This window comes from Hakea prostrata, chromosome 1 (genome assembly GCF_041222555.1).
Source record: "Hakea prostrata isolate BN-2017 chromosome 1, UWA_Hpros_2, whole genome shotgun sequence".
NCBI classification, from domain to species: domain Eukaryota; kingdom Viridiplantae; phylum Streptophyta; class Magnoliopsida; order Proteales; family Proteaceae; genus Hakea; species Hakea prostrata.
In genome coordinates, this window is record NC_142600.1 from 20,538,500 (window position 1) to 20,610,588 (window position 72,089).

At 38.1% G+C, this 72,089-nt stretch overlaps 3 protein-coding genes across 3 annotated transcripts; 1 reads left to right on the forward strand and 2 right to left on the reverse strand.

Moving 5' to 3' along the window:
- The first annotated feature begins 3,818 nt into the window (after positions 1 to 3,818).
- LOC149028189 (calcium-dependent protein kinase 13-like) lies at positions 3,819 to 19,494 on the forward strand. The gene is made up of 7 exons (XM_089169074.1): positions 3,819 to 5,155; positions 14,328 to 14,471; positions 14,658 to 14,810; positions 15,640 to 15,755; positions 15,841 to 16,008; positions 17,729 to 17,959; positions 18,041 to 19,494. The coding sequence occupies exons 1-7, from the start codon at positions 4,522 to 4,524 to the stop codon at positions 18,188 to 18,190; spliced, it is 1,596 nt and encodes a 531-aa protein (XP_089025200.1). The 5' UTR covers positions 3,819 to 4,521; the 3' UTR covers positions 18,191 to 19,494.
- A 7,134-nt stretch (positions 19,495 to 26,628) lies between these two features.
- Positions 26,629 to 30,228, reverse strand: LOC149028190 (jasmonate-induced oxygenase 2-like). The gene is made up of 3 exons (XM_089169081.1): positions 29,433 to 30,228; positions 28,855 to 29,185; positions 26,629 to 27,102 (listed from the first exon to the last, which is right to left on the reverse strand). The coding sequence occupies exons 1-3, from the start codon at positions 29,996 to 29,998 to the stop codon at positions 26,854 to 26,856; spliced, it is 1,146 nt and encodes a 381-aa protein (XP_089025207.1). The 5' UTR covers positions 29,999 to 30,228; the 3' UTR covers positions 26,629 to 26,853.
- Positions 30,229 to 48,100: 17,872 nt separating this feature from the next.
- Positions 48,101 to 69,262, reverse strand: LOC149028191 (PHD finger protein ALFIN-LIKE 2-like). The gene is made up of 5 exons (XM_089169093.1): positions 68,930 to 69,262; positions 68,799 to 68,831; positions 68,358 to 68,580; positions 48,726 to 48,846; positions 48,101 to 48,645 (listed from the first exon to the last, which is right to left on the reverse strand). The coding sequence occupies exons 1-5, from the start codon at positions 69,027 to 69,029 to the stop codon at positions 48,394 to 48,396; spliced, it is 729 nt and encodes a 242-aa protein (XP_089025219.1). The 5' UTR covers positions 69,030 to 69,262; the 3' UTR covers positions 48,101 to 48,393.
- Positions 69,263 to 72,089: the final 2,827 nt, after the last annotated feature.

Sequence of the window (72,089 nt, forward strand, 5' to 3'; positions counted from 1 at the left end):
TTACTTTGTGGTTTTTTTCAACATATTTGCACAAGATTATTGGTTTATTTTATTCATTTGGATGATTCATTTCTATTACCCGAATCTTTGAATTGAGTCTTGTCTTTTACAATTTGTATCAGAACATAGGTTTTGTGCATCTATTTTGGAGACAATGAATGTTTATACATTTAGGATATAACCATTTGATGAACCATTTGATGGGAAGACAAATTTTGAATTATAGAAAATGAAGATAAAAGATTTATTAATTTAAAATGGTTGTTACAAAGCATTGTAAGGAAAAAAATAAAAAATCAGTGGAAATGAAAAATGATGATTAGGTAGAGATGGATCTTAAGGCCATGTCTACTATTCGATTAAACTTATCAATCCAAGCTCAAGCTTCAATGGAGCAACAATAGAGAAGAAAACAAGAGAAGAAAAAAAATCCCTTTCTTGCAAAACCACAAGAAGATATAGACAAAAAAAGAATCTCATTTTTGCTCAAAAGTCAAAACCCCTATTGGGACTCAATTTTAATTCTCTTTTTTTCACCCATTTGCCTCTCCCAAGGCCTTCTTAATGATACCAAACATCTAACCCATGTTTAACACTAAGTGAGACACACTAAGTTCAAATTTGAACTCAAAAGATAAAGTGATTTTCATCATAAACCCAACATCTTCTTTGCATGAAATGCAACAATCTTACTTCATGTGGGCTATAATGACCCCATGACTAATCCTTTGTAGTATAGGAATAATATAATTCTTACTTGATTTGATTTTATGATTTTTTTAGTCAAACAAAAAAATTAAAAACCCCATACTATTTGGTTATTCATCAAAAATAAAATATTCAATGAGTATTTTGTGTAATTTTGGCAAAAATTTCTAAAATCAAGTAAAAAACATTTGATGGAAGAATGCAGACAAATAAAAGGAAAAACATAAAGAACAAATATGTACCTGAATTTTGATCGAGAGAAAGAAAATTGATTGGGGTGACTCCCTTCTGCATATCCCAGCATTAAATCAAGGTGCTACATTGAATATGAAAATGATAAGTAATTGGCTCAAAACCTTAAATTTCAAGTTGAATGAAACAATGATAAATCCATTTTTTAGAAGATTTGAGATAGTTCAAAGAAACAAAATTGAAAAGGATCATCTAGAAGGTTGATGCCTTTACTTTTTCTTCTCTTTTTTTTTTTTTTTTATGGGAGTGGGGTGGGAGGCGGGGGGCAGTAAAACCATGTTGATACCTTTACTTGATCAAGTTGACACCTTCACTTGCATGGGATCGAAAGACTTCAATATATTGAAGAAATAATAATAGATTGACCTCCCTAGATATTAAAGGGTTTGGATTTTATCCTTGGAGGATATCTCGATGAGTGTCTAATGATGATGAAAGATTGTAATGTATAAGTATTCTAATCCATGGCATTCATTGAATCTGCTATAATTTTTGAATTAAAATATTTCATATGGTTAAATTTGATAACTCATTGATGAATCCGGATCTTCTCCCTCTAATCCAATGGCCTTCATTGAATCTACTATAATTTTTGAATTAAAATATTCCATATGGTTAAATTTGATCCGGACTCCTCATTGATACCCAGTGAAAAAGCCCCTCAAACAAAAGGAGCTATAAAGCTTGATTGATAAGAACCTATGTCGATGACTCTCCTTGTGAGTCGTAGAGTCGTGACATGTAGCTAGAGGTAGGTTTCATGTGAAACTGGTGTTTTTACTATGAGCTAGAACCGTGAAATCTGACTGGGTGGAGCTGAGCATTTCACACCATCCAAAAAAGAAAAAGGTAGATTGGAAATCAGAATAAAAGAGAACCCTCTTATTTGATGGTTGGATTGACTCCTCAACCACATAAGTCTCTCCTAGTGGCTTAAGAGTATGATCCACTTAGAAAGCAAAATTTTTATCAGCTCCATTCTAATGCTTAGTGCAATGCACTCATATGATCCATTATAACATACACATGATAGTAAAATTTGCCTCCTTCTATGTATGGTTACACACTCCGATGCCTCACATAGTTACATTAGACTTGAGGCCTAAAGTATCAGCACACATTGGATCCAATCATGAACCATGGTTGGCCCAAGTTATCTTTGAAGACTTTACTAAATGTATTTGGGCTAGATCCAATATTGACCATGATTATGCCCAGTTGTATTTGTCAGGCAAGGATATGCTAACCAATGATCGAAATGTCGCCTATACTTCGGGTGTCGGTGGCTGTCGACACCATCGACACCTCAAAATGTCGGCGACATTTCGATGACATCTATGGGGTCTGCCGGATATAGAAGGGAGCCGTGAGAGGATTATCGGAGGTTGCAGGGATAGTATTATGGTTCTGCAAACAAAGTCTACATAACCCACTCACTCATAGTGCTACGGTTCTGCAAGAGTGAAGAAAAGATAAGAGAAAAATGCAAAAGATGAGCAATGGCCAGCATCTCCCACTCCTTTGCTATCTCCCACAGTACCACTAAGAAGACGACGGCGGCCTGGAGGAAAAGATTCTAGGCTGCCGGAGCATCAGTTCGAGAGGTCAAACAAAGACATCTGCAAGAAAAAGAAAATGAAAAATGCAGAAAGCAAATCCATATCTGACTTCTGAGAGAGCGGAGAGCTTGGGGCAAGATTGCGAGAGAGGATTTGATTGCAGAGGCGATTCCGGAGCAGCTAACGCAAGCAGTAGGTGTCATCGCTGGTTGAAGCATAGCATCTACCGTTCTCTCCTTCCATCGCCTTCATAGATGATGAAGTCTGGAATCGACAAAGCTTGTATATCTCGATTTTTTGCGACATTTAGAAGTAATCGGCGATGTATCATGAAATTTCACCGATTTATCGTTGACTTTTGGCAAATTTTGTATCAACTCCTCATTTCGTATTGCTCTATTCCGACATACCGATTTTTCCCCGAAATGTCGCGACATTTCGACGACTTAATGTACCATGATGCTAACCAGTCATGTGACGACGTAATCCTTGGGCCATGACAAAGAACTCTTCCAGTAGAGTCAATGGATACAAAAGGGGGTGGGTGCTAGCCATCACCTGAATTTGTTTGAACCTTTTGTAAGAAAGTCAACTAGTCTATTCCTGCCCATGACACTATTCAACAAAGCAATTTATTTGTAGACGAATTTTTGGCAAAATGATAGTAGTCTTCTATTTAAAGAGAATAAGACCAAAGAAGTATTGAATTCAAACTTCTGATCCTCTACCTTCCTACCCCACCCCCCTTTTCTCATATTTTGGGCTATAAACCCAGGACTGATTTGATGATAAGAAAAAGTGATTCATTTAAATAAGATTACCAATTTTAGCTAGCTGCTCAAGCTTACCAGTGTAGGCCAGAGGTACCCTAGCACTTTGATATTTCACATATAAGCTTTGCTACTGTGGAAGTCAATGTAAATACTTAATGCATTTTGCAGTGGAAATTTAATACTGTTGCAGATCCATTACTAATCCAACCATCCAGCGAAAGTAATCCTCAATTTTTTTCTTCTTCAGGGTTGAATTCCCTCATCATTTCTTTTGATAATGAAACATCAAAGAATAAACACAAATACAAACTAATGAGCTCGTTTGTTGGACTTGGACCTACCAAATTGAGAAGTTTAAAATACTTTTCATGAATACTGGTCTGGTTTTGGACGAAAAAAAAAACCAAAAAGAATACTGGTCTGGTAGAATGGTCTCCGGTTGATTTCACTGCAGAAAAAGTCAGACACTACTTAGTTTTTTTTTTCTTTCTTTTGGGAGAAGTGAGAACACCCTTTAGCTTAGGCTTAGGATCTTAAGTTCTTAAATATCGTTTTTTGGGAAAGAATAAAACATTATTCTCTGTGTCTGGTGATCACCTACCTTTCTTCTGCTCACTGTTCTCTCTCTGTTCTTACCTTTCAATTCGAAAAAATAAAATAAAATCCGTTCTTACTTCTTACCAACGAAACAGATTCAGAACAAAAGAAAAAGTGAACTTCAAATCCAGATTTCAAAGACAACCAGCAGGAGTTGTTTCCCAACGACACCACAAGTCAAAGTCCAAAAGCATTCCTACCGTTGGCACTAGATAAAGCTTTACCACGATCGGCGCCCAGACTCCAGAAATTGAGAGAGAGAGAGAGAGCGTTGATGAAAAGCTGTGAAGGCAAATGAACTGAACCACATTACAAATATCACAAATAATTGCAGATTTTTGTAGAATCTCTCTTTACCAATTAGAATTCATTATCTCTCTCTCTCATCGCTTTCATTCTGCATTCCACACATCACACTCACTTACTCTGTTTCTGAGAGTTTGTACTCTCTGAACTTCCTGTACTTATCCAGCTTTTTTACTCTTCTTCTCTTTGACTTCTTCTTCTTTATGAAGTTCAGACTTCAGAGTCATGATGGTGTAGAACCCTAACCCTATCCAGCTTTCTTTATTTGTTCGTTGCGGTCCTGCTTTGGCTGGATCGTCTCCTATTCTCAAATCTGGAGGAGTTAAATGGGAAACTGTTGCAGATCTCCCGCTGCGGTAGCCAGGGAGGATGTGAAGTCGAATTTCTCAGGTCACGATCATGGTCGGAAGGAAAAACATGGAGCTGCCGGTGCCGGAGGTAAAGAGACCATTAGTGTCTTACCTGATACTGCCAAGGAAGCCATCGAAGACAAGTACGTTGTGGACAGAGAATTGGGTCGAGGTGAGTTCGGCGTGACTTACCTCTGCGTCGACCGCGACACGAGAGAGCTCTTGGCTTGTAAATCTATTTCGAAGAGGAAGCTTCGGACAGCGGTGGATGTCGAGGATGTGAGACGAGAGGTGGCGATTATGAAGCATTTGCCCCAGAATTCGAGTATCGTGAGCTTGAAGGAGGCACGTGAGGACGACAACGCTGTCCATTTGGTGATGGAGCTGTGTGAAGGTGGGGAATTATTTGATCGGATCGTGACTCGTGGTCACTATACGGAGCGAGCTGCTGCTACTGTCACTCGGACTATAGTAGAGGTTGTTCAGCTCTGTCACAAATATGGGGTGATCCACCGGGACTTGAAGCCTGAAAACTTCCTCTTCGCTACCGAGAAGGAGAATTCGCCATTGAAGGCCATCGATTTCGGCTTGTCCATCTTCTTCAAGCCAGGTAAGAGTTCCGACTAGCATGTATCCGCATTTTGTTAGAACTGTTTGATGTTTAATTGGCATACCAACGCAAACTTGGGGCATCGGATTCCCAACCTCTGGTCAATGAGTAGTCATTGGGATCTCCTAATGTAGTGACGATCAGAAAGGCTTCCTAGGAACTACAAGTGCTCTTATCTTTACTATATATATTTTCAGGCATTGCTTAGGAGACAAATGGTGATATCCAATCCAATTCCTAAAATGGACCAAAACAAATACAGTCAAACAAATTTGGAAGTATATAAAACGAGGGGAAATTCATATGAAAGAGCTAGGAAAGTGCAACGTCTGGAAGTTTATGATTCTTGCGTTCATCATCCCCATACTCTGTCAAGGCGTATGAGCATTAGGATTTTTATTTATTGAAAAACCGGTCAGAAGTTTTCTCCATATGCAGATAACATTATGCTGGAATGAAAGTTTTAAAATTGACATGAAATTGTGTCCTTATTTAGTTCATTATGTTGTTGTTTGAATATGGATATAAATTTTTATAATTTTTTCAGTAGGAAAGCCAAGTCATGAATGCAAAAGTCAACCTTGAAACAGAAAGACTTGCAGGAGATCTATTGCACCCAGGATCAACACAAGAAGGATGAAAAAAGTTGACGAATTGAACTTTTCTTTTCCCTCCTCTCCTTTTATTAATATGTGAAAGTAAAAGACGAAGGGGGTGGGGGTGGAATGTGGAAGAAAAGGGGAGAGGGATATTATCTCAACTTTGGGCCTCTCACCTAAAGCTATCTCTGCTGTTGAAATCTTCCTCAGACCAAAACACTTGCAAGCAAGCAATTGAAATTCCATTAATCAAGTCCTCCTACCCCCAACCCCCCCCCCCCCCTTTTCTCTTCTTTAGTAGAACTGATTGGCCTAAGCTTTACAAATAAAATAGTCTTAGAAATAGAAACCTAAGGAAACATAAACTACTAAATAAGAGGTAAGCCTGCTCTTAAATCTAAAATTAGAAACAAGTAACTTGCTAAAACTGAAAACAGAAACTAAACTAATACTAGTTTATAATATAATATTCCACCAACATCCAGTAGCTAATCCTCACCCTAGCTCTGTCCATATCAGTCATATCAGCCTCCGAGTGTTCACATGACTGTAAGCTTCTTTTTTATTTTAATTTCTGCTTTAGTCCCATCTCTTTTTCATGCTGGGGCCTTTACTAGATGCTCCATTGAACCAACACAAGGTTGCCACATCATCAGACCAGCTGCCTCTCATAGCAGTTGCTCCCACAACCTTTCTGGCTGATTTAGGGGCTTGTTCTTATGGACACATATGGGGTTGTGATCTACATCATTTGGTCTCTTGCATGTGGGGACTGTGCCTGCAAGCAGAGAGGCGTCCCACTGTCCTTATTTATGTATTTGTTTATTCAAAGTAAACTGTTCCGCCGGGGGGGGGGGAGCAACCTGTTTAGATTCATAGAATTTTTCCCAACAGAACCCTGCAACACAGACATGTATTGCATTTCTCAACCTGTTGTGACAGATGTTGCATTAGTTGAGGAATATATTTGGCACATGGTATGAATGAAATGATACATGGATATCCGCAATGTGAATTGTGCTATTGTATAGAGGGAGTATCGTTAAGTCAGGGCCTAACATAACACACTTGAATTGGACAAACAAGGTTTCGGGTTTTGTAAAACGAGGAAATTGAGGATTTAGAATTTCTAATGAGAACTAAAACTGAAGTATTGAATTGAGATCAAGGGGGCTGGGGGCTAGGTTCTGAGCCAAGTTTGAACAGAAATTGGTTGCTGGAATTGAAGGTTCTCAAATTAGGTTTTTGGGGAATTTTACGGGTTGCTAGAATTTAGGATTTCAAAGGGAGATCAGGGCTGTAATAGGATAAAGTCGATGGCCTGTAGAGGGAAGCTGGACCTAACATATGAATGATATCTGATGGTTACAGTGGCTGGAATTTAGAGTAGCAGGTTTTAGGGTTTTGGGTGGAATCTAGGGTTGACTGGATGCGTGGGCTCCTATGGCTGGTTTGGGAAGTAACAGGATTGAGTGTAGCATAATGGCTCCCCCCCCCCCCACACACACACACAAAAAAAAGACCCCCTCTGTCATGAACCCAGTTTGTAAGACTTCGTGGGGCCCATGCTACGAACAGCCAACCGGGGGCATGTGATAGTTCCTCTCAGTTCAACCTGTTAAAGAGCACTAAAAACAATGCTAAACCAAGCATATTCAAGGACAAAGGTAGATAACCTGTTTGACAGTTTGACTCATATACATATATGTATACGGTCCAAAGTCCTATTTTAGTTACGTTCGAGTTTTCACCCAGTACCTAGTTAAATACATACAACCTCAAAATAAATATATACATTCCTCAATTTAGTTTAGCAAAACATCAGTTGCAAAAAGAAATTCCCATCCTCTGCTCTAACTGTGTTCTTAGGTAGCAACACGCTTGCCCTTGTCATGTATCTGGGGACCTGTCAACATTTACAATAATGAACTTTGCGGGCCCAGTAAGTGATATAGTTAACCATGTTAGCAAACTAAATAAATCATCATGCATTCGTTTACCACACCAAAGTATCATGACATTATGCATTTTAGTTTTCATTTCATTTTCCTTTATTAACCCATACCTAAGCTCTACCTGTACAGGTGACACCCTTAGTCTAAACCACACAAGTGGCATCATTCTTAGTCTTGGTCTTAGAGGTTCTCATTAAGAGATTCTTTTTTTAGTCACTTGGCACAAGACTAGGTGTTCTCCACATGCGGCTATCATTGGTCTAGTCTCTCTTTTCACTTTTCAGTCTCGCTTCATGCCTTCCCCTTTGGGTACACTAGGTACCAAGACTTACGGATGCCGTTAACGTTTTATTTATTTCTTTATTCTTATTATTTCTTCCCTTTTCTTTTCTCCTTTTATGTTCAGTTTAAACCTTGCATTACAATACCTCTTCCATTTCAGTGTACCTCTTTCTTTTTAATTATCACTTAACCTTATGTGAACAAGGCTGGACACAATTCATACAATAATCAATACAATCCCATCCTTTAAATAAAGAAACATGCAAATTTTGAATTTAACAAGCATAACCATTGTTTCTTATTCCTAGTTTAATAGTTCAAGAATGTTACTAGCATTTTGATTCAAATATTTCAGTTAGGTACTTCAGCTATCATTCAATTCCATGCACTTCTATTCTATTTGGAAGGCAACATATTGCACATTTCCATAAATCACACAAGTGAAAGAAATAAGATATGTTTCATATTAACAAGTGGATATTACCCGTTTAATAAGTGAAACCATCCACTTACAACATACATGGGTTAGTCAATACCACTTACTTGTTCTTGTTCTGGGCACATCTCTTGATCCTGTGTCAATTAGAGCACGTTCTTTTCCTATTAGGTCAAAACATATATTTTATTTACAAAACTTATATTATTGCAGCTTGGGCTCTGGAAAGGCAAACAAAGCTTAACAATGTCTCTTAGACATTTTTACAAAAACCTAAGATGCAACCTTTTACATGCACTCCAAATGAAGGAGTAACATACACACAATATCAAGATTGTAATTATAAACCTTCCATCACATTAATACCCACATCAGACACCACAATCATGCAACATAAGTTGGGTTATAATACTCACTTGTATTCTGAATGATTCTCGACTATTTCAAAATATGCGGGAACAAAACAAGGCTTCCCCTCTCTTTGCTTTCTCTCTCCTCCTCTCTCTTTTGTTTTTTCGTACTCTCTGTCTCTTCTTCTCTATTACTTGTTTCCTCTTTCTCTTTTCTTTTTCTTGTCCTCTCCGCAATTTCTCTCTTCTCTCTCTGTTCTTTCTCCGTTCTCTCTTCTTTTCTCTTTTTTTCTCTCTCTTTTTAATTTCTCTCTTCTCTCTCTATTCTCTTTCTTCTGTTTCCATGCAAAAACTTCATCGTATTCTCTCTCTCTCCTCTCTTTTATTTCTCTTCTTTCTCTTCTCTTTCTTATCTTATCAATGATATATATATATATATATATATATATATATATATATATATTATATATTGAAAGGAATATCTTGGAACTCATATGGGATTTACTTGTCTATGTATCGTTCCGTTCGATCTTTTAGGTCCCTAATTCGCCTTGACAGTTATGTCATGATGCTTTTAAAGCCTATATGCAACAATAGACTTCGGTAACCATGCCCTATTTGTTTAGTTGAAGAATGAAAACTTCATTCTCAATTCTATGAGAATTTTTATGAAAGCGTTTCATTTGCTTCTCTTCCATGAAAGTTTCATTTTCCCAAAATGTATCCTAATTTTTGGTCTAATTCTTCTTTTGATGATCGATTCAACCTTTGATAAAATAAGATATACCTTGATTATATTTCTTCTCTTCAACAAGTTTAGTAATGAGCATAACAGCCCTATTGTTCCGATGGAGAGAAGAACCTATGATTAGGCTTTCAAGAAATTTCCAAACGAACAATTTCAACGAAATCTTTCAATTTCTTTTTTTAGTATGTTCAACTCTATGTATTCCTCTATCTGTAGAGTACATTGAATGAACAAAACTGGCAATAACAGAGTTTTTGATATTTGTATTAACAACTACTCTAGGAGGAATGTTTTGATGTGGTGCTAACGATTTAATAACTATCTTTGTAATTCCAGAATGTTTCAGTTTATCTCTAACCATGACAAACTATAATTATTGGTTCCCTGAGTTTTGCTACAATCAACATGCTTTATTTTTATTATCTATGTTTATGATGCATTTTGAAAGGTATATGCGTGAGACACAATCATCTAAGTTAATTAATCTATTTCACTTCCTGTTTTCTTGTTTTAAAAATAAATAGAATATGTATGTTAATTTAAATGACACTTCACGTTTATTCAATCCTTCACGTTAGAGGTGGGAGGGGGAAAGAGAATATGCACCACCTCCTCCTTCCACTTGTCAATATGTTATATATATTTGCATTTATACTATATTTATAATATCGAACGCACATATATACACATATATACATACATAAATGGTATTAAATAATCAGTGGGCCTGCCTTCTCGGCTTGTGGGCCACTCTGATTTTTTACGCAGGGCCCACTCAGGGATGCGAATATTAGTACCTTTGGGTTAAAAAATTTACGTTGATTCTTTTTTGTCATCGGTTTAGTCTAACTTCGCCATATAAAAGGCCAATGGACGGATATGTGTATCGACCTGGTTATGGATCGGGGATTCAAACATCACTAATTATATAAATAATCTAGGGGATCTGGAACATACTAGTACAACATTAAAATAATAGTATAATGAGATGCAAGGCATCATATCTACCCCACCTTAAAATAAATTGTCTTCGAAATTTGCTTACCTTATCAATAAAAAAGTTTACGATAATGACTTTGCATATCTGTCTCTGGCTCCCATGATGCCTCTTGACCCGAATGGTTACCCCATAACACCTTTATAAGTGATATGGGTTTGTTCCGTAGCTTCTTTTTTTGCCGATCAAGGACCTTAAATGGTTTTTTCTCATATGTCAAATATTGTTTCACTTGCAACAGTTCATAATGCAAAATATGGGATTGATTGGTGATATATTTCTTCAACGTTGATACATGGAATACATTACAATGTAGGACAGGGTGGCAAGGCAAGTTTATAGGCTACAACTCCAACTCGCTCCAAAACCTCAAATGGTCCTATAAATCACAGACTTAATTTCCCTCTCTTTCCAAATCTCATTACACCTTTATTGGTGCTACCTTCAAATAGAGTTTGTCACCTATTTCAAATTCCAATGGTTTCCTTCTATTATTAGCATAACTTTTTTGTCTGCTTTGCGCAGTTCTCATCCTCCCTTATATCAACATTATGTTCTCATATGTCTGTTGCACCAAATCTGGCCCGAGCAATTGCTTTTCACCAATTTTACTCCAACAAACTTGATGTGCCTGAATAGGAATAGGAATAGATTACTGTGGATTTCTTAACTGTTTTGCCTAAAACTTCCGAAGGATATGATGCCATTTGGGTGATTGTTGATTGGCTAACCAAATCAACACACTTCCTTCCTGTCTAAATTAACTATTCGATGGATAAATTGGTGAAAATTGTAAGGTAGAATGGAGTGACTGTATCCATAGTTTCAGATTGTGATCCAAGGTTTACTTCTAGGTTCTGGAAAAGTTTATAAAAAGCTTTGGGCACTCAATTGAACTCTAGTACAGCTTTCCATCCACAAACTGATGGGCAAACTGAGAGGACAATTTAGGTCTTGGAGGATATGCTAAGGGCTTGTGTAATTGATTTTAAAGGAAGTTGGAGGGATTATCTATGTTTGCTTGAATTTGCTTACAATAATAGCTACCGATCTACTATAGGAACGACTTCTTATGAGGCACTTTATAAAAGAAAATGTAGATCTCCCATTTGGTAGAGTGAAATTGGTGAAAAGCAATTGCTCGTGGCAGATTTGGTGCAACAAGTATATGGGAAGATAAAGTTGATACAAGAGAGATGAGAACTACACAGAGTAGACAAAAAAGTTATGCTAATTATAAAAGGAAACCATTGGAATTCTTTTTTGAAGAATAAATAAATTCATTACCAAAAAACCAAACGCTCAGACAACAAGCACAGAAAGAGAAAAACTCAAGTGCATACACCGAGCACAAACTCAAGCATTAGCACTGAGCTTAACAAAACAAAGCACAAGAGGAAATTTGCATAAAGGTAGAAAAAACAAAGACCCTATTTTTTAGGTGTTTTCTTTTTCTTTTTCTTCCCAGAGGATCTAAGCTTAACCAGGAAATCATCGCCGAATGGATTATGCCCCTTAATGGCGCGATTGCTTCTTCTACAGCCGACACGATATAGATCATTCCCTGGTGGGGAGACAGGAGAGCTAGAAACATTTTCAGCAACAGTCAAGCCAATGGGGGAAGGGTTATGAGGTGAACGGGGGGTTAAGATGATTAGGCCCATGGGCCCAACCGGAGGGATCTAAAAAGTTCCTAGGCTCAAGGGTGTTAAGATTGGCTTCCTTGGGAAGGGAGGGGGGGCCTAAGAGAGACTGGGGTAAGGGCGTGCAAGGAAGAGTTTGAAGAGGGAAAAGAGGAGAGAGAGTGAGTGGGTGGCTCAGTTGTATGGCAAAGAGTATGTTCACGCTTTGAACCTAGGTCACTGCAACATTCGGAGGATGTAGGGACAGAGGGCTCAGGAGGGTTGGAAGACATGGAGCTTGCATCAATGTCGTTGGGGAGCTGTTCGTTGGAAAGGCCGTGGAAGGAAGAGTTTGAAGAGGGAAGAGAGGAGAGAGAGTGAGTGGGTGGCTCGGTTGTATGGCAAAGAGTATGTTCAGGCTTTGAACCTAGGTCACTGCAACATTTGGAGGGTGTAGGGACAGAGGGCTCAAGAGAGTCAGAATGCATGGAGCTTGCATCGATGTCGTTGGGGAGCTGTTCCTTGGAAAGGCCGTCGGTGTTAGAGACTGCTAGGCGGGAGAAAGAGTTTTGAATGTCCTAGCCGTATATATATGTATATGAATCAAACTGTCAAATAGGTTATCTACCTTTGCCCTTGGATATGCTTAATTTGGCATTGTTTTAATGGCTCTTTAACAGGTTGATACTGAGAGGAACTATCACGTGACCCAGTTGGGTGTCCGTAATGTGGGCCCCACAAAGTCTTAAGAATTGGGGTTGAGACAGAGGTGGTGGATTGGTTGAATTTGTGAGGAAAACTGACAGTTAGTTGTGCTGGGAATTTGGGTGTGAATTTGTAAGGTTTGGGGAAAAGTTGGATTGAAGAATAATGTAAATTTCTAAGGTTTTAAATGTCTGATGTCGATGATAATCACCCGGGGGGGGGGGTTGGTCGAACTTCTGAGGAAAACTGACAGTTAGTTGTGCTGGGAAATTGGGTTTGAATTTGTAAGGTTTGGGGAAAAGTCAAATTGAAGAATAATGTGGATTTCTAAAGTTTTAATTGTCTGATGTGGATGATAAGTTGACTAAATGTTATTGTTAATGGAGAGGGAAATGTGGTCCAAATGAGGTGAGCTAATGGCTTGGTAGAAAATTCATAGAAGACACCTTATATATCTTAGAGTTGCAGTCTTCAGTGGCAGCAGCCTCTTTAGTGCCTGAGACTTGAAGCACAACCTTGTTGGAGAACATGTTCTTCAACCTAGTTAAAGTGAAAGCTTTGTAGAACCTCATGGGCTCTTGTCGTCAAGGAATAGATTGTTCCAACCAATCCTACCAGGTTAGACTTGGAACTGCATAAAAACTCTCTCACAGTAGACAAGAAGACAATAGCAGCTGCGGCCATAAAATTGCACAAGCAAGCTTAAGTTCAAAAGTTTGAACTGTCTCTTACTGCCAATTGTGGGTGTTTAATTAGGGAGGGCCTTAGACCAATTACAGAGTCCAAAATAAATTAGGGAGGCTAATTCAACTAAACACATAACACCATTCTCCATGTCATTACGTGGGAGAGTGTGAGGATCTTAATTACATTCTGAAACCCATAAGTCATGTGACTTAATTAAGTAGTCACATGAGTCACATGACAACTTAAATTAGATCAAACTGAACCAGATTGAGCCAAAACAAATCATGGTTTAATTGAGTTAACTAAGATGCTTAGGAAAAAAAGGGATCAAACTGAACCTTATTTTGTCAAAATGAACCATGGTTTAATTGAGTTATATATAAAATGCTCTAAGAAAAAACTCAATATGGAAAATTCTGTAGTCACTGTTGGTACCCCAACCTAGGTCTTTTAAGAGTGGCCTATTAAATATGGGATTGAGGTTCCAACCCTAGGCTTTTCATCGGGAAAAAAGCCCAATTATTGGCGGATCTACATCACACTCTACGTAAGATGGTAGTTTTTAAGGTGCGTAGGTTCAATCTAATGACCAGCCTGCTTATCAGCTTGAATGCATAAATCTGCAAGCAACTCACTTGCCCACCATGGTGCAATTTGGGCCAAGTCAGTTTGTGTTGGATTGGTCAAGAGACTTAGGTCAAGCTGCAAGGAATTCTCTATTGATTAAACTTTTGCTGTGCATGCTGTCCCCGCTGATATTTATGTAATGCTTATACTGTTGGTCACTGCAGGTGAAAGATTCTCTGAAATTGTTGGAAGTCCATACTACATGGCTCCAGAAGTTCTCAAGCGGAACTATGGACCTGAAATAGATATATGGAGTGCAGGAGTGATTCTCTACATCCTATTGTGTGGGGTTCCTCCGTTTTGGGCTGGTAAGGTTCTTTCCGAGTAGAAGCCTTTAAAATTAACTTACTTCGCAACATGGTAAATTGATAATTCCTATTTTTTGAACCAGGAATTGTAGTCAGTGGTACTAGCTTTGAGTTTGAGATTTAGTATGCCATCTGATTAAGCAAAGTGCTTGTTCTTATAATTATTTTTATGATTTTAATATTCAGAGTCAGAGCAAGGGGTGGCACAGGCCATTATCCGTGGGCTAATAGATTTTAAACGGGATCCATGGCCAAGTATTTCAGAGACTGCAAAGAGTCTAGTTCGACAGATGTTGGAGCCTGATCCAAAGCTTCGGTTAACTGCAAAGCAAGTGCTTGGTATTGTATGCCCTGCTGTGCTAGTTAGTTTGCTAAATAGAAGGACTCAACTTTTATTAATAGTTAAGACATTTTCAGACACCTGCAACATATACCATCTAGGTAGTTTGGCTAGCTGTTTTGTATAAGTCCCATATGTGTCTTTTGGTAACTCTTAACAGAGATGTGCTTCAATTTATTTATCTCATGTTCATCTGAACATGGTTCAATAGGTTGTCTGGTGTAATTTTATTGAGTTGAGAAGGTAGCTGCGCTGCTACCTACCGTCATTTCAGATCTTGCACCAAATTATGTGTATGCTGTTTATGCATGGTTACTTGTTTATTGCCATCTGAAACTTCCACCATCCTACTCTTCATTTTTTTTTTTTGTGTGTGTGTGTGGGGGTTGCCTATCTGCAACAAAACTTTGTTGTTCCCTTCTTCAAGACTGACCATAGAGGAAACGTTCATAACCAAAATTTATGGCAGCTCTTGGTAATTGTATATTATGTGGAATTTCCCTTTGGAAATTTGGCTATTAGCTCATAAAACTGAATCATCTTGTAGGATGCCTTGATCTTTATTACAATGTCAACATATGATATGAAAAATTCTGGATAGCTGTAGCTGAACATAGATAGCCATTTGCTGGACAATGTTGTTGAAACCGCATCTACTTTCTGTAAAATAGAAAAACAAAAAGAAAGACATGGGGCTGGGGCGGACAGTAGTAATCGACCAATACCAATGTTAACATAAAATTCTTGTTTTTTTGGGTGAAAAATTAATATAAAATTCAGTAACCCAGTACAGTGTATCTTCAATGATGTCTTATTTGCTGATTGCAGAGCATCCTTGGCTCCAAAATGCAAAAAAAGCTTCAAATGTTCCCCTTGGAGATGTTGTCAAGTCAAGGCTTAAACAGTTTTCTGTTATGAACAGATTCAAGAGGAAAGCCTTGAGGGTTCGTTCACAGTTCAATGGTCCTTTTTTTTTGTTAGTTGATTTGTACCAAGATTTATCTAATACTGAGGAGGGCTGTCAAATAGGTCATTGCAGATCATTTATCCATTGACGAAGTTGAAGATATCAAAGAATTGTTTGTGAAAATAGACACAGATAATGATGGTATTGTCTCAATTGAGGAACTCAAAGCTGGACTTCAAAAGTTTGGGTCTCAGCTTGCAGAATCTGAGGTGCAGATGCTGATTGAAGCTGTGAGTGGACACTAACCTGCATGCCTGATGCTAAGCCAGAAACCTGTTGTCTTTTTCTTTACTGTTTACCACTCACTATTTTGGATGTGTGAATCAGCTTTGAGCAGGCTTCTTTCATTCGACTGTTTTTTTGTTTTCTCTGGTAATTTTCTTTGAGTTTTTGTTGTTATGAGGTTGGTTGTATATATACAGATTAAAGAGTCAAGTGCATAAATGTTGTAGTTCATTTACAAAGACAGATTTGCACTTGACCCTTAATCTTCCAGATGGCAGTGTGCTTGGCACTCAGGTTTGATGCAAAGGTAGACTCCACTGTTCTATAACTAGATGTAAAATTTTATCCAACTTATTTTTTCTTCATATGGAGAAAAATTGGGAAAAATGGTTAAAGTTCAACTAGGATTTAAGATGATTGACTTAAAAAGTGAAAAAATAGTTAAGAGTTCAGCTAGGAGCTAAGATGTTGACTAATTGGAAGTACATGTGGAAATCCAATGCATAGAGGACCATTTGTGTAAGTTGGACTTTCAAATTTGATGCATTGCACCCTGGGACTCTCTTTATCTCTCTAACTGTTGGAATTTCCTTCTCATTCCCGCATAGCTCAAAACCTGTGGCACGTTTTGCCAGGCCCTGTATGACGTTGATTTTCTCTCTCTGCTTTGTTACCTTCACTCTCTTTTGGAATTATGGGTTTATGGAAGCCTTAGAAATTAGTTTAGAAACTCAGTTGAAAACCAGAAAGTGGAGCAGAAGAGACCAGATTTAGAAAAACTGAATTAACAAGTGATAACTCAGACGAAGAAATTTGGTGCAACCAAGGGGCTCAACTGGGCGAAATCAACAAGTTCAGTTATCAAAGAAATTTGGTGCAACCAAGATGAAGCCTTGGAATGTTTATCCAAGTGTCATAAAGCGGCATGGCCTATGCTGTTGATACCAGCTATTATTAACACTCTAAAAACGCTCCCGGAGCATCTTTTTGTAATGTTAAATCCCAACACTCCTACATAACTTTAATTTTTTAGCTTGGAATGCTGTAACGAATACTTGCTGCAGTAGTACTACTTTAGATCCCAAAACTGCAACTATAACTAGCAGTGATGGTGATATGTGGTGCAAAGCTTATGTAACAGACACTACGTCCTTTGAGTAATATATTTGTTTTCTTTACTATCAAAAGAAGAAAAAAAAGAAGTGATAACTCAGATGAGAATTGAAGTCTGGTTGGATGCCAATTCAATGGTCTAGGATAACTCCTCAAATTATGATTGAAATTAGATGGTCAGACCTGGAGTTATGAATTAATATTGTTGGCAGTGCGGACTAGAAGAATCCCACTTGAAGTAGGTCTCTTTAAGAAGTCAATTACAAAATTAAATTTTAAATTGTGGGTTTGTTGAGAAGACTATCCAGTTACCAAATATGACATCAGATTTAAAAACTGAGATGTAAACCATGAGAGGATAATTTTCCTGTGACTAGAACATGAGAATTACTTACCAGAAAACCAAAAAAATACTAACCTGAATCAATGATAAACTAAGAATTTGTTTTGCTTTATGAAATCTTTGACTTGTATGGTGTTTTCTGTTATTAGGATCCTCATCTACACCTATTTGATCGTTCGGTTATAGAAATACTGTGCAACGGGGAACATAAGATGGTGACAGGTTTGTTATCTTCTAATGACTAATGAGGCATTTTTTGCTGGAAACAGATAGACACTAATGGGAAAGGAAAACTTGATTATGGAGAATTTGTTGCTGTATCCCTCCATTTACAAAGAATGGCCCACGATGAGCATCTTCACAAGGCCTTCTCCTATTTTGATAAGGATGGGAATGGTTATATTGATCCAGAGGAGCTCCAGGATGCATTGATGGAGGATGGAGCCATCACCAGTGCAGATGTTGCAAATGACATCTTCCAAGAAGTTGATACTGACAAGGTTGGAACTTCAGGAAGTTCTTTGAGATCCAAAGATGGATTATGCCTTTCCCGACCTCACTCCAATGTTTATGAAATGCAGGATGGGAAAATCAGCTATGATGAATTTGCTGCAATGATGAAAACTGGAACAGACTGGAGGAAGGCTTCTCGGCACTACTCAAGAGGAAGGTTTAATAGCCTCAGTGTAAAGCTGATGCAGGATGGTTCTTTAAATTCAGGCTGTGAGTAGGATTCGGCTGAGGCGGATCTCTCTGGAGAAAACAAGCAACAGTCCTTGAGACAGTTTCCAGATATATACTGAGACTATTTTTCCTCAACACCTCTTGATTTTTGCAGGGGATGGTTAATCAAACTGGCCTTTGTTGATTGGTGGCTTACAGTGTTCATAGAGGGGTGAGTCAATGGTTGTCATCTTTCTCCCACTGCTAAATGGGTAGGAACAGTGTCTTGTGTCACATAATGTATGTTGTATGATTCCATCCTTTCTTACCATGTCTACCTCCTAGGGGTATTCCATGTGCAGAACTCATATTCATTGGATTTGTGCCGGCGTCATATTTCCTTTCAAAAGAAAATTATCTTTTAGGTTTGTCATTTCATTGCCTGTTGAGGTGTGGTCCGGGTTGTGAAGTGCTATAGTTCATATTATTGCTGTTGTTAGCTGATACTAACTGTAATAGCTACTGTTTTGTAATTGTGTAATTTATGCTCCTTGACACTGTTACTCCATGTTTTAGTTTTGGTCTGTATATTCTACTGTTGAAGTACTCTGGCATTGTTCAGATTGATGTGATACTTAGCTATGGAATGTCATATTCGGGCATTTGTGGTTGCTGCAACAGGTGTATCCAATTACTTGTGGTAGATCATCCTATGGGTCCCCATGAGGTATGTAAAATCGAAAATGTTATCCTCTACATCATTAGCTTTGTTTTTGTTGTGCTGATACATTAAATTTTTTCAGACATCATTAGTTATCCCATTTTAAGGATCTTACTGTTCTCAATCGAGTTTTAGGTGAATAGCTTTATACACTTATTCCAGCTAGGAGAAAGTTCACCCTACCATGGGCTAAGGAATGTTACACACTTACACCCATTTAGAGTCACAGTTCCTTGGAACTTAGCCAAAATTACCTTCTTTTTCTTTGGTCCAAAAAAATTACCTTCCTTTGATGCTTATCTACTATTTTGTATAATGACTCAAGGTCAAGTAATTGTTCTTTCCCATGGATGCCCCTTACTTTGTGCAGGTAAGAAGTCTGTTCTGCACTTTAGATGTATTGCTGGATCTGGTTTTAAGTGGGACGGAAGGAAAGGAAATGAAATTAAATCAAAACCAACTGGTTATTCTGTAGTTCTAGATGATCATCGTAATTGTATAATTTTAGGTAGGAAAAGAACTCCTATTTCCTTTCCCTTCTGAGTAGGGGGCTAGTACCTTGGATTTTATTGGGCAATCTTCTTGGCCCTTTCTGCTGCAAGGCAAATAAGACTGTTTAATCGTGAATGTGTATTTCAATGGTCCAAAGTCTTTCGGCTCTCTGGACCTTTCCCAGTCATGGATGGCATTACTTTCTATCCATATATATATATATATATATATATATATATATATATATATATATATATATATATATATATATATATATATATATATATATATATATATATATATATATATATATATCATAAATGGATGCGGCTATGGTTTGGGCCCCCACTAGTAACTTTAGAGACACTAGCACATTTTGAGACCCTCCACCATTGAATTGGGATGGCTAAAATGAGCATAGCCATAATGCCCAAACTCAGGTTTAACCTCCTGGTTGCAGTCCTCAACCGTAGACTTGTATAGGTCCTGCTTAGTTATCAAGGTTTTGCTGTCAAAGAAAAAGCGAGGTCTTGCTCGAGATTTGATACTCTTTTTGGGGCCAACTAGAGTGAATTAGAGGGCCCATCTTAGGGGGTATTTAAGGATAGATTGAGCTCAAAGTTGGTATTTGGCATATTTTAGACATTCTAAACACATTGGTCGCTTTAGATTTGTGAGAAAACAACCCTCAATATGGGTTCTAACTCGACCATAAGTTTGAAATTGAAATGTCGTAGGAATGAACATTAAATACTATAAAACACAAAATGTAGAATCATTGGGACATATACATGAAAAAGATGTTATGTTATGACCTGCATTCTTATACCTGATTTGTAAGTGGACTTGCACCTACATATTTTGGTGGGCGACTCGAATGACCTATTTTCGGAGATCTGTGGTGGAAGCAGAGTGCTTGCGTCGATAGGCCCAAGCCTAGAGCCTGCCACTGATCTTGGTCTATGGGGGGGGGGGTGCAAGGGCAGAGCCTTAGTGGTGTGGTAATACCCAACTTGATGAGGCGACCCATTTACTCAATTGGAGTCTATACATATGTATCTTATGTTTGTCTGCCACATTATTGAGAGATTTGAAAATTTTTATTAGGATTTTGGGAGAGAGTTCTTGTAACGCCGCTATTGGCGATTGATTATAAGATCTCCTTCTATTCTTCTTGAGGCCTTACATCACTTTGGGCTTTGGGATTTGGGATTTCTTTTGTAGTTTGGGTTTGGGCCCATAAATAGCTGTTATGGCATAGGGAAGTTGTTAGCAAGAGGCAGCAACAATCCGGCAAAAGTTGAACTTAGGAAGCTATCGGTGAGATGGGAGGGGAGCCCAGTTGAGATCTTGCTCAAGTTGGGGGACTTAAAAGGGTGGTCGGACCAAGGTCTCAAGGCAAACCGGTCAAGTCAAACCGAGATCTCAATCGAGACTGGGTATTTTATGAGACTTGACCAGAGACTCGTCTCGAGCCTTCCAAAAGGCGAGATCTCATACCTTGGTACTTATGACACCTGATATTCAGAGGAATCTGGGCTGGTTTAATGTTCTGTTGGCCCTTACAGGGATGGGCAGGGCCTAAGGTTGAGGCCTCAAGCCCTGATATATACCAGTCTGGTGATGGGTTGGTTTAATCTAAGTTCCATAATATTATTTATACAACTTCTGTAATCAATACTGGTCTTAACATAGGTGGGAAGTGATGAGTTGTTGTAGTTCCATTATTCATGGGCGATGATACTCAAAGGTGAATTACGGCCCAGGGCTGGGTAGGCTTGGGAATACCCCATTGGGGTCAGTCTTGATTGAGGGTATGGTTGGCCTTGACAGGTTGGGCTTGGCTTGGCTTGGCTTGGCTCCAGATTAAGGCATCTAGGGTTGCGCGGCTAGGGTATGTGCATGGTATGCCTAGGCAGTTGACAGGTATTTTCACATTGTGTCTGCATTTTTGTTTGGCAAGGCTACATGTTGCCTTGGTAATGAATGAGACAACCAGTTACTACCAAAAATAGAAAAAAATTAGAGTCAAAGACAATAGTAGAAAGTGCAGAATCAACATATATAACCATATTTTTCCTCTGGAGATGGCTTGTAAATTCAAGGCAAAACAGAGATCTGTAAGGCTTGGCGTCTTGCTTTCTATGGGACCCTCAACATTATTGTTGAGCTTCTACGTGTTAACTGCGATTAGTTTTGTGTTTTATTTCTAGAGATCAAACTATAATTTTATGTAAAACAAACCTTCTTGGACAGCCCATGGTTTTAATCAGTTTTATCTCTTGTATTACGATCACTGGCAACAGTTGATCAAGTCAGAATTTTGGAAGGGGATTGATAGAGAAGCACTTCCAGTATTTTTTTTATATGCAAATTTGCTCCATTGCCAATGTGAAGTTGATTAGTACCATGGCAAGTCATTTCTATATCCATGTGTTATATTAATGTTATTTGAACTTAAATTTGAATTCAGATTCAGATGGTTATCCTTTACGCCAACCAATACCATTCACAATAAAAGTTAAAATATGAATTTTGGCAGACAATTGTGTCGATTTCATTGTCAGTAGCTATGCATTATTGCAGGACTCAAAGCCGATCTTATCTTAAGTCAGTGAAGTTGAGTTCTGCTCAGCCATTAGTGCATTGATTGCAGTAGAAATGGCAAAACCACTAACCACTTGGCTTAGAAAACTTGGTACATGTAACATCAGGAATCAACCAGAACATTTCCAAACGCTACCTGTCAAAAGCCACCACAGTTCCAATTCGATTATTTCTCCCCTCAAACTAGTTTTCAAAACAAAGTTGCAGTTAATAATAATAATCTGGAATTGGGTTGGAGATCAAACATTTAAGCCTTGCACTCATCTGATATTCCATATGATAGATACTTGTGTTATCTAGCTATCATCTTTTCTTTTTGTTAACCAATACTTCTCATGGGATTGTTAAATCAATCAATTAAGACAGTTGAAAGATACTTTTGCCTATCCATTTATTGGAAGCTTTTTTCCATCCCACCATCTCTTGTCGTGGAAAATCTGGAAGAACAATAACCAATGGGCACTCATATGTTCAGTGATTCACTGAGGAAAATTTCAGTTTCAATAAAGAAAAATGCATCCACGTGATGAAAATGTTTGATGATAAACCCTAGTGGGAACTGTGAAGGCTAGTGCGGGACTTCTGATCATATATATGATTTGATTATTTGATTCGAATCTTCCCACACTAACTACACCCTTTATATTCTGAATTCAAAGAGATGAATGATTAATGCCATTTTTTTTTAACAGAAACGTGCATTACATAAACTCATTCAAAGAGAATAGTCTAAAAGGAAGCAAAGTTCTGCTGTACAATGATCCAAGTTCTAAAAAGATTTAACCTGAGAGCACCTATAGAATAGCTATAGCTAGGTAAATCTACAAGATTTTTTAAGGATCTATTTACAAATTTAAAACTAATATGTAGCATCAAAATTTGGACAAGAGTCAAAGAATTTCTGAAGGAAGCTAGTTTCTGCATTATGTTTGTTTGGGAGGTCAATTCAATGCCAACTTTAGTTGTTCATCACTACAATACCTTATGCATCTTTCAAGTTGTTCATGATCACCACATCTTCTTATTCAAATTCGATTCTTCATTAAGATTTATATAGTTTATGTCAGTTCTTGTGAATTTGGATAAAGTTTGTTAGCAGCGCATTCAAGTTTTCTGATTCATGCCTCAATGGATAGCTTTTGGTGAGTTGATATTCTTGGCTGCTTTGCCCTCACTTTCAGGTCTAGTCAATCTTTCTTTTTCTTTTTTTTTCTTCCTTTCACAACGTGTTATAACCTTATTGCACGCTGTCATTTCAATTTGAGGAACATTTCAGAAGTTGCAGTGGATTGCATTAAACTTTCTTGTGGAAGAGTTAATGTGGAATTAAGGTACCCTCCAAATTCAATCTTAAAAGGAAAAAGGATATAGCATGGAATTATTCCATTCATTTCATATCTGTGTATGTTGTGTGAGAATATCTTTACTTAATTAGTGTTTGGCTTTAGTGCTGTGCAAGCGTTTGGCTTCAGTGCTACATTATAATTATGCAGTATTGAACTGCCTACGGTTCAGATGTAACATGATAACACCACCACGGTTGATTGACATTCAATCTCGACCACCAAAATTGATTTGGACCATAGGCAGCTCAATGCTACGCATTGATTGCGTAACAATGAAGCTCAACCCACTTTTGAGCGTCAAAGTGCAAGGAAACCATTGACTTCTTCCTCTTTTTTTCTCCTTAAATATTCAGATTCAGATATTTATGTTGTGGGTATATCCATGCAACATTCCATAGAATTCAATGAATTTGTTGATATTTTGATTTGATATACATAATACATGTGAAAAACATGAGTTGGGAACAGAAGACTTCAAAGGTTGGCAGCTTGCGTGTACAATTTTAGCTGCTTATAACATATTTTATTCTTAATTAATCACTCACTGGTGCAAAGTCACACGGCTAGTTATGCATTTTCATCACGTCCATTTCGTTAATGAAATGTATTCTAGCTAATCCCAAAATAATTCTTTCTTAATCACAAATCAATTTCGTTTGAGTGAGGGAAAATGAAAAATGAAACCAAATAACGCTACCTACTTTTAAACTGACAAAGAGTGAATACGTTTGTGTAAAAAAAATTCAGTATTATACGTTGAACAAGAAAGCTATCCCAAGCAACCAAGCACCCAAGCAACCAAGCAAAACGTGGTTGTTGTAAGTGTGAAATGGTCAAAAATATAAATGATCAATAAAACTGCATGCATGCATGCCTCATGTGGCATTCCTGAAGGACAAAATTGGAAAATAAAAAAATAATGAGTTGACTTCAGTCAATTTTGACGCACGCTAGTAAAATAGTCAAACCCGACGATGCTTTGTAGTGTTAGTGTAGAAAATGCAGATTCTTTCCACTCAACCTGTCCGTACTCCTCCTATTCTCCCCCACTCAAGGTATCCAAATCCTCGATCTCTCCCTTGCGATTATAGTGATTATAGTGATTACATCATTAATTAATTCACTAAGTACAACATCACTATATTAATCTCGCCATCTTTTTTGGGGCTAGTTTTCATCCTAGTGAAAGTATCCACCTTCCAAAAGCTAGCTAGCTATTCTAAATTGCTACAACTCTTCTTATAAGTCTATTTATGCAATCATATCAGCAAACACTAAAAGTTTATGTGATCTACATCAAGTTCATGCCTAGAAATAAATAAATAAAAAACACGTGTTTTTTTCTTTAGTAATAAAGTTAAGGAAATAACAAAGCATATGTTTCAAAGATTTGGCCTACCCATTACAACTGTTGACTTTAGAAAATCATTGATGAGTCCGAAATTTTTTACAAAACCATCCATATATTATTCAATTCCTTTGATAGATATGGAAATGGATTTCTTTTGTTACTTGCTTTCTCTTATTCTCTTCGTCTTGGGCCAGCGATTGATTATACATAGGATAGATGGAATAAGTTCTTCATGTCAGATGATTGGAGAGTTGCATAATTGGTAAAATTAATACTTTTTAGTGAAGAGGTGTTGAATTTTATTATTCCTGATGGTGTATTATGTAATATTCCCATCTCCATATATAAAACTTACTTGTTCTAAAGAAGAAAAAAAAGGTTTCTCACATCCCCATTAACGGCTTGACATGATGGATTCTTCCTAGCTCCCAACCTATGTTAAAACAAGTAATGTAAGAAGAAGAAAGTTAAGTGAAAATAAAGATGCAAGAAATTTTAACATGGTCTAGATCAGATGATATTTTGAGAATTGGCTATTTCATATCTATTGAGGATGAAGACTATTACAGATATCACCACAGCGAATGGAACCCTAACCTCTTCTCTAAGAAGCATTGATCATTAATTCATTACCAACTAAGTTAATCCCTCGGTAGTTATTTTTAGTATATTTTCACCCTATACAATCACTCTCTATATAGATTTTGACACTTGTATAAGAGGTGGTTAGAGTTAATTGAGGAGCAATTTAGACTGAGATTTTTAAAAAGGAGAAAGAAAAAGAAAAAGAAAAGAAAAGAAAAAAGGAAAACATTGCATGGTATTCTAAGGATTGTCCAGCATCTCAATCTCGCAAACAAGCCATCACTTACTGTAAGTTATATCTGGATCAGGGACTTCTAACATGCACTTCTCGGCTTGGGCCCTGATCCAAGACCCTTTCTCTGAAAAGTTACATGAAGAGCAAAGTAAGCTTGACTTCCTCTTGGTAACGTGGGACTTGACAAAGATAAAAGGCTTTCCACATAGTGGGCCAGCATTAAATGCTCCTAAGATCCTCATTATCCCCCTACAGATAGCAGAAACTTATAATGCACACAAAGCTAGCCTCTCTTGAGCCCATAGCTGGCGGCTCGATTGACCCATCCTTTATGAGCTTTGGTCACGTCAGCAGTAGGATAACACAGGCCTACCTTTAGTTGACGAGACATTCCAACGGCTAAATCATCTAATAGCTTGGCTTGCCACCTCATAAAGCCATATCAAATGCTCGCAAGAATCATCCCAATTGAAGGGCCAAAACAGATCTTCGGATTTCCGAAGGTAGAAGAAGCTTGTAGTATATAAAATGGCAGGTGACTACGCAGGTAAAAGAGAGCTCTCTAGCCATTACTCTTCTTCGTAAATTCACGAAGAACATTCTCTTCATCATCTTTCTGCACCCTTCTTGAGCATTTACTTCTCAAGGAGGAATCCACAGTTTTTTCTCAAGGGCTAACTTAATCATTGGAGGTGGCTTCCCGTCCGGATCGGAAGTGAACCAAAACCAGAGCAAGGAGAATCATCTTTCCCTCAACACTTAGGATTCCATCAACAAATCTTTGATTATTTCCCTTTACCTTCTTTATATTAGGATCCTTATCATTGATGATCATATTTGTTTGCTGGCCTTCCATTCTTGTAATATATACTTTTAGCTATTAAAGGAGATCTGATACGATTCAGATGAACTTTAATTTGAATCCCTTTACCAAGTAAGACCAGTGTCTGCGTTGGAAAAAAAAAAAAAAACTTGGATTCTGGATTCCATATTAGAGATAGAATAATTCACAATTAAACTGTAAACTAATTAAGAAATATCAATTAAGCGTTACTTTGTATGAATTGTTATTCTTAGGTGCATGCCACTGCTAATTCTCCATTAAATCATGAGTTGCCATTAATTAGATTGATGATACCCACGACTAAAGATATATACGTACACACCACACAACTTGATTGATAGATTCAATTATGATCAAGTAAGTACACACATATATGATTTAATTATTTTGTATATCAGTAAGTAAAACCTTGGACTGGTTTCGATCTTACAAGATTTACTGAGTCAAATTAGGCAATCGATGATGAAGCAGTTGTTTGAAAATGTGATTTATATATGGTACAAGCAAACACACACCATGCACGCATCTGAGAGGATGGAAATTAATGTAGCTAGCACAAGGGTTTTAGGGATTCTACATGTGATTTTCCATGTGGACCCTTGGTCCTCATAAACAGCCTGTACTCGCTGAATGTCATTGGTGCATAAAGAGCAGGGCAATTCGGAGTCACCAGCTCCTTCAATGGCTGCATGAGTAAATCGCTCCTTGGGTTATAGAATAAGGCAAGGGAGACTCGCTCCTTGGCTGCATTCACCACCACCCGGTGCTCAACACTCTTATAAATTGCATTGCTCAATACCTGATCCATCCATCATCAATCAATTTTAGCCACATCAGTCTCCAATTGAACTTAGAAAAGAAAGAATAATTGGACTTGGAAAAGTCAGAATCTCTTAATCCACCACCTTAGCTAGTGGAACGAAAAAAAGGTACTTTTGAATTGGTCTGTGCTTTTCTTAAATATTTTTTCAACTCACATTAGAACAGGTAGGGGTCGGGGTCTGTGCTTCCTTTACATCTTTTCATCACACATTAGGATTAGGAAGGGGTTAACCAGGTGTTCCACCTCTTATTCATCTTGTCAGGTAAAACTAAGTCCCTTTCCTAATATGTGATGAAGAAATGTAAAGAGAGCACATATATCCCAACTCCAAAATCTCATGCATAGACACTGACTAGCTCAAGGATCCAGTTAATCTGTCAAATTATGATAAGTGAAGATAAGTGAGAATCTCCTTGTCATTATAGCTAGGGAAGGGCATGCACTCTTGTAGGATCTTATATATGGTTGGACAAAGCAGGCTATGCCAAAAAAATTCCTTATCCATGCCCGAGGAGAGCGTTTGCCCATTTAGGCTAGCTGCCTTTGGATGGGCAATACGTGGCCTGTGCGGATCCCAAGAAGCCATGTGTCGCCCATCTAGAGGCCTAGGAGGATGGATGGATGGATGCTCTCCTTGCGCAAAGAGATGATCTGGATTCAAGCTGGGTGGGTGCGTGATCTGTCTCTCTAATCTCTATTATCCATGGCTTGTATGGGTATATCTTCCTCCATGAGTACTCTCACTTATCAGCAGTAGAAGAATTTAGTTTGTCAACCTAACATGTAGATACAGATGAAGAAGGTGTATGCAAGGATTCTTTAATACTCTCTCGAATGATTGCATTAGGTGCTGTTTTTCAGAAAGAAAAAAGAAGGTACTTCTTAGAAATTTTGTTTGGGTTCAGCGCCATTAATAATTTGAACCATTTAGTGAGATAACTTGGGCTGTCGCACTGAGATCTTGGTCAAGATTTCAATCTCAATTGTTGAAAAACAAACAGTCGAGTTCAAAAGTCGACCAAGATATGTGATCCAACGGCCTAAAATCAGACTGAATTGTTCAGCAAATTCTAGTAGGATAGACATACTAGCTCGACTAAAGCAAGAACATTTATATATCTTATGCTTGATGAATTATTGAAGGGTTGCTAAGCAAATCTAAACAAAACAAAAGGGTTTGTGCAAAAAAAAAAATATATATTAAACTTTTACTAAAAGGAAATAAATCTACAAAAATTAAAGTAGATGATAATGTCCAATTTTTGATCTGTTGACAGTAAAAACTATTCGTTTACCAAGAGAAAGACAATGAAAACTATATTTGGTAAAGCCAAGAGTTGAGAGAGACATTATTTTAAAGCCTAGTTTTGGATGGAAAAATGATCAAAGATGGCAACTTGGAATCATCTGTCCGCTTCAAAACAAAAGAAGAAACTTAAATGAAGAAGCGAGAAGAAGCAAGTCCAATAAGTTATTAGACCAATGTAGAAAGGCAATCGTGAGATGAAATCACCAACCTTTGTCATGTCTCACTTTCTAATGGTTAAATATGTTTGTTATAGTTGGTGGGTGGGTGCCTACCAAAACAGTAACTTGTCTGGCCCTGTGGGTACTACCAGACCAGTAGTACTTCATGGAGACCTTTAATTCTCTTTAGTGGTTCTGAGGTCCATTATCTTTTAACAGAAGCAGTTGCCAGTTAATGATGAGAAGGGGAAAAGAAGATACCTGAATCTGATCGCCGATGTTAACGATTAAGGCTCCTGGAGCTAGTTTGACGGTTATCCAAGACTCACCCCGGCGAACCTGAAGACCGGCGACATGATCGTCTGGGAGAAGAATGGTGATGCCACCTGGGTCAGAGTGAGCGGAGAGCCCAAGTGTGAGGTCTGGCTGTGGACACTTTGGATAGTAGTTGGTCCTCATGCCCGCTCCAACGTCTTCTCCTCCAAACGCCTTGGGCAGACGGTCTTCTTCCAAACCCAAGTTAATGGAGAACAGTTTCATCAACGTCCCACAGAGCTTCACCGTTTGCGTACCGTACTCCTCTATCGTCTCCCTACATGCATTAATCCACAAACACATACGTACGGTGAATCACTTAAATAAAAATTTTAATTATGGTATATATATATATAGATACGCTTTGAGAGAATTCAGACATAATAATATGGATTTGAAAAAGTAAATTAAGGTGCAGTGGATGTCAACAAAAGTTGGTCCAGCTAGATGACTCATATGGCCACCACAACAACAACTGACACAATTAGAGGAGAAATGAAATAATCAATAATGTTTTTACGTACCGGAGTAGGGTTGGGTGGGCAGGCCACTTGTTAAGGTCCTTACAAGAGTCGGGTAAGTATTGGAGGAAGAAGTAGTCACTCCAGTCAAGAATGGCTCCTTTCTCAACGCCCAATCTACTCCCATATCCTTCGTAGGTGAGAGGAGAATTGGCGTAGACTTGCTTCTCTTCTACGGAAAGATGGAAGAAGTCACGCCACGCATGGAGTACTCGAGACATGAGTTCCACGCTCACCCCATGGTTCACCGCTTGGAAGAAACCCCACTCTCGGCATGCCTCCGAAATCTGATTCATTATGGTGCCGAAGGCTGGGCCGTCATAATCGATGCTGCCGTCGCCGGCAAGTAAGCCTCCAAAGTCGATTAAGGGGATGTTGGCTTGCTCGTCACGATCACCAACTGCTACTACTTCTTGTTGCTGGGCCTCCTCCGACGCCACAGCCAGCAGAGAAGGTCTCTGCGACGGCGGCTTCACATAGCGGTCGGGAATTGAGGACAGACCACTTTCCGACAAGCATTGGACAGGGACAATGGGTTCGGGCCACCCATATTGCAGACAACTCGTCATGACTACTCTGGGTTGGGTCGTTAATTAATATTAGCTCTCTGCTGTGTTTGAAAGCTAGAGATCGATAAGAATATGTATGATGAACGCAGGAACACAAGCTTGAGATGGTTTTAATTTATAGACAAATGAAAGACCCACCTAGCATAACCCCCTGAAGACTGAAGAGGGAGGAGGTATATGTTACCATTGTGTGCTAGCTAAGACTAGCGTCAGCCGTGCTAGCTAGTGGAATTCAAAGAATCATCCTTTATGTGTATGTATGTGTGTGTGCTGGTTCATTCATTGCTATTTTTGCCTATTTTACGCTGCAAATCAAATGAAAGAAGAACGTGTTATTTGTGGGCTTTTAATTATATGCTCTTTTTATTTTATTTCTCATTACTTACTGTGCATTACATATATGTACTACCGTTTCCTTATTGCTTGCTATCCCCGGATATATGAAGCTGGCAGGCCGACATGCATTTCCAATTCCAGACTCGCACCAACTTGCGTTTTTGCATCTCTGAAATTGTTTCAGAATACCATTATTTGTACAGCTTACATAGACCAGCTAATGAAAATTATGGTCAAAATAAAATCTTGACCACCCATTTTACCTACCTTTGTCTCTAAGTTATCTATCTACCATTAACCAGAAATTAATTCAAATCTTATGTACTGATTGTTTAAACCGACTACTTAAATTAAGCAGAGGAGCCACAAATGATAGATCCAAATCCAGAATAAGTAATATCAAAAATTAATTAATAAACCTTTGGTATATTGATAAAATAATATTTTTAAGATTTTGTTTACATCTGTTCATTTTTTTAACCCTCCATCTTTGACTATTGACTATTCTCATCTCTTTAATCTATTGGACCACATTACTTTTTTTTTTTTTCTTCTTTTTTTTGGGTAGAATAGGACTTGGTTCACATCCTCTACAATTCCCTGCAATTAACCTTTAGGATTATGACATGTGGCTTCAAAAAATCCAATGATCAAATATAGAAATTCATATTGGGAAAAAACTGATATTTTTCTAAAATTTCTCCCCAATTTTCTATCTTCTTTCCTCATGCCATGAAAGAAGATTTCCAAGGTGACTCTCTCTTTGTGCAATCTATTTCCACGTTTTTCTTCAATTCATCTATTATATTTTATACATGTATGCTGTAAATTTCACAGTTTCCAAACCTTCATGTCCTTAGGTAAATGACCTTGTTTCAGCATGTCTAAAATGAAGTTTGAGAGTTCACAGTGGATCTTCTTCCCTTCAGCGTGTTTACTCAATTTAGAAAGGAAAAAAAAATTAAAAAAATTAAGAATTTGAAAGTTTAAAGAAATTTGAAGAATTCACAAGATGTAGTTTCGAATATGAGTTTCTATATTGACCATTGGATTTTCTGAAGTCACATGTCACAATCCTAAAGGTTAATTGTAGAGAATTGCAGGGTTGATAATTGTTGAGGATGTGAAACCAATATGACTTACATTACTTTAGTAACACTTCCGCCCAATTTTTAGCAGGGCAGATTAGGTGTTGTGATAACTGTCAATCAAACATAAAATCGTGAGTATTGATCTTCTATTTCAATGATAGAAGATTGTATTTTTGTAATTCACACTTTTCTATCACACATTAGGCGTTTCAATTCTCTAGCAATTAAGCAAGAGATTTGTATTCTCCTCATACCTTTCCACAATATATTAGGAGGGAGCTTATATGAAATTCACTGGGGATCTCATCTCTGTTTCATTTTACCAACACTCAAAGTTGAGCCAAATCCCGTTTTGTATTAGAGTAAGTCTAACAAGAGCATAGACTTTTGGGCAGTGGCAGACCTATGAAGGGGCCGAGGGCGGCCATGCCCCCCCCCCCCCCATATTTTTTAAAATTTTATGCATTTTCTTTAATTCCTTTAATTTTTCCAGCTTTTTCCTCTTCCCACATGTGAAATGTCATTATTTGGCCCCCCCCAATATTGAGAACAATTTTTAAAGGTAAAATGATGGGTATAAATGTCATTCCTAATAAAAAACTAACTCAATTTTTCCAGTTTTTTCCTCTTCCCACATGTAAAATGTCACTATTTGCCCCCCCCCCAATATTGAGAACAATTTTTAAAGGTAAAATGATGGGTATAAATGTCATTCCTAATAAAAAACTAACTCATCAATGCCTATTTATTCTCCCCTCTCTTGTCTCTCATACTTTCTTCTTATTTATTCTCTTCTGTTCCTATAAACGTGGGTTAAAGGAAATTTTTTAAAACAAATCTTATTAGGTATTCAAAAATCAAAATGTTATTTCTAATTAAAAACTAACTCTTCAATCCCTATTTATTCTCCCATCTCCTCTCTCCTCTATCCTCTCTTCTTCATATTTATTCTCTTCCCTTTCTATAAGCTGGGTTAAGAAAATTTGGGAAAAAATCTACTCCACAATTAGGTCTCTTTCTCTTTCTCAATTTATTTATCGTAACTCTTTTTTTTTGTTATTCTTTTTATTTAATTTTATATTTTATGTTTCTTTATTTCTTCTGATTTTTTGTTATTTTATTTTGTATTGTGAATAAAATGCCTATCGTTAGTAGGTAACTAACTACCATTGATTTGCATCTCTTACCTAAAAAAAATTGTTTACATCTCCTACCAAATAAAATTTTGGCTTGCATCTAACTTTTTAGGGTTGAAATCATGTGTTTTTATTTTTTATGTTGTTGTTTTAATTTTACCTTTATTTTATTGGGGAAAAAAATATCATTATCAATAATTTATCATTTTTTTCAAATATGTGTGGGCCCCACAAAATATATGTGGTCTATTATTTAATTTAATAAAATAGTTTAGAGGTGAGACCCCAAATGGGTCTTATAAGGACCCACACAATATGTTTGATAAAAAAACATTAGTGTTTCTTCAACGGGAAGATTACCTGGCTTTCATTCTTCGGCCCCCCACTATTACATCCTGGGTCCGCCCCTGCTTTTGGGGATTCTCATCCTGTCCATTTAAGACAACGAAATGGACTGGTCGGTCGATAGGTTACATCATAGAGTTAAGATTACATTTAGAAAATAATTTTTTATTTTAATTTAATCTCAATCATTTGATGTGACTTATATATAGAGAAATATCACTCATCTATCCAGAAATGGATGTTCTTCAATTAATATTTTTGTTAGACAGTTAAGTGTGGCAGGTAAAGGATCTTAACTCCACATTTTAGAATGAGGGATCCACGTCTGAGCATTGATAAAATGAGCAATAATGTACTAGTCGGTTGATAGGTTACATCAAAGGGTTGAGGCTAGATTTAGAAAAAATATATATTTTTTAATTTAATCTCAACCCTTTGATGTAACCTATTTATAAACAAATATCATTCGTCCATCAAGAAATGGATGTTCAATATTTTTGTTAGACAGTTAAAGTGTGACAGGTAAAGGATCTTGACTCCACATTTTAGAGTGAGGGATCCACATTTAAGCAGTGATAAAATGAGCCATAAATACTAATTTTGCTTCGGTTAATGCACATGACCGTCAAGCCGAGATTTTGGTTTGGTCTATTAGGCGTGATAAGGATGATTTTTCATCATTTCCCTAATTTGAATTCTTTCTATATTATTTGCTCATCTCTTTTGAATTATTTTCATATTATTTCCTCATATCATTTAAATTCTTTCCATACCATCTCATCTTTTCATTTCATTAGTATCTTAATTTGGCTTGATTGGTTTCTCTATTAAATCATTTCCATGTATTGTATTTCCAAACAAACATTTCTTTGTTTTATATCTTTTTTTTATTGTTCATAGTTACTTAAAAGGTCTGTTTGGTTACATGAATCCAGAGATTTCAAATCTTTGGATTCATGAATGGGAGATTTATACTCGTTTGGTTGTATGAATCCCTAGATTCATGAAATCTAGATATTCATTTTTTTACACTAAAAACAAGAATCTGTAGATTTATGGGTATGAGGTGAAATCTAATCTAGAGATTTTATCTCTACTATAAAAGTGTTAGGGACTGTTTGGTTACTTGAGTCTGAAGATTTCAAAAATCTAGAGATTTCAAATCTATGGAGTTATGGTTCATAAAATTAATTGTTTGGTTCATATTCACGATTTTAGTGTAAAAATGTGAATCTCTAGATTTCATGAATCTAATGAATTCACACATCCCATTTGAGAATCCAGAGATTTCAAATCTCTAGATTCATGTAATCAAACAAGCCCTTAAACATTTGAACCATGACTCTATAATTTTTATTTTTTTTATGATGAATCTACAGATTTTATTCTAAAGATTTAGGCTAACCAAACAATTAATTTTATAAATCATGATTTCATAAATTTGAAATCTCTAAATTTTTGAGATCTCCAAACTCAAGTAATGAAACAAGCCCTAACAACATGGGATGTATACTGCATATAAATTTGAAATTCTTTCATATGAAATTATTCAACCATTTTTCCTATTGAAGTTGTTTCTTAATATGGTCGAAAATTGAATATTGATAGTTAAATTTCAATTGTTACGATTGAAATTTTAACCAAAAGTTCATTCTGACAGTCGGCGGGACCCAAGCAAAGTCCCATAAATACTTGTTGGGAATCAGTCTAAAATATGCCATAAAAAAAACATACGAAGGAAACACAATCTGACTACGTTGAGAATCGCGCAGCTAACCGTTCCACATGGCAATAAATGAAAGAGCTGAATGGTTCTTCCATTATTCCAAAGTATCTAATTATGCATTTAAGCACCTGAGCCTGTAAAAAAATATGTTGGGATCAACAAACTCTCATAACAACAAGTGTAGTGCTGTGGTGGGTGGTGCATGTACGTAGGAATTTGTCAACCCCGGCCAGATCATACAAATAGTAGTAGGAACGACAGTCAAGTTCTCATTTGCAGCTTTCCAGCTTTCCAGCTACAGCGCCGTGGAAAATTTGATTTCGTCGATCTATTTCTTTCTTTGTACCACGAAGTTTCGGCTGTGGCCTGTGGGGCTGCCTGCCATCCACATACGTACAGGAAGGGCCACAGTGATGAACACTCAGCTGTGACTGTGAATGTGAATGTGGGAAAGAAACCATGCAGGGATGGCCAAGACATTAAATTGACCGTATGTCTCGCAGGTGATTGAAAGTGAGACGAATGATCATGTCGACATTAAATGCACTTCACTGAAATTGAACCGAAGGAAGAATACCCAAGTGCCCAATTACCCAATATAAGTGATAATGGTGGGTGAAAAGTCTTGTGGGAGTGGGGGACAGATGTTTTGAATATACATATATAGGTAGCCCGGTACGTACTACCCGTGACCTTTCGATCCTTCAATTCATGATGATATTTTTCTTTAGCAATACCTGAAATTAAGTGAAACCCGGCCCTCTTTATTCTCTCCCTCTCTGAGGTGGCTTCAAGGTCCTCAATGCAGGTAAATGAGACAACTTAGGGAGGAAATAAAAAAAAAAAAACACAAACCCCCACAACCCCCAAAGAAAGGGGAAGAAGGAGGGGGGGAAGAAAGCCCCCCCCCCCAATGCCGGCCTATCACTTAATAGCTAGGAATCCGAATGCAAAGTAAGCATGAGAGCAAGTCACAATTAGGGGCCGGCCAATCGCCTTCACGCTCTTCATGGTCTCCAGACTCTCCACGTTTGTTTCGTGAATTTCATTTTTGGTTTTGGGCAAAAAGTGGGTTGGATTCCTTTGTCACCTACAAGGTTGTTGTCCTATGCACAATGGATGTCGACCTTGCCCATTGACTCTTTGCCGCAAGAGATGTTAGCATAATTTGTAACTCAAAAACCTATCTTTCCGGTTCAAAATTTGCATTAGATTCTGATTGACTATAGAACGGGTCGGACCGGTTTGGACCGAGTGGGTTTTATTGACACCCTTACTAATATATATATAAAATTTCTTTTAAGAATTAGTCGATGTGCATGTGAACTAATTCGATATGCTGATCCTATTGAAAATTCATGTGCTTTATAATAATCTTGTGAAATATAGTATTTGTGATATGATGTGTACTATTTCAATTTGATCTCAATTCCTTGTGATAGACTTGTCTTTTAAATTATTATTATTATTATTATTATTATTATATATTAAGGAAAAACCTTTCCTCTTGCACTGAAGCCAAGATTGAATTTCTACCCAAAAAAATAAAGATAAAAGCCAAGATTGAATAAGATATCACATTTTGACTAACAAAATGAGACATGTCACATGTGTAACATTTGGGCCTAGGGACCAATCAACCTAGCATCCACGGTGCAAGGCTACTAAATTATAAGCATATGTTTCAACGGTCACACCAATTTAGATATTTTTGACCCCACACCTCAAATCATTGTAAAATAAAAGAAACATGTGACAAATAGTGGTGCTGATTTTTATGATAAGACAATTTAAATGTATGGTAGTAGTCCTGGTCCTTCAAAATTTTTATTTATTTATTTATGCATTTTTTTCTTCTGACCACACATAAAACATTTTTGCCAATAAATTAAAGACAAAGAACTTTGAAATTTTCTTTTTCAAATAAAATACAAATGTTGAAGATACTAGGTATACATTATTATATCTAGTGTGAGCTTCAAGAAATAGTAGAAACAATTTCCTAACTTGAGAGTTAACTATGGGGGTATGTGTCTCCCTTCAAATTTTGTTTAACTTATTTTAACTGTGTTTATTCATACATACGTAAGTTAATTTTATGTTGAAAAAGAAAAGAATTATACATAACTGATGAATTTAAATATTTAAGTGTTTTCTTGGTTATCACATTTTTTGCTAAAAACCCTGTTCAAATTCATATGTAGATCTCACCTTTTGACATGATAATTATTTGATTATAATTGGTTTGTTTCATGCATTTCGATTATTATATTATAAAATTTATATTTATATTTTAATAATATTTAAAAAATAACATGGCCAATCTCTAAATTGAAAGAATTTATTCCATACCGAGGATTTTTGTAATTTTTTTTGTTTTGGTATAGTGGGGCTTATTAAGCCGGGGATGGGGATATTATTAACATGCCTTAGTAAGAGTCGAACCAACCACTTTTTCATTAAGAGGTGTTGGTTTCACCACTAGAACAGCTCTGCATTGGCTTTTATGTTTTATCTTCAAAAGACTAAACGTAGATTGAGTAAAAATTTATTCCATACCGAAGATATTTGTTATTTTTTTATGTTTTATCTTTAAAAGACGAAACTTAGATTGAAATGCAAAGAAGCTACTAAACTTAATTTGGACCATGATTGAAGAATGTTTTGGGCCTGTTTGGTTACTTGAGCGAGATTTTAAAAATCTAGAGATTTCAAATTTATGGAGTCATGATTCATAAAATTAAATGTTTGGTTAGCCTAAATCTTTGGAATGAAATATGTAGATTCATCCCAAAAAAACATCTATGGAGTCATGTTTCAAATGTTTAGCGTTTTTATAGTAAGGGTGAAATCTCTGGATTTCACTTCATACCCATAAATCTACAGATTCACGTTTTTAGTGTAAAAAGGTGAATCCCTAGATTTCATGAATCCAGGATTCACACAACTAAACGGGTATAAATCTCTCATTTGTGAATCTAGAGATTGATTCATGTAACCAAGCAAGCCCTAATGATCAATAATTGGGAAATTTTTAGTCTCACCTCATAGTGTAAATGCCACTTAAGGGAGTCTAATTCATAAATTTGTTCACTTAACTCAGAGGGTCGCGCCAAAGTCCCTAATTGTTTTTGAATTTCTTTTTAAGTTATTTATGTGGCACCCACTATTGTTAGAGTGAAACTAGTGTTCACCCACTATTATGGCCTAATTTACATGGCACCCACTTTCAAAATTACAAATTACCCAGTTACCATTTTCTAATAAGTGGGATGTAAAATGACCTAAATGCCTATTGGGCACTAGTAACTTAATTAACCCCCCCCCGCTCAACTCTTTAGTGGGCTCTTTTACCCATCTCTTCTTATCTCCCAAACAGTCCACCACGTGGAACCCACCCCCTTCCATCCACGACCCGCCCGCCACATTAATTACCCCCTTTTTTTTAAATTGGTGAATAATGGGATGACAAGGAAGAGCGAAATGATGTCACAGAGCTTTTTTTAAAACCGTGCATTAGTTTGGGGGTAATATTATTAACTTCTTTGCATTTAAGTAAGGGTATTTAGGTCTTTTTACTTATTTTTTTTATAGGGTTTTATTCTTTATGGTTTGTGGTTGCTTGTCATTAAGTGATTTATCTTCTTTTCTCTCTCTCTCTCTTGTGTGTTGCAATTCTTTGTTGCTCTACTAGGACTTGTGATTTCTTATAGGTGTTTCTCTCTTTTGTTGGGGCTTTTGTGTTGTAAAGGTTTCTAAAGGTTTGTGATTTATAATCCTTGTAAAATAGTGTTGTCTTGTGCGAGATTGAGGTTGTACTTGTTCATTATTTATAGTGGACATTGCTTATGGTGTTAGTGTTGTTAGTAGGTTTATGGGAAAACCTTGAAATAACCGTTGGAAAGCTGTGAAATTGCTTCTAAAATATTTGGGTGGAACTTCAAATCACTGTTTACAATTTACTTTCTAATGTTTTTAATAGATTTCTTGTGAAATGATGTTGTGATTCATATTATGTAGCTAATTTAGATAAAAGAATGTCATTGACTAGTTTTGTATTTACTGTGGGTGACAATGTTGTAAGTTAGAAGTCTAATCTGCAACATATTGTTGTCATATTATCCACCAAAGCGGAGTATGTTTCTTTAGCTGAAGCTGTAAAAGAGGCTTTATGGATCAAAGGAATTGTTAAGGAGCTAGTAGGGGTGGAACCAGGATTCAATATTTGTGGGGGGGGGCAAAGAATGGAAGTCCAAATTGGGAAAATACCAATGATTTTTCACTATACATATTGTATGGGTCCTTAAAGACCCATTGAGGGTCACATGTATGAATTATTTTATTATATTAAGGAATAAACTCACATATGTTTTGTGGGGCCCACACATATTTGATAAAAAAAATTTAAGGTAATAAATGCAACCAATGGTACTTAGTTACCTTACTAACTTTAGACATTTTATTTATAATATAAAATCAAATAGTAAAAATTGAAAAAAAAAAAAAAAAAAGAGAAACAATAAATAAATTGAAAAAAAAAAAGACTATCTAATCGTGGGGAAGATTTTTTCCCCAAATTTTCTTTAACCCTTGCTTATAAAAAGGGAAGAATAAATAGGAAGAAAGAAACATAAGAGAATAAATTGGAAAAAAAAAAAGGAGACATGAGAGAATATAGGAATTGAGGAGTTAGTTTCTAATTATAAATGAAATTGAATATCTAATAAGATTTTTTTTTCAAAAATTTCCTTTAATCCACATTTATAGAAAAAGATGAGAATAAATAGGAAGAAAAGATGTGAGAGAGAAGTGGGGAAAATAAATAGGAATTGAAGAGTTAGTTTTTAAATAGAGATGACTTTTATACCCATTATTTTACGTTTAAAAGTTGTTCTCAATATTTGGGGGCCGAAAAATAATATAAAAAATCCAAAATTTAAGGGAATTAATTAAAATTTTGAAAAATCCGGGGGGCCATGGCCCCTGGCCCCTTAGTAGGTCCGCCCCTGGGAGCTAGGATTTGAAGTGGAAGATCCTATTTTATTTTGTGATTCACAAAACGCAATACATTTGTCAAAGAACAGTGCTTACCACGACAACCAAGCACATAGATGTTCAGCTGCATTTTATCAAAGAAGTCATTGCAAGTGATCAAGTCAAGGTGGAGAAGATCTCTTCAAGTATAAATCATGCTGATATTCTAACCAAGTGTGTCCCTGTTGGTAAGTTTAAGGAAGCATTGAGTTTGCTGAAAATTCAACAATAGTCTTTTATGTTTTGTTTTTTATTTTCTTGAGTCAGTGCATGGGTAAAGTCTCTATTCTTGAGTCTTAGGTATTTTCGGTTTTAAACTAAGGTGAAGTATGTTATATTGTGTTTTAAAACCGTGCGTTAGTTTAGGGGCATATTAGTAACTTCTTTGCATTTAAATGAGGGTATTTAGGTATTTCTACTTGTTTCTTATGTAGGGATTTTTTTATCTTTATGGTTTGTGGTTGCCGTCCTTAGGTGATTTATGATTCTTCTTCTTCTTTCTTTTGTAATGTACAATTTTTATATATTGGAGATATAAGTATTACAAGTGGGGCTACACTCCTAGCCTTAAGAGTTTTTGAATGCTGACTCTTACACAGTGTTGTTGATTTTTACCAACTAAGCCACCCCTTGTTTTTTTTTTTTTTTTTTGGGTCCAAATACCTGTTAAAGAAGTGGTGAGTCATTCGGTTTTAGGAGAGGCATTACGCTATAGAATATAAATCAAACAAATAATTATCTTTTTTGGGTGAAAAATAAATAATTATCAGCTCAAGTAGTAAATACATCAACATCCAAACGTGTATTTAATTTTTATTTTGGAAGTTGAGGTTCATTAGGGTCAGTTTGCGCGCACGTTGATTACATTCTTAAGAGAAAAGACGTTGTCTGCAAGGATCGAATCCACGACCTCTCCACGAAAAGTATGAATCTCTACAATATATTTATTTATTTTTTTTATAAAGAAACTTAGGATTTTACCACGTGTGGTATTTTAATTAAAAAAATATACATTGCATTTATTTAAGTTGTAAATTAAAATATTACGTGTGACTAAATCAAAGTGTTGACCCAATAACACCTGATCATGTGGTGCAGGTGCGTGCATCTACATGCATGAATGACGTTGTCACCTCCTCAAAATGACATAATGGTTGGTGGCCGGGGCTTTGATACAAATTAATTATTCAATTTGGAATGGTATCTCATTACTTACTTTATAATGATTAACCTCCATGATAATGCCCAGATTCAGGAACTTTTTTTCATAGAGGTAGTGTACTTTTTTCTGCCTTGATCGCTTATTGTTCACGGTAGAGCTAGTTGCCCTTTCACGCACATCTTTGTCATCTCTTGTGGTTTCTACTGCAATCTTTTGTGGTTCACAACGGTCTGTTTGCGAGGTTTAGGACAAGGGCTAAGGTCGAGTCATCCGGCCTCCCCGATTCCTCCCCTCTACTTGTACTTGTCATGTCTCAACCAACCACTCATATGAGGCGCCCCTCGCAAGATACCGCAGTTTACGATTCTGAGAATTGACCTGCCCATTAGCAAGGTATGGTCAGTGATTATTTTATACGCAAGGGGGGCACACGTGGAAAACAAATTCAGTTTCCCTAGTGGCAGCTGCTGGGAAGAAGAAGGATAAGTCGTCCAAGCTGCCAGATACATCTGAAACCATGACTAATTCCCGACTGTTCACAACGCCTTTTGCCGCAGCTAGTGAGTGGTGTAGGTTCCATGCACAATCCACAAAGAGTTTTGACGAGAAGTTCAATTCTGGGCTGGAAGAAAGTTGATCAGAAATTAAACCTTCCAAGTAGAATTAATGTGCAGTTTCATCTTTAATTTGGCTTGCTGCCAATGAGAGAGAGAGAGAGACGAAGCTAGCAACGCCTATAGCGATGATCAACTTGGAAGTAGGATTGAATTGTATCTGGGGTAAGGTACGTACGGCTGATTAGAGCCTGCAGAAAGAAACCTTCAAATTAAGGGTACGTTTTTCGATCATTCCCGTGAGGACTGGTCGATCGTTTTATGCATGAGAATATATGTGCAGGGGGCTGCGACAGGTAGAATTAAGACGGATTGGGCGGAGGAGTTAGTTCTTTGTGTTGTGTCTCAGTGTCGTCTGTGTACCTCATATTTCATTCATGGTCGATCTGTCCGAAGCTGATCAGAATGATTAATTTTAAGGGAAGACCTAGCTACCTACCTACCTACCTACCTCTCTCTCTGGCCGAGGTGCTTCATAGTTTTTTGTTTTCCTGCTGGGTCTGTTTTGGGTTTACTGTTTTGACCCCGTACGTTCATGCATATATGTAACCAATTAATAATAAAAAAAATTAAGGCTTATGCAACTTGCAAATGACAATTAACTTAAGCTGATATGATCAGAATGGTTCCATATATGGGTTCTTTTCACACGCTGGGTGCCAATTAATTAAAGGTAGGTAATGGAACTTGTAATCATCGGCGATACTCATCGGCAATATGTTGTTGTGTTGCAGACTTAGCAGTAGTAAACTACTGCAAGGTGAATTAAAATAATAATCAAAAGATATAACATTAATTACTTTTCCCATTTGAGTTGGGGTGCTAGCTCTATGCATATGCTCGATCAATAGTTATATATATTTGCCTTGCCTTTTTACGCCATTCAAAGCAAGCCAATGAATCACTTCCAAGGAATAAAGAGAGAACATTAACTACTGTGGCAAATAGAGAATATAACAAAGATATATACATCATATATCATAACATGCATGTTATAACTTTAAAACTAATTAAGTCATGCAATTCACAGCCAAGTGTAAGCTGACCACTTCCACTGCTGCTGCTGGCAATAGTGTGTATCGAAATCACTATTCTTGATTTGTAGTTTTCCTTGCAGTGTTGTTATTATAAATATATATTTTGAACTTTACTAGAGTATTTATCTGAAACATGTACAACTAGAACAAGAGACGTCAAAAATTAATGAAATAACCTATGCATTGCAGGAGGAGAGAATAAACAGTCTTCCACCTATTTATATGACCTATTTCTTTTTTGTTAAACCCTGCTGCCAACAAAAACAGTAGATGATGTAGCAACTATCTATATTGAAATGGATGGGGGTAATTAATTTTATGACTGGCATTCAAAGGTTTGAATAGAATAGATTGGATGATGAGATCAACTATATATGAACCTATTATCTATATATCCTACATAAACAAGAAAAAGCAAATTATATATATGAGTAACTAGGGAAATAATAACTCAAGATAAATTTAAAGAAGTTCACATTTGTATTTGGCTTTGTTAAAACTTGGAATTAAATCATTTCATTTTTAATTGTCATGGAATTTGTTGCCTAAGTTGAGAATTCAAAATGAAACTTGATCCTTTATGCCCCTCACCTTTTTTTTCTTTTATAGATAGCTATTGAACCATGGTTATTATCTTTGTAATTTTTATGTAGCAGCCAGCCACTAAGGGGGGAGAAGAAACATCCACAAAGAATAATAGTGACACTTAATATATAAGGTTTAAATATAAAATAGAAGGTCATCCACAACATGCATGTTCTATTGTTCTATCCTCTTTGAGTAAAAGGAGAATCAATAGTAGATTTATGGATAGAAAAGTTGAATTACAACTTCATTGATACATGGAAGCTAGCGCTGATGTAGAGAAACTATGTTTGCAGATGAGATAATTTTTTCTTTATAAATATAAATTCATACGTTGAGTGTAAGAGTGTAAGAGTGGTTAATTCAAACTTTCACATAGACAAGCAAACACATTGGAAATAATAAAAATAGAAATGCAAGTTGATGGGAAGACAAATTTGCCTTGCCGACATCACTACCAAATCAAAAGATACATGGATCTCCTTAATAATAAGTTTTCGTCACGTGTAATAAATGATTTTAAAGAGAAGGAAAATGAGAAGCAACATTTTTGCTCTCTGATGATGATAGCGATATATGCTAGCTTTTCCACGCTGACAAAGTCTTCCCCACCACAACCCCGCTTTCACTTTAAAGCTCCATTTGAAAGGGAAAAGAGAAAAACAAATAACAAGTTGAAAGAAACCATCACTTCGCTGTCAAAGTGACCACCTTTCTTGTTTCGTCTTTGTTTTTGCAAATTGCTTAGACTACGCCACCGTAAAGCCTATGGTCAAGATCGAAACTTGTGATCAAGAAAAAATCTCTACCGTTTATTTCACCTCGTTTCACGTATGTAAACTTATTTTTGGGGTCAAGTTTAAATGAGAAATGAGTGTTCATCTCGACCATAAGTTACACTGTAGTGTGCGACACCCAAGCAAGACCCTTCTATGATTTTGCTAGGGTGCTACGTAATTAATGCACAGTACCTACAGCGTATGGCTAAGATCTCGATCTCGACTGTATATTTTGCAAAAGTGTTGATGATCGAGATCGATCTCGACCGTTGGCTGTGCGACACCACGCAGCACTGACCAACCCATGACCTCTCCACCGAAAAGTATGGATATTACCACTCTACCAACCCTGCATTGACTACTTTGCAAGTGTTTCTATACTTAGATGTGTATGAATGCTTATTTGGCCGTTAATAGGAGCAGTTTTGTCATGTTGATGTAATTCTATCGTCAACTACATGTGGTGTTTGGCACCATTTTGGATTTTCGCTGCCCATATGTAGGCCTTCTAACTATATATTATGTCTTAATTAAATAAGGTTCGGTTACCCAAAAAAAGATAAAATTAAATAAGGTTCTCTCTTGGTCTATACATGTATGCAGCCTAACCCACTCCCTTCAATGAATGTATAATCCTTTTTTTCTTCTCCCTGTCGATCTTAAAAGTAGTTCTAATTTTACAGAACTCGGTTGGTTGACCAAAAAAAAGTTTGATTTTTATAGTTTATAGGTGTGTGTTGCTAGGTTTCACCATCCATAGTGATACATAACAACCTACTACATGATCTATTCATTTATTTGTAGTGGTATGTGAACAATATAATTAATAGAGTATAGTTTTTTATTGTTTGTCACATTTTAGTTAGTGTATAGAATAATCTATGTGACGAAAGACTAGACAGGCACCTCTTTGTTATGATTAATTTCAACTTAACAAAAGGTGTCACATTTTGTATATTATCATCTCCATCTTATGCTATTTGATAATTTTATCAAAATTTTGGTAAAATCAGGTGACAAACAATATACAATTATGATTCACTAGACATAATGATACCTATAATGACTATTAATTTACTATAGAGATATTATTTCACCAGCCATGGCTGATCCTTATAAACATTACCATATTTAGTGAAAGCATAATCTCCCAACCTCGTGCCACCCCTACCAAAACTCTCTTGTGATCCATTTCGCCCCCATTCCTCTCCAAAATCATAATTCACGATACCCAAAAAAAGACTTTCCTCCCATCTATGCACTAATGCACCTCTCCCTCCTCAAAATCCTGAGAAAAGCAAAAAGATTAAAGTCACTATCATTAATCCACTTACACTGCACAATGTTGAAGGAATCATTCAAAACTCTTATGTTTTTCTTGTAGTCTTATCTTGCAAGGGTTGCATTTGCGTTGAAATTTACGGATGTAATCAAAATTCAAAAAGGAGAAACTCAAATTTCGCACATAACTAAGCTACTTGACACATAACATGCGGTTGTGGGATCAGCAAATGAAAAATTAGAAAAAGTACAACCTAATCCAAACGATAAGACCAGCATGTCTGGAAAACATTTTAGTTTTGTACGTCTCTCTTTTTCTTTCTGGTGCTCTGCTCTGCTCAGTTGAGTGGGATTAGTCAAAGTTGTAGTGTTGATCCATGTCTGGAGATTAGTATTTAGAGAGCCCAGTAAGTCCTTGAAGATTAGTCAAAATTTTGAAGTGTTGATCCATGTCTGAAGATTAGGTTATGGAGAGCCCTGCAAGTCCATGACCTAAACAAATTTGCAGAAAGAAACAAGCAACTTTAGCGTATTTGATTGGACATGGAGCTCTACCCAATGTGTCCATTTCAGTTTGAGAGAGAGAGAGAGAGAGAGAGAGAGAGAGTCATTGCACGGCATCGAAGAAAGACTTTGTTATTAAAGCACGTGTTGTAATCTAATTTCTTATTATCCATGAGATCACACATTTACTTTTTATTATATTGAAGGATAAGTAACTTGATAAAAACATGGACGCACGCCATTGGGTCTCTCTCTCTTTCTAAGAGAGAAATGGACAAGGAGTGGGTGAATTTGAACTTTGAAGCACCCATGACTTTTGATTCTTTTTATAATTTTTTATTGTATTTTGTTCATGTTATAAACGTGCCTCAATTTGGAGTGGAAGTGTTTCTTCTCCCAAATAATTTATTCTGCACGTCACATAGAGAACTCTTTCAAAATCTTTACTTTTCCGAATTTTTTCACTTTAAAAGCAATAGAATGCATGAATTTCTTCCTTCCAGACATGCCTTGCGTATTTCTTTACCTCAACCCAAGAAAATAAAATTCTTCTAACACAAGCTTGTTATATTATACCACATTATATTCATGGGTAAAGAAAAAGAACTTTCCACTATGTAGAATAAAGAAACAATAAGAATCTCTCAACCAAGCATAAAAAAATCCCCGAGTTTCTATATGACCTCATAAGTCAATAACCAAGCCCTCTACTTCCATCACATATCTTCAAAAATGGGTTATTTACGTGTTAGATATAAAAAAATGTTAATATAGATTCATTTTTTAAGTCGGGTACAAAAATTTGAATCACAACATAACAAAGCCCATGTTCAAATAAGTGTCTAAATGAAATTTGGAATTTTCCCTTTAGAAGCAATAGAATGCATCAATTTCTTCCTTCTAGACATGCCTTGCGTATTCCGTTACCCCAAACGAAGAAAATAAATTTCTTCTAACACAAGTCTATTATATTTAATACTACAAATGTGGTAATATTATATCCATGGGTAAAGAAAAAGAACTTTCCACTATGTAGAATAAGAAAACAATAGAAATCTCTCAACCAAAGTACAAAAAATCCCCGAATTTCTCAATGACCTCATAAGTCAATAGCCAAGCCCTCTACTTCCATCACAGATCTCCAGAAATGGGTTATTCTTGTAAATGTTGGTATAGATCCATTTGCAAAGTTGAATGCAAAAATTTGAATCACAACATAACAAAACCCATGTTCACATAAGTGTCTGAATGAAATCTGGAATTTTGCCTTTGCAAGAGAGGCCCAGCTTGACCCAGCAGAAGAATTTGAAAGCAGGGAAAGGCCTGAACTTCACAATACAAGTTCTAACGATATTTAAATGATAAGCCTAAATTTTCAACCAGGTCTTGAATAATATCGAGAGATAATTAGTCATTGATTAGAACTGATATCTAATCTCAATTATACAAACCACTATACATTAATAGTTTCTTTCATCCTTTAAACGTTTTAATCAAAGTATTATTTACAAAATGAAAATATCTGATACATTTGAAACGTGGACCTCATATGGTGGGGTGGGGTGGGGTGGTGTGGTCTGGTGGGGGTAAGTCCAATCTCCAACCAATCTGTTGTAACTGATTCTGTTAAATACTGTAATTTTGGTAGCAAAAGATATCGGTTTTGGTACAGTACTTGCTATTGTATGAATGTATAGCTAGCTGCTTAGTTGATCCAGCTTTTCTTTTTCTGTTATTTTGCTTTTAATCGATAGCTTTAGAGTAAGGAGTGTGGACTATTACATGTATCATAATAAGAAGCGTTGAACTCATGAGCTCTTTCACTAAAAGTGCCACTCATTACCAACTGGACAACCCTTAAATGGTGATCCATTTTCTATGATTTGGTTGTTTAAAGGATTTTATGTTGTTTCCACCAATGGCTGTGGTTGACAAAACACAACTTCAATAGCACTTTGGAATTGCAGCATTGGTGATTCCCCATCCCCAGCTACACTTTTGGGGATAATTTCTCTACACCTATAAACTGAATAAGTTTTTTTTTTCCAAAGCAAAAACAAAAATGTGACACAACAACGCCCGCAAATGGATGAAGCGAAAGGTGACTTAACATCTGATGACACAACTGCAAATGCTTCATGGACATATCCGGTTCAGTTCAGCCACCAAAACTTCACCACGGTTTGATATATAGTTTAAAGACACCCGCACCTGCACTAGAGCATATATTGCTGAGAGAGAAATCACACTTCATTGCATTTTACATGGCTCAAAACAGCAAACTGTCTGTAGGTTAAAGGGTGGGGGGTGGCATTGACACATTTTCGCATGGAGAAAACTCCTGCATTACATCGGAAATGTGGTTCAGTTCATTTAGAAGCTTCTGATGCAAAATCATGTCCAGTCCGACAGCCAACCAAGATGTCAGTAACAAATAAAATTGACAACTCTTAAGACAACAAAGCCAGCACAGAACACAACATCTACCTTGCACATAAACATGAAAACGATACAAAATCATGTACGTGCATGTGTATACATAACAAATATCTAACATACATAAAACAACAACAAAAACAAATATGAAAGGGCAACGACCTCTGGGGCAGGAAGGAACCTTTCACATCCGTTTAAAGAGTAGGTTGAAATAGAGATTATCACGAAACCATGAATATGTAATCGTCAGACACAATGCTACTATTACTACCACTGATGCTACAATGTCAGCCACCAAAATAATGTTAAACCTTGATCAGCTTTTGTGGCTACTGTCTGCCTCTCTTCAAGCTGCACGACGGACACTTGTACTGTTTTATATTCTCAGCCTTGGCAGGTGTTATCTTGACACATTTTCCATGGAACCACCGTTCACAGATATCGCAGCCAATCCAGAACTCATCAGCATTGTAGTTCCCACCACAACTCCCACAAAGGGTTTCGCTGTGTTCATCTTCATCCTCCCCATAGCTATCATCAGCTAGTTTTGAACTGCTTTTCACTTGTCCATCACTTGATCTCTGCCAAGAGGAGAAATGGTCCACATGTAAGACATTGAGGAACAGAAAAAAGAAACATAGGTTTAATTATCTAGTCTCACTTTTGTGCCTAGTCGTGATTTGCTTCCACTATCTGCACTAGGCTTGTCTTTCATTGGTTTTCTTTCAGCCACAACTTCAAAGACAGTGGGAAGATCATTGATCATACTAAACAACCGCTTCCTGTCAAATGCCACAATGTATCAGAATAGCAAAAAGTGGATAAACCAGAAGACCTGGGGGAGGGGGGGAATGAATAGCATGAGAAATACACACAAAAGCACACTTTGCCTTCCATAGATGGCAGGATTCAAGAGTGAGGTGAAGTTTAATTATAACCATCATTAAGTGACATGTACAGTATATGTGATGGAGAAGAAAAGAGCAGCAACTACGTATATGCAAACAATATGATCAAATTCTGAACAAGTCACCAACATGATCAGTTCAATGTTATCTGAAAGGTTAAAAGATTCCGGTTGATTGCAGGCAGAATAAAATTCTTCTTCTCATTCTTCAAGATTAGACAGAATTGCATAATTCTTAAGACAAATCCAAACAAGGACTTTCCAACAGAGTGGAAAGCTGAAGTAACATGCCAGCAACTCCAATCTCCCACAGATCCAATGATACAAAGCTATCCATTTACACTTCCATCTAATTTTGAGAAATCAATCACCTCATATCAAAATTGTGCTAATCAATTTTTTCCTCTGAAGGTCATAAGATTGTTATCTAGTCATGTAGATCATACACCAGCATGCAACCAACAAAGATGCAATTTTTCATTTCATGGGGTAGGGTGGTATCTCGGGCAAAGGAGTCTGGAACAGGAACCGTTTGACCAGGTAGCATTCTTTTTGCCCCTTTCTATATTTTATCTTGTCAGGTTCCTTCAAAAGTTTTTACTTTCAAGGAGCTCTATTTTACTTTCCGTGCAACTCTTTGCATGTGTATGTGCATGAACAGATTGACTTGGTCTTGATGTGTATGGGAAGATTCTTTTTTTTTCAATAGATAACATCCTAAGCTTTCATTTGAAGTAATAAATATTACTAACTAGTAAACTAAAAACTATGATTCTATGAAGTCTGGATCAGAAAACTAGTTAAAAATATTAATAACTTCAGGTGAAATCCTAAGACGTTATCTATCAAACAAAAAATCTTCCCACACAGATGAAGATCAAGTCAATCTGTTCATGCACGTACACTTTGCAAGCAGAGTGTCAAGAAAGCTGCAACAAGGTGTTTACAGAGGCTGTCAAATATCAGCACTGGTAAATGTAGACAAGCTCAGGATGCACACACACTAATATTTTGAGGCATATACAAAAGAATATTTTACATTTGAGTCACTTATTCTGGATTAAAACTTTTGTTCCCTCCTAGTGTGTACAAATCGGGTCACAAGGGAAATCATAATCGTTAAGCCTAGTTAACTTCACTCATTAAATGACCAAAACACCCTCATGTAAAATTAGAAGAGATAAATTCCTAACATATCCTTGTTTCACTAAAATACCTTACTCATCCCCTTCATGCAGGTGGGTGAAGAAGGGATTCCCACTTCACCCCTCTTCTTCTTTCACTCTGCCGGAAATCACCCACCACTGGCCCCTGCCAGACATCACCCACCACTGTCCCCCTTCTGGAAGGTAAAAGTCATTTGACCTTCTAGTGATAAGAGAAGTACCCAGATTCCTCGAAAGGCATCAAGGTGAGCCAAGCTGTACTTCAGCCACCATCTTGAGACCTGGCCAGGGTAGTAACAGCCCTCTTCCTCCAGTACCCATATGAAGATTGCCATAACAGCTGCTGCCCTCACACCAGCAGCAAGAGCAGGGTTGTCTTCAACCGTTAGATCCCTCTGAAACCAATCTATGCTGCAACCACCACCACCTCACATTCCTCCGACAACCCAACCAAGCCCAAACACAGCACAATCTCCATATGAGATACAGATTATCTCCTCAGATAATGAAAATAATTAGATCCCTCCTGAACCATCTATGCTGCAAGCACCACCACCTCCTGACATTCCTCTGACAGCCCAAACACAACACAATCTCTATATGAGATACAGGTTATCTCCTCAGATAATGAAAATAATGAAAAAATGAAGACAAATTACATCACATCACTGAATCATATACTTAAAAAAGGGCTAAGAGAGTGTCCACGAAGATTGGTATTTCTCATACAACCTTATCCTCTACTTTTATTCTCCTTCCTCCATGTTCTCTCAACATTCCCCACTTCACCTATCTGGGAAGTTCTTCCTATCTTGCCCAAAATTTACTTTTATCTTTTTCTATTTTTAATATTTGTTTCCTAGAGCTCCCATCAACTCTGAAGACGGTAGGTGGTGAGTATAAGCAAGTGAAAAGTCTCTTTCCATTTCAGACTTGGAAGGGGATGAAATGAAACTGGAAGAGGTGACAGTAAATTGGGCAAGGATTTCTGGGTTTAGGGAGAAACAGGACAGTGGTGGGTGATCTCTGGCAAGGGGAAGGTGGGGCGGGCGGCCAGCAGGGTGGTTTCCAGCAAGGGCCAGTGGTGGGTGATTTCTAGCAAGGTGAAGGAAGAAGATAGTGAAGGGGGAATCCCTTCACCCAGCTACATGAAGGGTTGGGATAGGTAAGGGTATTGTAGTCAAATTGCATTTCCTAAACACCTTGGGGGAATTTTGGTCCTAGGGGTTATTTTGGTCATTACATGGTTCAAGGGGTAATTTTGTCCCATTAAATCCAAAACTTGAATTGTACAAATAGTCCTTAACTTCAACTTAACGGTTGTGCCCAAACGTTATTTAGGGGCACATTAGGGAGGGACCACGTAACTTCAGTCCAGGAATAAGTGACTCAAATATAAATTTTTCTATCCAAAATAACTTACAGCATTGTGTCAGACCATATAGCCACCACAAGTCACCGAAGTCCATGCTGATACAAGGCAACCACCAGTTATTAATAATGGTGCCAGAAAGCTACAGCTAACCATTATCTAAGTTATGGAGAATTCAAACCTGGGTATATGGTGATGGTGTGGGTGTGTATTGCTTCAGAAAAGCTCTTCTTGGTGCAAACATTAAGTTTCATCCCAAGCGAATGAATGGACCATCACAAAGTTCTTAAGTCAATAGGGCAAAATGCCAGTGTTTTAAAGCTTCCCGTTGGGATATTCATTAGAAGTATGTTCAATGCAGTCGACTGGATTTTTTATGGCCACTGTCCAAAAGGAGACAAGGAGCATATCTTGAGGTTGCCACATCTGACACCTCCAGTTGCAGGTAAAATCGGAGAGGTGTTGGATTATCACAACACAAGTGACATGAAATGATCGTAGCTACTAGGTTTATTTAAGTGGCATGGATGCTAAAGAACTTATGCTACTTGGACACGTGTTTGATTACTTTAAGGGCTTAACCTTGACAAGCAATACTGGCCTTTATCAGTTCATTGCAGATGAAAGATTACAGGAAAGTAGAGCTGATGCAGAGCTAAGGGAAATGAAGTGTAACCATGCCCACAGAAAGCAACTAAGTTACAAATACAACATAAGCCCGTAAAGAGCCCATGAATAGCTGACCAACAAGCTTCCAAGGATCTTTTGACTGATTCCATGGGCCCATGTTGGCATGTTGCTGCCACATGTGGACAACTACAGACTGACTTGCCCTGTGAGAATGGCTGCTGTGGTGACTCAGTTGGATGTTCCTAACTAGCAAAAAGTAGATGGTTAGTGATGCATCTAATCTTAGCTTGGTGATGATAGAAACTCATATCCCTCCCACCTCCTCTTCTCCATTTTTCTTTCTTTTTGGCTAGTTGAATGTCTTATCAATTCCACCAGCAGCTAGGGTGGGTGTTGAGGGGAGGGGGTAGGGGTTTTCGGGATGGGTTTATAAATACGACTAAACACCTCCCTTCACCCCCACCCTGGATCCCTGCCCCGTCACCCCTCACCCGGAACCTTTTACCCTTTCCGGTGCCCCCTCCCCTTGCACCGGGTCCACCATTGACTCTAACATATTTGAGACCTCATTCCCGTTGTGTTCTTCTTTGTGTGAGACTCCCCCCCCCCCCGCCTTTCTATTGAAGATTCTTTACTTAATCTTAAGTTGGTCTTTAATGCCCCCCCCCCCCAAAGTAGCCCTCTTGCTGCTCACCCCAATACCAGTTTTAATGATTGATATCCTCATTTGGAATGTCAAGGGTCTTAACTCCCTTGCTAAACAAGCAGAAGTCAAACTCCTTCTCCGGGACTACAAAGCCTCTTTTTGTGCTCTCCTTGAAACCTACGTCCATAGTGACAATGTCCATTGGATTGCCCTCTCTATTACTCCTTCCTGGTCTTTTCTCTCTAATACTTCTCTCTCTCCCAATGGTTGCATTTGGATTCTTTGGAACTCGTCTATCTTCCAACCTACCCTCCTTTTCTCTTCCTCCCAAACTCATGCATTTCCATCTCTCTTACCCTCGACCCCCTCCTCCTTCCTTACCATCGTATATGGCTTCAATCGATCCTTAGATCATGCCTCTCTCTCGGCTGACCTTCACTCCCTCTCCCCATCTAGGCTTGGGAAGCCCAGAAGTTTTGGAAGAGACTTTAACATTATCCGCTATTCCCATGAGCGAGTTGGGGGCTGCTTGCCAAACCCTGCGGCTGTTAAAGCCTTCAACTCTTGGACCAAGGATGTGAGTCTCCTTGACCTTCATTGGTTTGGCCATCGCCTCACTTGGCAAAACCGTAAAAGTGGAGAGGCCCGTCTAGCTTCCAAACTCAATCACTCCCTTGCAAATGACACTTGGATCTCCCACTTCCCTGCCTCCCAAGCCCACTTCTCCCCCTCCCCTCTCTTGACCACTCACCCCGTCACCTCCACCTTTTAGATCTCCCTTCTTTTGGTCCCAAGCCTTTCAAATTCTTTGACATGTGGACTTCAAACTTCTCATTCCTCCCCAATGTCCAAGCTGCCTAGTCACAACAAGTTCACTACCATTCCCTCCCTCTCGTTGCTTTCACACAAAAGCTTCGGAATACCAAGAATGCCCTTTGTTCCTGGAATTCCTCTACTTTTGGCAACATCTCCTCCCGAGTTACCTCTTGCCGAGCAGACCTCTTTAGGGTCCAAACCCTCCTCCAAGATGACCCCTTAGTCCGTCCCTGGCAGAGGAAAAAAATCTCTTTCCCGCAACCTTGCCTCCCAGGAAGCAAGCTTCCTTCACTAGAAATTGCAAATTAAATGGCTCGAGCTTGGGGATGCAAACACTGCCTACTTCCATCGATCCCTTAAAGCTCGACTCAGTTTCAACTCCTTCCCTTGTCTTCTTACTAGTAGTGGGACTTGGATTTATGACCCTCCTAGTATCAAGACCGAAGTCACCTCCTTCTTCACTAGGCTCCTCTCTCCTTCCTCTCTCTTCCCTCTAGGCCCCCTATCCCCCCCCCCTCCACTTTAAATAAGTTTGTAGACCCTTACTTCCTAGTTCCTCTACAATCCATTCCTTCCCCGGAGGAAATCATCTCTACCATCTGTTCCCATAAATCTAATCAGGCCAAAGCCCTGTTTAGTATGAGATTCTTCCTTGCTACTTGGGATTTCATTGAGAATGACCTTGTTCATGCTATTCGTAGTTTCTTCCTCAACCCTTCCCAACTTTCTTCTATCAACCAAATTTTTCTCTGTTTTATCCCTAAAAAGCCCAGTGCCTCTTCTCTTTCTAACTTTCGCCCCATCTCCCTCTGCAATCTCCTCTATAAATTCATCTCCAAAACCCTTGCCAACCGAATTAAGCTTGTCTTGCCCTCTCTTGTGAGTCCTAACCAGTCAGCCTTCATCTTAGGCCGTAGTATCTTTGACAACATTCTTCTCTATACAGAAATTGTCAGAGGTTTCGATAACTCCTCCAATTCCTCGGCCGCACTCCTAAAGGTTGACTCCATAAAGCTTTTGATCCATCTGTTGGGACTCTATTAGTGAGGTTCTCTCTGCTATGGGTTTCCACCTTCCTTTGTCCACTGGATTGAAATATGTATCTCTTCTCCTCATTTCTCCATTATTACAAATGGCTCCCCTGCTGGCTTTTTCCCTTCCCGAGAAGGAATCCGTCAAGGGTGTCCGCTCTCTCCCTATGCCTTCACCCTGCTTTGGAAGTCTTGTCTTGTCTCCTCCAATCCAAAACTGATCAACTTCTCATTTCCCCCATTCCTAACTGTAAATCCCTCAAACTCACCCATCTTGCTTTCACTAATGATCTCATGATCTTCTCCAAAGCTGACAACACACCTCTCTCTCTACTATTCTCTCCACTCTCTCTTTCTTCGAACCCCTGTCCAGTCTTAAAGTCAACCTTGAGAAATCCACAATCTTCCTCTCGAATATCTCTAACACTGCTTGTTCCTCCCTTCTGCAGCTCTCTGGTTACAATCTTGGTTCCTTTCATGTGACCTACCTGGGCCTTCCCCTCATCCCTAGTAGGCTCACTCATCACCACCGTTCCTCTATGCTTGATAATATCCGGAAAAAGCTCCAACTCTGGAAAAGCAAACTTCTCTCATTTGCTGGCAGAGTGGTTCTCATCCTAGTTCTCGTCCGTTATGTTCTCCACTCTTCCTGTCTCTATTGGTGTGGTATCTTCCCTCTCCCCAAATCTACCATCCATACCATGGAATCCCTCTTTTTTGTTTTTCTCTGGAAAGGCTAAGAATCCTCTTGTTTCCTCCATCCTATCAGTTGGGCTGCCACTTTCCGGCCTAAATCTGAAGGAGGTCTCGGTATCCGTCGGATTTGTGATGTTAATTTAGCCTGCCTCCTCAAACTCATTTGAAAATTTGCCTCAAAACATGAATCCATTTGGGTCTCCTGGTTCTACTCATATCTCCTCAAAACGGACTCAATCTGGAATGTCCCTTCCCTAGATCTGGAAAAAGCTTATTACTCTTCCTAGATCTGGAAAAAGCTTATTACTCTTCGACCACGCACCCTTTCTGCAATCTCCGTTCAAATCTCCTCCGGATCCTCCACTTCCTTCTGGCTTAAACCCTAGCATCCGTTGGGTATTTTGTTCTCTCTTTTTGGTCCCCAGGCTGTTTATAATTCCCGAATCCCCAAAGACATCCCTCTCTCCTCATTCATCACTAATGGCTCTTGGTCCCCACCTCCCCACCCTAGTCTCACACAAATTTGGAACTCCCTCCCCTCTGTCTTCCTTTGCTACCGACACCACCATTTGGATCCCTTCACAACCGCCTCTGCTTGGAACCTCCTTAGGCCCCTTTTTTCTCCTGTACCTTGGACCCCTTTAGTTTGGTTTAAAGGCCACATCCCCCGCCACTCCCTCACCCTTTGGAGAACCCTTAACTTGGCCCTACCAACACAATCTTTGATCATCAATCGCCACATCCCCACCAACCCCAACTGCATCCTCTGTTGGAACGGTATTGAGGACCTTGATCACCTTTTCTTCTCCTATCCCTTCTCCCGCTCCATCTAAAGCTTAGCCCTTGCTTTTATTTGGCCTAGATAGAGACGTTCTTTTGGTTTTGCTCGAGATTGGAATTGGATCCTAAGAACACTCTCTGGCTCCACGATTTGCAACCAAGTGGATAAGCTCATCTTTGCTACCACTGTTCATCATTTATGGTGGGAGCGCAACATGAGAAGATGGACTTCTAAATCCCGATCCCGAGTCTTGATTTAGAATGCCATCTATTTTGAATTTTTTAATAGACTTAGTTCCTTCCCACCACCATCACCCCCTGTTTTTGACTCCCCAAGTAATAGGTTGATTGTTAGTTCCCAGAGTCTTAACTCCTCCCTCTAGTCGACCTCTTGACTGGCTGCTGCCTCCCCCCCCCCCCCCATTTTCCCTTTGTATTTCTCTTTGGCCCCCTTTTTTTAATTTTTATTATTCATTCATCCAAAAAAAAAAAAGATCCCCAGCAGACCCAACTCAAAAAACCAACCTTCTCAAATGAAGTTGGGAGTTTATTGATCACTCACAAATAAGAGAATAGGTGCTATTGAAAAGATACTCATAACTCATAAGTCAATGCTCAGACTAAAAATAACTAAAGAAATAACAAAATTCAAATTCAGAATCTAGAAATTAGGAGATTTCAGAATAAATAAATGCGGGTCAAAAACCCCTAATATTCAACCTGAGTTCCCTTCCTAGATGTCTAACAACCTTCTCAATAAAGCTAAGACTCGTTGGACCCACCTCATCATCTACTATTAGAGGTTGTGCCCCAATGTGCTGTGAGTGCCTCACATCAGCGGAGTTGCCAATCCAATGTTCAGCAGCCAAGCTCAAAATAGTCAAATTTAAAGTTCATATTCAATGCTCAAAAATTGAGCTAAGCAGCCATCGATTGGATTGGCATCTATGCCGATATGCCACACTCAATGCATGGCTGCACATTGGGAGCATCGTGCTTGGAAGTAGACAAGCTCAACTAAACTCAAATAATAAATAGGTGCTCTTCAGAGGATAGTGATTATCAAATGCACAGATTGGAAATAAGGGGAAGAAATCACAAGTCCAAAAAAGGGAAATTAGAGACTAGGAGATTTTGAAGTAAACAAATCAGCGAACACCCCGAACAATTAAGTTGACTTGCCTTCCTGGCAACCTAATTCAATTAACTCTAACTCAGATCTAAAAGTTAGATTCAGAGTTTAAAATATAACACGGGATAGGAACAAGAAAAATTTTCAGTACCAAGGAGCCTTTAATGCCCCCAAGTCTACCTCCTGATTGGGTGAGTAACCCAGTTTCAGGTGAGAACTCAGTCCAGCTGCAAGGAAGGTGAAAACAGGGGAACCACAGGTCATCATTTTCAGGTGAAACCCACTAGAACAGTTTACAGAGCATTAAGAATTAAAATATTAACATTGATAGATGAGAAAGTGAATAACGAAAACAATGGCATCCCACCAATTGGATCAGGATCCCACAGTCCACAGCTTCACACCCAAGACTGAACAGCACAACTTTGAAGGAAATTTATTATGAAAAATAACCTGGAGCTATTCGCTCCTACTAACCCATCCCAATATGACTAGAACATCAGATCCTAATCTGATTATGAACCATGGTACAAAATTTTGACAGATATTTCACCGTATCGCTGGTGGCGAAATGAAAAGGGGGACCAAAACGATAGCTGCAACATATTGTCAAAAAATGGGCGATATATCACCAATTATTCATTTTATCACGATAAATTCCTAATCTACTCCTACTAGTTAGCAATACACAATCATAATAATTTACTAGTAAGTAACTTAGGCCAGACACTGAATTTTGACCCAAAATTACCTAAATACCCCCCCCCCCAAATTTTACCCAAATCCCTGCAAAATGTTGGCGAAATTTTGCTGACATGCTGACCACCGAAACCGCGACATGAGGCAAAATTTCAGACATTACTATGAACTCAAACCTTATTGCTGATTAAAAACATAATTGCAAATTTAATTTTAAAAAAAAGGGCAAGATAAACATAGAACTAATGGGAAATAACTAGTAACTAACCCCACCCCCATCAAGCTGACCCTCCCCCCCCCCCCCCCTTCTTTTTCTTCTTCTTGTGGGACTATCTTATATATCTTGTACTGTGTCAATTCTCCCCCTCACTTAAAACACCTGTCCTTGACAAATGCAACAGCAACATTTACTATTTAACCATTGAGTTGAGTTGTTGCTCACTTTATAAATTAAGACGACCTCTATCATTAGCAATGTACAAAACTTCGTAGTCACGAACTTACTAGGATGAAACATGGTCCGAAATGAAATTGAGTCAACAGACTGAATTTCTGGAATTCCGGTATCTGGGAGAAAATTTTGCAAATTTAAGTGAAATTTCAAGAATTTCAAGGAATTCTAATTGCAGATTGAAAATTGACTACTTCTCAATATTTGTTCTTGCATTTTAATGAAAGTTTTAAGCATTTTCTTGTATATCCATGTCTAGATTTGTGAAAATACATGATCCAGTTTCGTCTACATAGAGCTGCGCATGTATGAATTAAGAAAACTAGATTGCGTTAGGTGTTACAACAAAATCATGTTGCCATTGTGTTTATTGGAATAAAATTAGGCTGTATACAAGAAAACAGACCCAAAAACACCTAAAACCCACCAAAACATGCAACCTGAAATTTCAGTATCTAAAGACAGGACAGGTTGCAACATTTTCTTATCTTTGACTCTGAAAACTGTTTTCATAGTTATTAATTCCTATTTAGTTTCCAAGATCAAACTATTGGATCAATACCAATTTTGTGGAGCATATATTCACCAGGATTCCTACAATGTCCAACTTGATTTCCAGCCACATCCCAGAGCTGGATGTCGAGTGCTTCAATTCTTCTACAATGTCCAACTTCATTTCCTACAATGTCAACCTAATTTCTGCCCTTTTTTCTTCTAATATTCAAACCTCTGTAATTCTGTCCTCTGTTGTGCTGACAACTAATCTGTCATTCTGTCTACATTTTAGTGAACTTCATCACACAACATGGATATAGATTTACCAACTTGCAGGATTGCATGTAACATAGACCTTGCTCTAGGGGTAAAAATCGTAAAGCCAGTATACAGATTGATTGATCGAAATTGAACACAAATACTCATAGTTCATAGGGAAAACCATACTAATACCTATTTGCAAGATTGCATATAATACTTGCATATAATACAAACCATGCTCTAAGGTGTCCTAGTGATGGAACCAATATATTGATTCGATTGATTGAACATGAACAGAAATACTCATTGTTACTCACAACTATATAACAATTTGCAGAATGTTCTGTTCAAAAGCAATTCTAATGGATCAAATCACTCCAAGTCTGGCTCCTTCAATCAACTGATAATTCAGATGACACTCCAAAAAGGCTCAATAACTATGTAAGTAACATATGATTCCAACAAGCTGGAAGACCACCAGCTTAAAATCCTTGATCAATGTGAATCTGCTACCAAGATCATCCCAAACAAGCTCAGAAGTAACAAAGTTTATGCAACCAAAGGCAGAACAAAATCACAAATGGTTCATGACCCTATTACTTCAGTTTCTTTTGAAGATCAAAGTAGGAGGAACTTGCAGATATCATGCTGGAGGGGGATTCCCATGTGCTGGGTGAGAAGTAGAGAGGATGACCCATGTACATGTGCCAATGTCACCGTGCACATTAGATAACAGCCAAACAAGGGATTTGCATGCCCAAAATTGTCTCAGAAAATAGATTTACTTCACAAGGTTTTATTTAAGTGATATACATTGCATGCTTTTTACCAAGGGAGTTGACCTTCATCCTGACAACAGTTAAGTAATTTATTTTGTGTCATTTATGATAACAAATTGTTATTTGCTCCAGGAAAGAAAGAAGGGGGGGGGGTGCAGGGGGAGGACCCCTTTAAGCCATTATCTAGGAAGACAAAAGCTGAGCTGACTTGATCAACAAGGTAGCTTAGAGAGCTCCTCTGTCCATACTCATCTTTCAACCTGATTTGAAATACACATTAGAGTTGTGAACTTTAGCAAAGGAGGGTGATGAATAATAGCAGATGCAGGCTTTAACAAGATAAAGGTTCTTGTGAGGCTACCATTTTGACAGGGATGAACTTGGTACCAAGAGAATCCTCAAGACCTTATAAGAGATGAAAGAGATCCAGAGGGTCAGCAGACATAGGATAATGCAGAGGGAAATCTAACTTCACAACGGAAAACTTGTGAAAATAAGAGTTCTTTACATGACACCCACTATTATTGGGGTGAAACTAGTGACCACCCACTACAACAACAAGAACAACAACAACAGTAAGCCTTGTCCCAACTAAATGGGGTCGGCTACATGGACTCTTGCTCTCCAATCAGTTCTGTTCGAGGCCATGCTAGATACAAGGCCTAAGCTATACATATCTTTTCTCACCACTTCTTCTAAGGTTATCTTAGGTCTACCCCTAGCTCTTCTAGTTCCTTCAATATGGATTATATCACTTCTCCGTACAGGGGCATTTATAGGTCTTCGTTGAACGTGGCCGTGCCACCTCAAACAACTTTCTCAAAGCTTATCACTTATGGGAGCAACTCTCAAACCAACTCTAATATAATCATTTCTTATCTTATCCATCCTAGCTTTGCCATTCATCTATCTTAGCATCCTCATTTCTGCTACACTGATTTATCTATATGATTCATTTTAACAGCCCAACACTCTGCACCGTACATCATAGCTGATCGAACAACGGTCCTATAAAATTTTCCTTTAGACTTTAATGGAATACACCGATCACATAAGACCCCGGACACACCTATCCACTTCATCCACCCTATTTAATTGTTTAGGAAACCTAATCCTCTAAATCACCTCTTTTACTTATGATTGAACCTAGGTACCTAAAACAATCACTCTGAGGAATCTCTTTATCGTCAAGTATCACAACCTCATCATCTGCCCGATCAAGACTAAAGTTACAAACTAGATATTCTATCTTCGATCTACTAAGTTTAAAGCCTTTTGATTCAAAAGCTACTCTCCATGATTCTAATTTGGTATTAAATTACATGGCTCACTGTCAAAATTACAAGTTACCCACAGTTGAGATTTATGTTGAGTGATGGATAAAATGACCTAAATGCCCTTACCCCCATTTAACTCATTTGAAATTCGAAATGAAAATTGCCCAAATGCCCTTTGGGCAGTAAAATGACATTATTGCCCCCAATTTGACTCATTAAATGACCTAAATGCCCTTAACTCCATTTAACTCATTCAAATTTGAAACACAAACTCCCAAAATACCCTTTGGGGCAATGAAATTACAATATTGCCCCAAACTTACTCAACATCTCTCTCCACCAACCAACCCATCATGTACTCTCTCTCTTCCCCCCTAACCTACTATGCCCTTTGCAACCATCTTCTCCGACCACCTCAAGTACCACTGCAACTCTCTATCTCTTTTGCAAGTCATCTTCTCGCCCCACTGTTGTCACCACTGCAACTCACGCACTCTCCATTAACAACTTACACAAGCTGATTGCACACAACCTGAAGATCTGTAAATTCCCCTGGTGTTCATTGTTCAAGCTGAATTAGAAGATGTAGCGTCGTGGATCAAGTAACCGGTTATCTGGCCTGGTTGTGTGATCTTGGCTTTCGGCTCCACCGTTCTCAATGTTTGCAATAATTGCTTCAGTTTATGTGGCAGGCCAATGAGTTTGTCTACTTATTTGTCTCTCTTCTTGTTCTCCATTTGAATTTTACATTCACCTTAATTCTCTATTAGGGTTTATTGATCATGGCTATATTCTTATCTCATTTCTAGAGCTCCGAATTCTGATAAATGAGTAATTTACTGAAAATCTAACATGGTTTATTCCTGTCTATCACTTCTGTCTAATCCATAAATCTCAAATCTACCATACTTCTATTATATTTTAGGGTGTCGGATCTTGATTCATGAATTATTCTTCAATTTTAGAATTCCAGATATGTATATTTTTCTCTTATGTTATTCCTTGAGTTCGGTCTCCCAAAAATGGTTTTGCATTTGTTTGTTAGACTTCGATAACATGCAAAGAACATAGTGTAATTAATCAAAGAGCTTGATAGGGTAACTGGTTAGGTAAAATTATCAACCTTTGTGCAAGTCGTTAATGGAGAGTGCGAGAATTGCAGTGGTGACAACAGTGGCCAGAGAAGACAACTTGAACAAGAGACGAAGAGTTGCAGCAATACTTGAGGTGGTCGGAGAAGATGGTTGCAAAGGGCGGAATAGGTTCGATTGTTCAAAGACTGAAACATACAAGATGGGTTAGTTGGTGGATAGGGAGATGTTGAGTAAGGTTGGGGCACTATTGTAATTTCATCGCCCAAAGGGCTTTTCAATCATTTCTGTTTCAAAAATTGAATGAGCTAAATGGGGTTAAGGGATTTAGGTCATTTAGTGAGTCAAATTGGGGGCAATAATGTCATTTTACTGCCCAACGGGCATTTGGGTAATTTGCATTTCAAAATGTAAATGAGTTAAATGGGGGTAAGGGCATTTAGGTCATTTTACCCATCACTTGACAGAATCTTACTTGTGGGTAACTTGTAATTTTGACAGTGGGTGCCATGTAATTTAGAGCATAATAGTGGGTGGTCACTAGTTTCACCCCTATAATAGTGGGTGCCATGTGAAAAACTCTAAAGATAAAGATAAAAGGTGGAATACAAATATCCGACAAAGGTGCCTCACTTCAACATTAGATACAGGTACTAAAGGGTAAAGGCAAAGAAATTAAAATAAAATAAAAATATGAGTCACCAAAAGCTAGCTTTCAAGTAACCAGTTACTTTTTATAACAGAAAGGCACCAACTACTAGAAGCCTAGAAACTAAGCTTGAGAGTCAAAAACCGAAACACAAGTTATTACAGGTATTGAACCTCTTACCACATAGAAGTTCCAACTTCATTAAACTCATACCTTCTCATATATCAGAATTCATGTAAAAACTTAATCTACTTTGTACTTGAATCTTCCCCCTATTAATAGTTTAATACATGTATCCCATCCATGCACTAAGAAAAGTAATATTTATTCATCAGACACATCCTAAATAAGAAGACACTGAGTAGCCCAAAATCAAGCCCAACGTTTTACTGCACTTGATGAACTATTTGAGGTTAACTAGTTATCAGAAAATAAGATAATAAGACACTGATATCCAGGAGTACAATGCAGCATATACGAGGGACACAGGGAATCAAACACGGCTGGACATATGGGGGGAAAGTGAGCTGAAGGAAGCAGGGTCAGTTTGCAAGGTTTCAAAGGAGGGGGCAGCCACATTCATGCTGGGATTTTATAGAGGAAATGGCCTACATGGAAAGTGGTTGGTTATGATTTATTTGGGTATATGTGAACTACGGGAGTTTGCTAGGGTGGTTGCTTCAATCTTTTTATGAAGTTTGCCGATTAATGAAGAAATATTCATCTGTTTTTATGCCATTAGTGGCTTCAGCAAGGATTGAATAATTGCCTCAGTGAGGAGAGAATCACTACAGGAGAGAACACAGACGTATTAAGCTGCTACTGGAGCAATCAGGGTCCTATAAGCGTGGTATCAAAGCACGCTGATCCAGGGAATGGTTAGAAGCCAGATAGAATCCAAGGTTTGATAGCTCAAGTCAGTGGTGAGTAAGCTTAAGGGGTAGATGTTGAACCTTGACTCTAAGCTGGGATTTCTAGCTCAACATATGGAGAAGGAAGAGGAGAAACAAATTGAGGGTGTACCTAATGAGAGGGAAATCAATGGAGGTAGAGTCACAAGCACCTGATGATGTATCACTGTATTTGAATGATCAACACAATAGCCAAACAGGATCTTTTCGCAGGGAATAAATTTCAGATTTGAAAGATGAAGAATGAAACAGAATTCAGATGTGAAACAAGACTGAAAGCTAGAGCTACATCACCATGAAATTAACAACAGGGACGGAATAGCTCTTCAAAGTAAGGGCACAACTAGGACCCAGATTTGAGAGTTAGGCTTAAGTGCATATCACCATTAGGAATGAGAAAGGTACCCTAAGATCTGATATCAAGTATATGGCAGATCTGAATAGTAACCAAAGTGGAAAATGGTCACTAAACTACACTTGTCAATAGGCGAAGAAAGTGAGGGAACAAAACAATGATAACAAGGAAGTAACAACCCCGCTTCACACCGCAAGGTGGATCGATTGGAATGAACACCAACTACCTTGATCAAATATAAAGTTTCTCCATAGGAAAGAAGAGCTAACAAAACAACTTTGATTTCAAATGATGAGTGAATTCCACCCTCTTACATTAGACTTTTATACATGGTCAGAGCTCCTCAGGGGCCATATTTTTTGAAGTTTTTAAACTTTAACAAATCTACTAGTACAATTTTAGCAGTCATGCTTTATTTCAATATATTTTTAATAATTTAATTAATAGTCCTCATAATTCACCTATATTTTAAATGTGGGGCCCACGTCAAATATGATAGAATAATTCAGAAGTGGGACCACAATGGGTCCCACATAGGCCCCACACAATGTGAAATGAAAAAGCATCAGTGCTTCCCAATGAGGTGATCCGAACTCTCAATATTCACATCCCCCATGTTGAATCTTGGCTCTGCCCCCTGCTTTTATATAGTCATTCTCAAACACATAATACTAAATACACCATCCAACCACTAGCTAACACCCACCTAATAATAGTTCAACCCCTACCTAACTCTTGAGAAAGGAAAACTCATTTAACAATGAGTTCTTTATTTCAAAGTACAACCCCTTTCATTGATTTTCTGAAGAACTAAACTTGGGCTTAAGTCTAGCCATAGGCCCCACCCCCCCCCCCCCCCCCCCCCCCCCCCCCCCCAAAAACCCCCCCCCCCCCCCCCTTCCCCCCCCCCCCCCCCCCCCCCCCCCCCCCCCCCCCCCCCCCCCCCCCCCCCCCCCCCCCCCCCCCCCCCCCCCCCCCCCCCCCCCCCCCCCCCCCCCCCCCCCCCTCCTAAGATCAAAACATGTGAGCTAACTTTAACCCACTAAAACAATCCTAGCCCATGAAAGCCATGAGTGACTTGGTCATATCCTTAAGACCTTATGGGCATGTCCCATTGGGCTTTTTCTTTCTAGTATAAGTTCAATTCCACATCACCTAACGTCATAGTGGAGAAAGCCAACAGTTCACCAGAGACCCAGATAGAGGACAATCTACAAACCAAACACCATGAGGAGAAAACCAGAGAAGGAGAGGTAAAGGGACAACGTGATTTCTTCCCATGATAACTACAAATGCCTATTTTCTCTAAAGAAGACCCCATTGGGTGGGCGACGAAAGCAGAGAGGTACTTTTTATTGCAAGGACTTAGTGTCGAGGAGAAGATGAGGGCGGCCACCATCTACTTCGAAGGCCCTATACTAGGGTGGTTACAATTTAGGGAGTTACAGAACCCTATCACATCATGGGTATAGCTGAAGGAGGAAAATCAATGTCCATTTGACTGGCCACTATGAGGTCACCCCAAAAAGCACTAATTAGCCTCCAGAATGGAGTTCAACAACAAAATATAAGCTCAATTTGAAGCACTAGCAATTGTAGCCAAAGAACTAGATTAGGTTTGGTGAAGGAGCCATTCATGTTAGGATACTAGAAAAGACAATAGCTAAAATCCAAGTCTTCAAGCTAGTTGGTTTGGCCCAAATCATGGACCTAGCCCAGTCCACTAAAACACGGAATGTCACAATGTCTAGCCCAAGTCAATCCACGGCTCTTTAGTATAATCCAATAGCCCAAACAGCGGACCTACATTTCATAAGCATTAATGCAGTTATTCTTAGGGGGCCAAGGCCCAGCAACAATAGAAAATGTCGTTGGAATGGGACACAATTCAGTTGGTGCGCCCAACTCAAACCCCAGCATGACCAACCCATTAACCTTTGTTGCACCTTTTTAAGCAATGATGACCAGCACCAAAAGAAATATGTTCACAATGGCTACCACAAGAGGAAATAAAGGCAATAATGCATAAGAGTTTATGTTATTGTTGCAACGCACCCAATGCCAAGGCCAACCAATGTCCCTACAAGCAACTCAAGGTTTTGCAATTACATAGGGAAGAGGAAGGCGATCCGATGACAAAGAGGCCAAGGACCGGAGGGACAAGGAGGCAGTTATGCTAGATGAGAGTTTGGGTTCCCCTAGAGGACAAGGTGAAACTGAAAGGGCAAAGTGTCCTATCAACACCGATATCTAGGTTGTGCACCGCAACACATAGGAGGACACAGAGGGTTAAACATAGATGGACTTTTTTTTTTTTAAGGGGGGGGGAATAAGCTAAAGGAAGCAGGGACAGTTTTGGGGGGGCAGCCACATTCATGCTGGATTTTTGGAAGAAGGAATGGCCTATGTGGAAAGTAGTTAGCTAGATTTTGTTATGGGTATACTAGGAGAAAGATAGGGATTTTTTTTTTGTTGGGGGGGGGGGGGGGGGATACTATCTAGGGCAAGCCTGCTTGCAGGGAGAGGAAGACTTTGAGGTGAGCGAACTGGGGGATTTCATTGGGGTGGTTGCTTCAATCTTCTAATGGTGTTTGCTGATTAACAAACATACATTTATATCTTTCTATGCTTTGTTAATTTTCTTCATTTCCCATTAGTTGCTTCAATAGGGACTGAGTGATTGCTTTGGAGAGGAGATAATCACTGCTGGAGATACCAGAGACATATTACGTTGCTTCCAGAGCAGTCATGGTCCTATCAAAAGACATGTAAATTAGGCCACGAAAAAAAAACCAAAATACTTACATGCTTCTGCCATGAACTATTGAACTTTATTAACTAATGGGAAAGAGATACAAATATTTAGGCCAAAAGTAAAACTGAGGGTCAGTAAAGGAATTGTGATACAATTCAGCAGAATCAGCAAACATAACCAAGTTGGTAGGTCAGCCCAAGTATGAAACCACTAGTTAATCTTTTAAACTTCCTGACCTCATATGTGCTTAAAAGGGTAGATAGGATTCGACACACAAACGGTTGTTGGAATTCCCCTGAGGTAACAATCAATTATTCCTTCAACCTTTTTTCCACTTTTACATATAACAATTTTTTTTAAAAATGCTCTTAAAATTGCCTTTTTTCTGCCCCCCCCCCCCAAACTTTCCTACTCAGCCTGTACCAGTCAAAGTGAGTCACCCAGAGCTTCAATAAAGTGCATGAAGAGAAAAAACAGTAACCAATTGCCAATATGTTTAAAATCAGCCATAAGGAAATAGGGTGTCACATACCCACAGAATCATGAGGGGCACTCAAAGAAAGTAGAACCTAATAAACTTCTATAATAATTTTTAATCTGGTGGTTTTTTTTTTCTTTGGGGGGGGTGGGGTTTGGAACAAAACCTAGTGATCTGTATTACTGAGTTTGCCAACAATAGCAGATCTGATAGAATCATCACTCATCAGTCAAGACTTTTAAGGGTTAACTGAACTGCAAGTTGATATCAGATTGAACAAATATTTTACAGGTCAAAGAAATAAACACAACCATAAAGATGAAAAGAGCTAAATCGCAGGATTGGGGAGAAATTACATAGTAGCGTCACAACAATTTAGAGATAAGGTCTTTCAGATGTAATTAGTTTGAAAATGCGAATTTGACATTGATCTAAGGGTTTGAGTTCATTAAAAAATAATACCACAAGACTGCTGGCTCGTTGGTGCAGGAGTAACATCATTGTAAGAAGATATCACACATGATGTTAGAGTTCTTTCTGTGGACCCAATAGTAGTAGTAAAAACCAAATTGATAGATGTACAATATCATACATATTCATTCCAGCTATAGTTCTTTAGGCTCAGGAGGCTTTACATTTAAAAATACCAGCATAAAAGCTACCAGTTCGGAGTCACCAAAGATGAAAAATATCTCTACCACTACCATGTTATTAGGTTAGTCCACAAATAAACTTGACCAACCACCCTGAGTGATATGTATCAGAACAATAAAACAAATTATACCACCAAAAGAAAGAGTTGATGCTTTCAGAAAACACCTCATACTTACTAAAATCATGGAACAAATCTCGACCAACATAGACATCACTAACAATCCACCACAGTGATAACATAACAGCACAAAGATCTCAATACCTCTCATTGCGATTCAGACGAGCCCCAAAATAGAACGCCACAGAGAGCAACCAAGAATCACTGTGCACAGCAACTAACGACAGCCAGTCTTTGCGGTTCATCCCATCTCTTGCGAAATTGATCCCTAAAGCTGGCTCGGGCAGCTCAGGCGGAACTTCCTCAGCGGGAAGTGTGACTTCCCAGCTCTCATTTGGGTGTCCGTACAAGCACAAATTTTCCTTTTCTGATCATATTTACGGCATAAAAAAATAAAAGAACAATACTAAGGTGGTTTCATCAAGTAATCTACTGAGGAAAGAACAAAGCAAATATTGCAACAATACAAGCAATAGCAGGACACAGAACCCTAATTTTCACACGGAAAAATCGTAAATCACCATGAATTTACAAGTGCAAACAAAAATAGTGAATGGATAAAGAATTAAAAAAATTTGATTGAACCTGGATCGCAGAGTGCGTAGAAATCGTCGACATCTGAGGGGAAAAAAACAGTGATCATGCAGATCAAAAAGGATGAATTTCTATAAGAAAATCAAGTCAAAACCAAAAAACAAAAATGTAGAAACGAATACCGTAGGTCAAAGCTCGAACAATCCCGGCCCGTCGAGCACTATAGTCCTTGAAGATCTCTTCTACTGTACGTGGATTTGATGTTATGGCAGCCATTTCCATGCCCAGGGCGTGTGGTGGATATGTTTGATAGTTAACGTTAAGGAAGCAGATCGATTGCCAAGGAGATCAAACGCCTTCTCTGCGTCAGAAAAATTGCAGGGACAGTAAGAAATACAAGAAGGTATAGTTTGTCAAGTTTCGCAGGCAGAGGTCCATTGTAAGAGCGAATTACCAAACTGAAGGCTACGGCTTTTCTACGTTTTTATCGATTTCTTTTTTCATTTTTCTATTTATTTTTCGGTAGAAAATGCATTTATGAATCAACATTCCTTTGACACCGGAGGGACATATCCGGTATTTTCCGGGAGGTTGTCTAAATTCTAAAGTCTAAACGACTAAACCCCCAGAGACGCTTTTGTCTATTTGGCTCCCCCCGCTTCTCTCAATCGTATTGCTCAGCCACGTGTAGTTTTTTTTTTTTTTTTTTTTTTTTTTTGGGAGAAAATGGAGCGTTTTATTGAAGAAGAGAAAAAAATTACAATTTGTAGAACTTCTTACCTTTGATATCGTCCTTAACAATGGAAGACAACATCAACAGGATAGCATCTACAGAAAAGAGTATTTCCTAAAAAGAATTTAAATATCTAACTAGGAAATCAGTACATGTATTAATTTCTCAAACATGATGGACAAAATTATAAAGATTAAAATTCCTCTTAAGCTCTCTAATCTCCATGATCAAGTTGATGACCCTCCAAGATGTAGAGAAATGTTCTTGTATTGATTGGATTGCCACCATTGAATCTAATTGAATTTCAATTCTGTCAAAGCCTATGTTTATTGCAGTCTCCAACTCACGCTTGATAGCAAATAGTTCCAAGCGAGTAATATTATCCTCAAGAATCCCACTGCCAATGCAAAAAGAAACATGCCATGTTGATTCCAACCTATGGATCCATATCCACCAATATTTTATCTACAAGATCCATCACAATTAATAGCAATCTAGTTCAGTGCTGGCCTTGGCCATCTATGACACATGGCCTTAGGTATGTGGAAGGTGACTGGAAGGTGCCATCGAGCAAAGAAGTTCTGTCCCCCTTCGTGTCTATGACCCGAAGGGGCAGGTGCACAAAACGAGACCATGTGTCGGCTCAAATCTTCTCATAAACTGCTTGTGCTCCAAAAGTGGTTCCCTTGAAGATACGATTGTTGTGCTCTTCCCATATTCTATAAATTGTTGCTGTTACAGCAAAGCAACAAATGTTTGCTCTTGGTGAAGACCCTGTCATATGAGAGCATGCCCATTCAAGCTCAACATTCTAGGAGTTCAGAGGCCCATTTGAGAAACCATTAAGCCACAAAACTCGATGCCATATTCTTGTTGAAAAAGTGCAAGAAAAAAATAAATGATCCATATCTTCATCCCCATTATTGCAAAGTACACAGAGGATTCAGTTTCGACACCCCAACTTTTCAATTGAGCCTTGGTTGAGAGACGGCCAAGACAAGCCATCCAGGTTAGAAAGGAGAATCGTGGATGATTTTTCTTGGACCAAACTAATGACGCCCATGCCACTTTCACGGCCCTCTTTCTAATGTTGTCCTAGTCCACATGTAATATTTTAATTTAAAGATATTTACTGGATTTATCCTAATCGTTGGATTAGACTATCACACGTGATTGAATCCTATAACCCATTAGGAGAACCCATCTAGAAGAAGATCTAAACAACCTTGGTTTTTTCTATTTTTGGGGTAGACTGTGTTTAACTTTTTCCTCACCTTAGTAGATTGGATCAAATCAAGTTCAGACCCTCTACTCACATGGAGGGAAAACTTTCCAGCCCACATGATTGGCTTTTTGACATGTGTCCATGTAGATAGGGATTGCACCCCGACCAAACTTGGTCCACCCCAATGTAATTAATGTGAAGGCTAATTAGTCAAATCTCCTTCATTATATGCTGGCCCGATTTGGCATGAGGTTGTACTCTTGGTTCATCTGATTTGAACTAGCACCATTGTATTGAATAGGCTAAACTAGAGCATATATTCATTCTTTTGGGTTGTCTGTTGGAAATGTTAGGGTTTCTCTTTTTTGTGGCAATAGGTCTCTCCTCTCTTCTTTGTTTCTGTGCATAGGGTTTTTTCTCGTGATTCAGGGTGCAATCTTGAGGGGTTTTGATGGGATATTGAATCTCAGTGAAGAGGTTATGCTTGTACACAAATTGGTTATTCTTTTGTTGCAAATTTTTTAGACCTTTATAATGCATTTGGGTTTGGTATTGAGCTGAGCTCCAGAGACATAGGCTTGATTAAGCCGAACTCCAATATCAATCATTGTATGGTCTTCTTATTTTCTTGGTTTTTCCTTCTCTTTGATTCCCATTTTTTAGGCTACGAGTTTGTCTAGTCCAACAATGGCATTAGAGCCATGGTTGAGTGGGGTTTGTATGCTTAATCTTGAGGTCTTCCAGTCTCTTTTCTTCCCTGTGGCCTTCAACGGTGGTTATTTGGGGAAGATCTTGGCTCATTGTGGTGATTAGCTCCCGGTCTAGGGTTTGTAAAGTTTTGTACTTACTTTTGTAATTTCTTTGGGGATTTCGGTTCTCCTTTCAAAAATGAAATTCAAAGGTTGTGTGGTAACCCCCATGATCCTAACCCGAAACTCGAATTGCATGTCTGAAAATCTAGGCATCCAATAGGATGAAGTTGTGGGCCATCTGAATTGAAGCCCATGATTTAGCCCTAGAACCCATGGACCTAGATGGAGATGATGATACACCTGCCATATTGGGAATCAGAAGAAGATCCAGTCATAATCTGGATGGGTTGGGCAAATGGATTTCCAATTCAAGAAAGATAGAGTTGGGAAATGCCATTGAGTCAGGTATGAGCCTCCAAATTGGTCTATAGATCTATACCAGTGTTTGGAATCAACCAAGAAGGCAAAGCACCCAAGTATAGTAAAGTACTAGGGGGAACTCACTTAGGGCGGTCAATTGGCCAAACAAATGTCACCCCAGGTGATTGATTGGGCTATACGTTTATATTTACCTCTTTAGCCCTCACCACCCTATTTTTGTATTATTTAAATGCAATGGGCAGATGTGGACC

Coding starts and splice junctions, on each gene's coding strand:
- LOC149028189 (XM_089169074.1), top strand. CDS start 4,522: ATGGGAAACTGTTGCAGATCTCCCGCTGCGGTAGCCAGGGAGGATGTG. Junction 15,756..15,840: donor TCAAGAGGAAAGCCTTGAGG/GTTCGTTCACAG, acceptor GCTGTCAAATAG/GTCATTGCAGATCATTTATC. Junction 16,009..17,728: donor TGCAGATGCTGATTGAAGCT/GTGAGTGGACAC, acceptor TGCTGGAAACAG/ATAGACACTAATGGGAAAGG.
- LOC149028191 (XM_089169093.1), bottom strand. CDS start 69,029: ATGGAAATGGCTGCCATAACATCAAATCCACGTACAGTAGAAGAGATC. Junction 68,832..68,929: donor TGTTCGAGCTTTGACCTACG/GTATTCGTTTCT, acceptor TTTTCCCCTCAG/ATGTCGACGATTTCTACGCA. Junction 48,847..68,357: donor CGTCTGAATCGCAATGAGAG/GTATTGAGATCT, acceptor GGCATTTGACAG/GAAGCGGTTGTTTAGTATGA.
- LOC149028190 (XM_089169081.1), bottom strand. CDS start 29,998: ATGACGAGTTGTCTGCAATATGGGTGGCCCGAACCCATTGTCCCTGTC. Junction 29,186..29,432: donor GCCCACCCAACCCTACTCCG/GTACGTAAAAAC, acceptor TAATGCATGTAG/GGAGACGATAGAGGAGTACG. Junction 27,103..28,854: donor ACATCGGCGATCAGATTCAG/GTATCTTCTTTT, acceptor TGGATGGATCAG/GTATTGAGCAATGCAATTTA.